The sequence below is a fragment of the Syngnathus acus genome, chromosome 14 (genome assembly GCF_901709675.1).
Source record: "Syngnathus acus chromosome 14, fSynAcu1.2, whole genome shotgun sequence".
Lineage (NCBI taxonomy): Eukaryota > Metazoa > Chordata > Actinopteri > Syngnathiformes > Syngnathidae > Syngnathus > Syngnathus acus.
This window is the reverse complement of record NC_051099.1, coordinates 993,051-1,064,514: the sequence shown is the minus strand read 5'-3', so window position 1 is coordinate 1,064,514 and position 71,464 is coordinate 993,051. Positions and strand designations below refer to the sequence as shown.

The 71,464-nt window shown below is 43.1% G+C and overlaps 2 protein-coding genes and 2 long non-coding RNA genes across 15 annotated transcripts in view; all 4 read left to right on the top strand.

The window, feature by feature from the left end:
- nrip1b (nuclear receptor interacting protein 1b) overlaps window positions 1-22,508 on the top strand; it is a 24,932-nt gene extending 2,424 nt beyond the window's left edge. The window contains exons 2-3 of one of the 2 annotated variants that reach the window (XM_037269331.1): window positions 16,788-16,928; window positions 17,017-22,508. In XM_037269331.1, the coding sequence (XP_037125226.1) occupies window positions 16,840-16,928; window positions 17,017-20,620 (3,693 nt within the window). In that variant the 5' untranslated portion in view covers window positions 16,788-16,839 and the 3' untranslated portion in view covers window positions 20,621-22,508. Of the gene's footprint in view, window positions 1-16,787; window positions 16,929-16,995 lie in introns of both variants that reach the window. The other variant, XM_037269330.1, reaches the window with a different exon arrangement.
- Window positions 22,509-26,982: 4,474 nt separating this feature from the next.
- Window positions 26,983-40,072, top strand: usp25 (ubiquitin specific peptidase 25). Of its 9 annotated transcripts, none has more exons than XM_037269202.1 (27): window positions 26,983-27,214; window positions 28,883-28,960; window positions 29,135-29,279; window positions 29,441-29,564; window positions 29,652-29,814; window positions 30,670-30,756; window positions 30,812-30,949; window positions 31,724-31,800; window positions 31,923-31,996; window positions 32,534-32,685; window positions 32,791-32,918; window positions 33,034-33,129; window positions 33,241-33,405; window positions 33,589-33,815; window positions 33,891-33,961; window positions 34,023-34,251; window positions 34,332-34,604; window positions 34,700-34,839; window positions 35,054-35,200; window positions 35,728-35,841; window positions 36,177-36,355; window positions 36,968-37,046; window positions 37,145-37,224; window positions 37,425-37,548; window positions 38,600-38,792; window positions 39,410-39,622; window positions 39,657-40,072. In XM_037269202.1, the coding sequence occupies exons 1-26, from the start codon at window positions 27,173-27,175 to the stop codon at window positions 39,580-39,582; spliced, it is 3,498 nt and encodes a 1,165-aa protein (XP_037125097.1). In that variant the 5' UTR covers window positions 26,983-27,172; the 3' UTR covers window positions 39,583-39,622; window positions 39,657-40,072. The 9 variants fall into 9 exon arrangements, with proteins under 9 accessions (XP_037125097.1, XP_037125100.1, XP_037125096.1 ...); XM_037269205.1 differs by having other exon boundaries at window positions 26,984-27,214; window positions 33,592-33,815; window positions 34,329-34,604; window positions 35,746-35,841; XM_037269201.1 differs by having other exon boundaries at window positions 26,984-27,214; window positions 33,592-33,815; window positions 34,329-34,604.
- Window positions 40,073-51,073: 11,001 nt separating this feature from the next.
- Window positions 51,074-69,185, top strand: LOC119133408. Of its 3 annotated transcripts, none has more exons than XR_005100117.1 (3): window positions 51,074-51,287; window positions 58,887-58,950; window positions 68,835-69,185. It is a non-coding gene; the product is annotated as an uncharacterized LOC119133408 (long non-coding RNA). The 3 variants fall into 3 exon arrangements; XR_005100119.1 differs by lacking the exon at window positions 51,074-51,287 and adding an exon at window positions 58,123-58,144; XR_005100118.1 differs by lacking the exon at window positions 51,074-51,287 and adding an exon at window positions 58,660-58,743.
- On the top strand, window positions 62,281-68,286 carry LOC119133409. The gene is made up of 2 exons (XR_005100120.1): window positions 62,281-63,574; window positions 67,288-68,286. It is a non-coding gene; the product is annotated as an uncharacterized LOC119133409 (long non-coding RNA).
- Window positions 69,186-71,464: the final 2,279 nt, after the last annotated feature.

Sequence of the window (71,464 nt, the reverse complement as noted above, 5' to 3'; positions counted from 1 at the left end):
TCATGAACAGAAGGCGACCAAAGTCAACGGGATTCATTTTGATGACACGGCAAGAAGGGCTAAATGCGTTTTTACAGCTTTCGCTCTTGGATGCGGGCTGGGATGATGATGGAATGCTAGCGAGAAGGATGGCTACATCCACTGCAAGCTCCACAAGCCAGGGCTCATCTGTTGAATGGCTTTTCAAGCTAACCCTTCACCTCCAACCCTGAAGCTTGCATGCGTCACCTTGGCACAATGACAAGGCCCCTCAATTATTTCTATCCATCGATTGTGACTGATTGAAAGGGTCTTCCGATTATTCCGACTTTGCAGAACAATGGCTTCCTATGGCTTGGACTGTTTCAAATTTCAAATGCATGTTTATCTGGTACAAACATCACACACGTGAATCTACAACATTGGGTAATTTCTGATCATCTCCATTTATTCCCTCTTCCTTGTTCCTCATTCAGGTTTCTTCTTGATGGGCTGCATTCCATTTCACAATTTACAGTCACGAATTGTGACTTATCCAATTTTCCTCTCACAATGATTTTTACTCTTATCACACATTTCATCATTTGTCACATTACTCTTACCACGCATTGGACCACAGGATAATCTTCCGTATTTCTCATGAAATAGTTGCCGTTTGTCATCCTTGATCAGAAGGAGCTAAAATTGGGTCAATAACAGACCAGTTACTTGTATGTGTATACCAGGCCTTTAACTCATTCACTGCCAACCAACCCAGTTAATATCTTTGACGTCAATGCCGCTGACTGACAAAAGAGAACATGCGAGTCAAGTCAATGTTAAGCGACTGAGGCTTTTCCAAGACAAACAGGCCAAAGCACGTATGAGCTGCTCAGCTCGGAATCTCCGCTGACGTACAATTGAGAAGTGATGTGAGAGGAGTTGACTCCCTTCCTGGCTAGGCTAGTGTGGTCCGGGCAGAGGAGTGGAGTAGAAGTGACTGCCTCCCCTGCATCTCCTGCACCGCTTCTCCTCCTGCCCTCGGGCTGGAGAGGTGCAGTAGCAAGGTTTCTCTACCGGTGCGATGAGTCGGCTGCTGCAGTCAGACAAGGGGAAGGAAGGTCTCTGTTGCCACAAGCAGGCTAATGTCACACAGCTAAAGTGGGGGATGATGGACAGAAAAATCAAGGATTGCATCTGCACAAAGGAAAAAGTTGTTTGCGCCATTTCTCAACTCATTCAGTGCCATTATAGACGTGAAAGATATTAACAATGCTTGAGAGAATGTTGAAATATGTGCCAGAAAAGCCTTGTGATGGGAGTTCTCCATCCAGCACCTTTTATAGCTGATGATATTCATGTTGTCCCCCCCAGTTATATAAATGGCATGGCTTAAGAAGTCTTTGCTTGAATGCTAGAACAATGGGTCACACAAGTCTCCAGAGACAGAGGTCGGCTGTTATTCAACTGTGTCTTATTTTAACCAGTTTATGTGGCGGCAATGAAGGGGAGAAGCTGGGGGCTAAGTGAAAATGCCACTCATTCCCAAAGAGTCCCTGGCCTCTCTCTTCAAGGTTACTGCCTTGTCTTTGGAAGTTGAGGTATTGATGCATGAGGCTGTCTGGCGCTACATTCAAAGTCCAAGGCTGTCACTGGAAGCATACCGTGCTGTCCTTCCCAACTTCTCAGCAGCTTGTCCTTTTGAGAACCTTGAGCAGCCTAGGCAAGGGCAGAATGTCTGGTGCAGTAAGCCGGTGCAGGGAGGGAGGGAGGCAGCCACGCAGGCAGGCAGCCACGCAGGCAGCCACGCAGCCACGCAGGCAGGCAGCCACGCAGGCAGGGAGGCAGGCAGGCAGCCACGCAGGCAGCCACGCAGGCAGCCACGCAGGCAGCCACGCAGGCAGCCACGCAGGCAGCCATGCAGGCAGGCAGCCACGCAGGCAGGCAGCCACGCAGGCAGGCAGGCAGCCACGCAGGCAGGCAGGCAGCCACGCAGGCAGCCACGCAGGCAGGCAGCCACGCAGGCAGGCAGGCAGCCACGCAGGCAGGCAGCCACGCAGGCAGGCAGGCAGGCTGGCTTTACGTAACGTTTTGCATGAAACATGCCTGTATGACTCCCTTGACACCTTGACACGGAGCAGCGCAGTTCACAGCAGCACAGCTAATGTACCTCTTCAACATCACCCCAGGCATGATGGTGGGAGGGGCTAGAGAGATCCCTGCAACTTCATTATATCTTTCTCTTTGAAAAGCTTTCATTTGAAATGAAATTTTCCTGAGCAATTAACGAGAGAGGACTTTTCAGAATTTATGAATGAATGATGGATATGTTGCACAGGCAGCAAGGAAGGGCGAGAGGGGAGCGGCAATGTATATGCATTATAGGTGGCAGGGTGGGGTGGTGCCATTTTCATTCATTAAAAAATGCTAAATCGACTCAAATTTGGCTAACAATGCTTTTGTACCCAAGAGGTACTGTGTCGTTCTAAAAAGTAGCTACATATACATTTCCGGATTAAAGGGGAGGGCAATTTAAAAACATTTTTTACAATAATATATTCTGTCTATGAAGGCTGTATTTTGATGAATATTAATCTCGATTAAATGATTTCCTCAGTTTGGCCTACTTAAGACTTTGACAATACTGCATTTACTCCTATTGATCCAATTTATTGAACAAATGATGAAATAAGTTCCAACAAATATTTCTCAGCACCATCGTAGATCTGTAAATATATTTGGTATCAAGAACAAGTTGAGTGACAAGTGACATTTTGTTGTAACCTAACCAGTATATCCCTGACCCTTGGTTCATTTTGTTAGCCACTAGCCCACTTCTGAATCCATTAGCAAGGTGACGATATTCAGTATTCAGAGCAGAGTAAACAGACCGCAACACGAGTTCAGGGAACTTGTATTTGCAAAGAGGCCATTTGAGGAGGAGATGACGAGCCCAGCGCCCGATGACTCCGGGCAGCCGTATGACCTATTACTTAGGCAAAATGGACCGGTGACCAGAAGATTGCTGGCTCATGCTCTACTCACCCTTCTGCCCTTGGGCAAAGGCAATTAACCTGGATTCCTCCAGTAAATATCCAGCTGGAGAAAGGAAAAGAGATGTGCAAGAGTGATCAGCGTGTAAGTGACTTTGAATGAAAGTGTCCACTAAGCAAGAAGATTAAAACAGATAATCAAATTAGAGCTTATGATTCCAAGCTAGGAAAGGCGGGACGATGAACATACTACATTGGTCATTGCCTTCTGTCACATCTTTTCCTTTGGCCTTACGTCGTGACCTTGACCTGATTCTTCAAGAGGCTTTTGAAGTAACAGTCGTGTAGTAAATCCAATCATGTGGCACCCTTCGCTCCTATGAGCTCTCCTTGACCTTCTATGCATATAAGGATGAGGGGGGTGGAGACCCTTCTGATGGCCAGCTTTACAGCTGTCACTCAATTGGGTAATCGCTCCAGAGGTCAAAAAAGGGGTTGAGGTCAGACCAGACTTAGCAACAACAATTTGGATCTAATTGGCGACTTCCAGGCTACAAAGGTTGACTCTGATTTGGCCAAAATGAGTCGGTTCAGTCATCTTTTCAGGAAATGTTTGTTTCATGCCCTCAATGATGCTAAGGGTGAGCTCAGCTGTCTCTTTTAGCTGACTTGCGTTATTTGTCGTCTGCGCACTCTGCCTACAGCTGCTCGGCGGCACTTTTAACCCGGCCGGCCGGCTCGCTGTCTCAGATTGAAAGTATTTTTAAGCTTGCATGTTAACATGTCTGCCACCTTTATAGTGACCGTATGGCCAACTCAATTGGGATCCCTCTAAATACGATTGCATAAATGCCCTTCACCTTCAGAATACAGTTAACCTCTATAGTTCAATGAGTAGTTATCTCTGCTGTGTATTTCTGGTTGTTTGCATGCCAGACGCCAGCCATTAAAATACTTTTGGAGATTACTTGGAAAATAGCGCAAGTGCTATGTTCCTTTTCCCATAGCTTATATGACCACATAGTAGGTTTAGAAAAGGAACAACTCAGGAGTCTTATTTTTTTTTTATTTCTTTTTTTAAATTGAGTATATTTGCGTTTTTGCACGTGCTTGCGTAACCGGAATATTGCTAATATCGATAGCTAAATAATAGAATCATAATCAATACAGTCATGGTGTTACATTTTATACACAACTTCAACTTGTTAATTGCAAATTCTAAGTGGAAATATAAGACAGCAAAAAGTTGTATCATGGATTTGTGATCCATTGCACACACACACAAACAAACACACGCACAGGCAAAGAGGAAGTGTCACAGGGTTTTATAACGGTGTTTACGCGTCTGGGGGCCAGTAGTGGCAAAGGAGCCAGACGAATGCGCTTTATTCAGGGCTGCTTTCATTCTAATCCACCTTTTCTCCCATTCAGCGTTGACCTTGCTGCTTATGAGGTGGCAGGCCTTGACCTACATCAACCCCTTTAACTGGAACTAGAAACCTGACCAGCCTCTAATGAATAACTAGACAAGGCACCGTTTCTATTTATTTTTTATATAATGTCATTTTGGCTGCCTGGTCTTTTGTTTTGTTTTTGCACAAAGTATAATACAGCAACGCTCTTCAGCATGTCTGGCCAGAATTGAAAAGTAGAACGCCATGCTCCATCACTTGTTTTCGAGGCAACAACATGGTCTGTGTGCAGCGGCCGGGTCACCATTAGCACGCATGAGCTTAATACTGGGCTGGTGAGGTTTTAGCGGCAGGTCAACCCTCCTCTGGGTTTTAAAGCAGCAGCATGTCAATGCAAATCAGTACATGTGCAAAACAAGCATCTGCTGGAATAAAAAGGACCTATGCAGGCAACCTGTTAGCGCAGGCTAATCTTCCTAATGCTGTCCCACTGTAATTGTGTGCTGAAGGATGTAAACAGTGATGAGTACGCTAATTTCAAGTCAGGTCCGAAAAAATATTTACAAATAATATGCGCGAGTCTAAACACAGCATTCTGATTATAATACTGCATTTGTCGAATACGATCCACTTGATTTAGCAAAAACACAATCTACAAGATTCTAAATGTATTTATTGTTATTTATGATTGAGTTATTCGACACGAGTTTACGTAAGTCAACATGATTTGTACTGACAGCAAGATATGGCACGAAGCTATTGGGTGACACGGCATGTTTCAACACGTGAACTGCTTTGACATCTTTTCATTTTTCTTTTTTTCTTCTAAACGTTTGACATTTCGTGTGCTGTTCAATAAATCAAAGGAAAAACAAGAATGCTTATGCAATAAGATTTATTTATATCCATAAATCACATTGTAAAGGAAGGTTTCCTGGAGGTCAAAATGTGTTGGATTCACCAAATCAGCCATCTTTGTTGTTTACATTGGCTTTTGGGGTCTCAATTGGTACAATACAAGTTCCGCCTGGAATAAAGCTCATCTTGAGAACATCACATGAGCAAATGACGGTAGATGATTTGACTCGACTTCCCTTGAACAAGAGCCCTTGCTTGGTTGGTTGTACATTTTGCATAGCAGACCTCGAGTCGCATTGTTCAATGTGTCTCTTTTAAAAAGCAAAGAGGATAATTAAATGTCACCCCGGCACAATTATAGCTCCTTAACAATAGCGAAAGAATGGTTGCTAGGTGACACTAAGGCCCCATTGAATGATGATTTTTGCCTGGCTCGTTAATATTTTAAAAGAGCAGTCAAAGGTGTGTGTTGATTAATAACCACACAAAGGCTTCAAGAGAGAATTTTGCCGGATTATAGTAGTATTCCCATTTGAAAGCTGTCGAACGTGCCAGTCCAAGAGATCCATCCGTGCCAATGTATAGAAGGATTACAAAAGCAATGCAAGCTTAATGTGTGTGGGGTTTGCATGAGAGAGCTGTGCGTGATCACAAATATATCAGGACCTGAACAAACCCACACAGCGGCAGGCAGGCAGGCATTCAGTGTCGTGCTACCCGGCATCAGGCACATAATATCTCCTCTAGCCAAGAAGCTCATCATTTCCCCCCCCCCCCTGAGATGACGTGTGGTATTTTCATGGGTGTTAAATGACAGCCATGTACATTATGGTTTTTTCCTTTAAAAAAAAAAAAAGGCAGATCACTTTGGCTATTCGGAGTAGCTGACGAGATAAGGGCTACCTAGAAGAAGTGGTTAGATGGGTGTTTAACCTCAGCAGCAGTTGTTGTATTAAGGCGTGGGAAGGATTGCTCCAAACATACAGCAGGCCAGCTGATAAAGGGTCGCAGCTATTCATTCCAAAGGCCACCAGATCTGCGAGCTTGCCTTTTAAACTCCCGTTCTTTCTTTGTCTTCCTCTCGCTTATACTGTCTCCCTCGATCATGCTCAGTAGAACTCCTAGCACCATCTTAGGGAGGGGAAGGGGGAGAAGGAGAGAGAGAGAAAAAAAAAGTGGGTCAGGGTGACCTATTTTTTTTTTTCTTTCTCACAGTTCACCGAGGCAGAGGGTGGCGGTGTTATCGTCAGTTAGACGAGGAGCAGGGCCTGATGGGGAGGCAGGGCCTTGTCGCTCGACGCAGCCACTCAGAACTGGGTCAGCGGCAGAGGCTACGTCTTGTAAACGGCTTGTCATAGCGGGGAGAAAAGCTGCAAATGAACCATAGATTATACGCCCCAAGCTGAGCGCCCAGGTCTCGTGGTTGAAATACACAACGCACGGACGTATAGAAGGAAGGAAGGAAGGCTTACAGTAGAGGAGCGTGTGAAGTACTGCCACAGCCTTTGAGCTCCTCTCTGGTCTCCAGTAATAGCGTTTGATTACTGCAGTCAGACCTGACAAGCTCAAAGCCCCCAGCTGCATACGCTTTTAAGTAAAAGATCTTTTCACATTTCAATTTCTCTGACACACACGCTTTGCTAAATTTAGCCCGCTTCATCCCAGATTTGCCCGACTTGATTCAGGTCAGGTTATTTACTGTACCAAGTTCAACTATGGTTTAGATAGAATGATACAGATTCTTATTCGTTGATGCAATTACCTCTTTGCGTATCATCTCTGCCAAACGCATATATGAAGAGAAAAGTGGACTTGACTCTTCCTCTTAATTTGTGCAATATTACTGCTAAATGGGCTGAAAAGTTGGTCAGGGACCAAAAAATGCCCTATTTTTAGGAACACCTTATTATTAGGCACATTTTTGAGAAAATTAAATGTTTTTAAGTGTGCCTTATAATAATAAAAAAATGGTCATCTAGAATAGTCATAAATCTGCAGACGCTAGTAGATGAACATTTTATTTTTAGGAACACCTGATTATTAGGCGCACTTTTGCAAAATTAAACATTTCTAAGTGTGCCTTATAATAAAAAAATAGACATCTAGAATAGTCATTTAAAAAAAACAAATCTGCCAATTTTCTGACTGCACTGGTGCTAGTAGATGAGCATTTTAGTCAAATGGAATGAATTTTTTACAAAATAAACACCGAGTTTGATCTCCTCCCTAGCAATAGTTGCTGTCATTGTTGTACTGTATGGGAGATCCCCTGAACTGAGGCTTGTTCTTGTCTTTGGAGCAATGCAATTTTCAGGCAGTAGCGCTTACTCGTGTTTCACTATGTGGAACAAATCTGCCTGTAACAAATCTCCAAGGACACTGGTGCCTCCACAAACAACTCTGCCTGCTTTTTGGGGCTCTTCAGCACAACTAGACTTTTTCTGAGGTGTACATTTGTGTTTTTTAGCAAAGGTGTAATACTAACAAACAACGCAATGTCCCGGGGAAGGACTAAACATGTCGGGAGGATCGGATTAGCAGCAAGACTCCGGCTAGAACACACACACACTGGAGTCACAAGCCCTTGGAAGCGCTGCTGTAAGCACAACTGTCCAATGTTATTCTTAGCCCCGGACCCTGATGTCTCTGTGTGAAAGCCCCTTAACGTAGCTAATTGAGGAGACTGCTCATGGCTCATGTCACTCATCAACAGCATATGCGCCGTCTTGTGTGTGTGTGCGTGTGTGTCAAGCCGATTGGCGAGAAAGCCATTGCGTTGATCATTTAACAAAGGTCTCTTTTATTGCGCCACCTTTAGCAGATGGTTTCCAGGATGTGTGAGTTTGACATGGATAACGTTACACTTTGGAAAAGGTCAGGCATGGAGAGACACGGTGGGCCAGTCTCTTTGAGCTTCCAACCATCCGATACGTGAACTTTGAACTTTGTTGGATTGATTTTTAAAAGCGCATTCACAAGGCAATCGTAATGGTTACTTGAACTTTGGTGGCCATATTTACAGTCGCAGGAAGGGCGCCACAATATTTTCATGCCGATAAGAAGAAGTATGTTTTTATAATGGTCTGCACTTAGCAGCAGCAGCAGCAGCAGCACCTTGGACTTAAGTGTTTACTTTGGAAAATCAAAGGTCCTTATTGGGACGCAGCAGGTCAGCCATCAGCTTGTCAAAACACTAGTCCTAAGGTTCTTAAATCCCAATTGTGATTGGCTGCTCAGCAAGGCAAGAAAAGCTGGCGGCCCGCTTCTTCAATGACTCACACTTGAAGGTTGGATGGGGTTGGAAGTTTGTATTTTTGCCACTGGTCTGAAAAGTTCAAATTCACTTTCTGTCCGGTGGAAAGGTTAAAGATATAGCATCCTGATAAATCCCTTCCCGGGAAAAAACAGATAAGGACTCTCTTAGATTGACTAAAAGCTGTGGAGAATAGGTTGTGGGAGTAAGAGGAAGACCGAGATGTCTATCAGGCTGCTTTTTTTTTTTTGTTTTTTTTTTTTTCTGTGCAGATTCAGTTCAAGGGCGCCCGTAGGCGAGGCAGCTCTCGCTCTTTCCGTGCCAATGCTGCTGTTCAAGGTCATATGAGCTAGCCCTGTGACATTAAAGAGGAACAGGAAAAGGGGAACAGGGAGGAGGGGAGGGTGTGTAAAACCATCAACCACAGACATGCACACACACACTCGTACACACCACATGGAATTGCGCTTTTAGGTATGTGAAGTAACGACACTATGGATTTGAGAGCAGTCATGCAGGTTTCCTCTGTGCTTCAGACATGTTCAGCTAGACGTGTAGATATATTGAGCGTGCAGAAAGGCTGAGGCGAGGAGAGTCACTAAAATGAAGTTATTTAAAGAGACTGCCTTCCAAATGATCTTCACTTGACAATTTCAGCTCACGTTGCAAAATCTTCTTGCTATTTGAGCAATGTGAACTCGTGGTTGGTTGCATCAGCAGACGGTATCCCCCAAAACCAGCGCAAGTCAATATTTAAACATATTTTAAAAACATATTAGTATTTGAATATTGTACAGTGGATTTTCTTTCAGATCAAGTTTTTTTTCAATTTGCTTTTTTAACATTTTCATTATCTAATAAAATAATTCATTCCTTCTTGCGGCAGATTCATCCTCAAGGAATTTACCGTGTTTTTTTTTTACTCAAATCCTAATTATAAATTGCACAAGTAAAAAATGCATCATGAAGTCGAAAAATACACTTGAGGATTACAAAGAGCTTGATTCGAATATAACCGAAAACCATCAAATTGCCTCAAAAAATCGGTTATGCTCAAATGTGTGATTATTCTACAATGTAATGGATCTCACTTTTCTATGCCTATTCACATATTTGTACAATTAAATATGAAATTGTGCTTTCCCGCTATCATTTCAATCCACTTTGTTACGTCTAATTAAAGTCCCTAGGCACCGTACTCTCTACTCAGACAGGATTTACCGGATAAGTGTCCCTCACACTCGTGACCAAATCCTTTCTACCATCAACCACTCAAAGCTGGATTTGAAGTGCTTCAGAACCCTTCTGAACTCGGAAATATAAGGAGGAAAAATGTCTCCTGTACTCAATGCAGCCCCCCCCCCCCGGCTGCCTGACGGTCTTTAATCAGACCCCTATATCAACCGAGCTGGCATTGAACCATTCTAATGCTTTTCTTTGATTAAAGTAAATAAGAGTGTTTGACTGTACAATCAATAAGTACAGGCAGGCTTGAGCAATGAATTTCTCCAACATAAATCTCAGCGCAGCATCCACGTGCGGACTTGTCTTGGTTTCGTTTTTGCTGATTACTTTGCCCATTACTCAAAACAGATGTGATAGATGATCCAATTATCTGCTATTTGTCCGTCATTTGGTATCTGCTGCAAGTCAAAGATGGTCCAAAAAAATGTAACTGGCTACTTTATACATGTTGACTTGACCTTTGGGTTTGTTTTATTGGCCGACGACTGGATAGAAAGCCTCGCCTGATCCAAGTAGCATCCAGCTGGGATTATGGTCTATTCCATCTTGTTATTCCAGGTCATGCTCAACACTTGTTTCATCCAGTTGATCAAAAATAATCTCCTTGACTGAAAATGTCATCTGTGCCTCTTTTTGTCGACAGGCCTCAGATAATAGACATACATGTCTAAACTTTAGCTGACCTCGCAACTCCTTCCCAGCAAAAGAATACACTGACACTTGCAGCTGAAAGTGTTCAGCCCCTTCTTCCCCCCTCCCGTGGTGGACAGTAGGTTCTTGCAGTCTCCCTCTGTAATGTTCTGTTGTGTGTGTGTGTGTGTGTGTGACAGCTGCCTAATTGGGCATTCTCCCCTCGTCGTAGCGCCTGCTCTCCTCTCCTCTCCTCTCCCCTCTCTCCTCCTGGGCTGGGGCTGCTGACGAATGGCAGCGGATTACAGATGAGGACACTGTGACCTGCCTGACCTTGCTGCACAGCCGCGGGGGAGAAAGAGGCGGACGGACGGGGAGGGAGGGGAGGGGGGGGGGGGCAGCAGAGCACAAGGGGGTGGGTGGGTGATTGGGTGGGGAAGACAGGGTGCGAGCGCCGCCGCCGCAGAGGGGCGGAGCAAGCGGGGGCGAGTGGGCGGGCTCTGTGCTCACAGGTGGGAGGGAGGGAGGGAGGGGGTCAGTAGAGGACGAGGTCGCGCAAAGGTGGGGGCCACATGAGGATGGGAGGGGGTCTGCCAGGTGGCTGGGCTAGGTGGGTGATCAGACAAATGACAAGTGTAACTTGACAGGATCTGCCCAGCCTCCTCTTCCTATCCCTCCCTCTGTCCATGTCAGTATGTCAAGGACATGAGCCCCCAGCACTGCGGCACCCCCACCCCCACCCCTCGCCTTCCCCCATTTTATTTTGTTTTTGCCCCTCCCCTGATCCTCTTCTTAAAAGTAAAAAAAGCAGCTTCTTCGCAACTTCTGGCTACATCACCCTGATGTATTAGACAGTCATAAGGTGATCCTTGAGTGTGGTGAATTTCAATTTCAATGTCGATATTTCCATGCCCCCCACGCCATTCTGAGACTGCCAAGGTGAGGTGTGCGTGTCCTCTTGTTAAGAACGGTTAATGCCACTGGTTATATACATAATAAAAGATCCCTGCCGATTGATAGGGTGCTGTTGGTTTACCCTTTTTACCAAAGTAATCTGACCACCATTTTGTTCCGTATTCATAATTTTGCCACGTGCTACATTGCAGTTCAGTGTGCGACGTGTCTGATAAGAGATGGGTTGCTCACGCTGAGTCCCATTTTGACTGGCGGTGTAAATTTAGATTTAATCTTCCTGCGTGTGTAAGCAGAGAATGCTCATCTAATATTAGCTTCCAAAGTCAAGCTTGTTGCGCGTGGCCTCTTTTGCATTTGCGGACTCTTTCTTGTAGGTTTGACCTGCTGCAGGTTGTGTATGTAGTAGCACCATTCACTGCCTGAGTCAAGCCACGCAAGCTCTTTTAATCCCATGCCCCGTGCACGTAGGCTTGATTAGTGGCAGCAGTTATCTGTGCAGAAGACGGCTCGCCCCGCTTTAGCTTTTGGTCAGGTCTGGGGCACCGGGGGGTTAAGTCATGAGAAAGGTGAATGAGGAGGGAGGGAGGGAGGGAGGGAGGGATGGATGGATGGATGGATGGATGGATGGATGGATGGATGGATGGATGGATGGATGGATGGATGGATGGATGGATAGTGAGAACAAGGGAAAAGGGGAGGGTGCCAGACTGATTAGTATTCTCAAGGAGCACTTTTGCCACTAGAGCAAATTGATTACTGCACTTTACCTGTATCAGCCTCCACAGCGAAGGATGATGTTGGTCTTTGTTCACCTCCCAACCATAGAATTGGAATTTGGCTCAGAAAGGATTCTTATAAGCACCTTTTATTAAGATTATTTTCGTTCTCCATTGCCCAGCAATGAAGCCTCCAATAATGGACACATGAATTTCCAAAAGGCAAATCTCCATGATAAACCTTTATGTAATCAACTTGGATTGTCCAAGATAAATGAATGACAAATGCAATTTTTTTTTTGCTCAAAACGAGTAACTCCATTTACACGATGAACACATTGGATCCAGAAAATAAAAACCATGCCACAGTGAGTGAGTCAATCAATTGAGTGGGCAGGTAAACAAGAGCCCAGGACCTAACTTGTTTACCTGCCACTTGTGGCTAAAGGCAAACTCTAGCAGAGTTTCTACCTTCTGGATCCTCTTCAAGTTGACTTGAAAAGACTAAATACCAAGCTGCTAAGTTGCATTTAAATATGTGGTTAATAATTTAGATTCTGTTCCAGTGTCTGCAAAAGAGGTCATTCTTTTCTTGGTTATAAAAGCTACTGGTGTGTGATTACTGGGTCAGGCATCAGGATCAGACACAGCACTAATCTGATTGAAGTCTCCTGTTGGCTGGCTTGGGTTCAGCTCTTCTTTGCCAGCTGGATCGCTGCTGCTCGAGACTTTATTGTTAAGTTTACCCGTAATTGTTACATACTTGATTGGGTTAAATGTATCCAATTAGAATGATTTAAATACTCGGTCTTTAGCTCGGGCTGTATTCTAGCTAACCTGTGTAGGCAAGTGACACGGAACAAGTCAAGGTTAACTCGGGAGTTTTGTAAAAGCCAAATATGTTGTCGAATTGTTTCTGGCTTGAACTTGCGTCGTGTCATATCCTCCCTCCTTCAGCGCATCCCGAATTAGTCACAGCAAAAGGGGGAGGGAAAAAAAGCAATACTCATAAAGATGGACATCTTGCTGACTCATGGCAAAAAGGCCTCTTAAGGGCTGATGCCAAGGATATTATGAAAATGATTCATTAAAGGCCAAGGATTTGAGCTGGTTTTTACCTTGCTTTCAGGCCAGCCTGGCAGTGAGACATTTGATCTCAATTGCAAAGTGGCCCATTTCCCTCTGCAGTCCACAGCTCTGCCTTTTGGCGTGCTGGCTGGCCGGCCGGCCGGCCACGGGGCAAGCGGCTCTTCTTATTTCCAGCTCTGCTGTTTACAAATGGAAAATGTGTGTTGGAACAGAAGGGAAATGAGCACCATTTTGGAAAGACCATGTAAGCAAAAGATAACCTCGGAGCCCAATTGGAATAAATCGTGGAGCGATTTATGGAAGCCATGGCTCATTAAGAAGGAATGTGTGTGTGACTGTGTGTGTGAGCGTGTGTGTGTGTTTAATTGATGCACTAATTTGCAGCCAATCAGGAAATGGCCCTTGGGTGGGTCTTGCAAATGGAAGACAAATATTTACTATAGACACAAATATTTTTGTAAGCATATTGTTCGAAACCGGTCAAGAAAGGAAAATATTTGGTGCTCTGTGATATCACAACCGGCTTAGTCTCATTTCGATGACTCTTCTATTTGGGACGAAGCCAAATTGTTTATTCTCAAATGGAGTTAACTCATTCACTGCCAACCCAGTTAATATCTTTGACGTTTACAACCATCAATGGCACTGAATGACTTAAAAATTGACCTCACCAATTTTTATACTTAATAATCAAAGTATTAGAGTTTTCATTGCGTGGCCGGCCACGCGTTTGCCTGTGGATTGCATTTCTGTATTGTTTTATCCTGAGTGACCCTTCTCCAAAAACCTTTACTTCTCCGAGCTCTCCCGCTGTTTGCTAGCTAGCTATTCTCTTGTTTACCCCCTTCAAGGTGAATAGGAGCTTTTAATTCAACTTCCCTCAGGTGCACTCAAGAACTGCATTTGGTCAAGCAGCAGCAGCAGCAGCAGCAGCAGTAGCAGCTTCTGTTTTGCCTTATTTAATCATTGGCACGCCATATTGAATTTGCAAACAGCGGTCACACCGCATGTGTAAGCAGGCGACGGTGTTGCGTATGTGCGGCAGGGGATGGGCTGCAGATTACATGATATATTGGTGTATAGGCGTTGCCTCTCCTTTTATAATTCCTTTAACCTTGATTCCCCTAAACAACACATCTGCCAGGCTGGTGTCAGACATTAGTACACACCGCTCGGGCAGCATTGTCACTTTTTATTAACGCCGAGAGCTTTTCTATGGACACCAGCTGTTGTATGAAGTGCAAAAGCCTTAGTTACATAAATGACCTTGACTTTGAAGACTTTGCTTCAGCTGCCCCCACACCCCCACCTCCCTTCCCTTATAATTCTTTTGTTTGGTCTCATACATTTTAAATGGATTTCCATTCATGACAATGAAGGTCATTTTGGAACTTTTTTTATTCCGTGATAAAAGGAGACTGCATAGGCAAGTATGTTCATGCGGAGGTCACGTGGAAGAGAAGTGAAGGTCACATTCTTCGACGTGTAATCTGTGTCGAAATGTCATGCGGGTGTCTCGTGTCTGGAAGCAGCGAAAGGTTCTTTGACCTTTACTGTTCAGTTACATATAAGAGAAGACGGAAAGAAAATGAAAAGATTTGGAGTCAGGGTTGAGGAAGCTTTTCGCCCTCCCCAACACTATTTGTCCTAGCTCACTTGCGTGGCACGACAGTAGCGGGAAAAATCCTTTTCGAATTCGACCTTCTCTGTCATTGGCTGACATTGTCAAGGATAATGGATAATAAGCCCTAAACTGTAGAGCAGTTAGTTGGTGCTATGGCATCCCATCGGGAGGGGGAGGAGGGGGCGAGGGAGGTCAAGCATTTTGGGTAGCACTACGAAAGAGGTGACATGTTAACGGATGTGGGAGGTCATTTTCAATGTATTCACCAGGGGAGATAATGTCATACTAATACGCATATCACACACAGCATGAGAGAGGAAATGAAGAGGCAATATGCTTTAGGCGCATAGACTTTAGAGGACAGCTTTCCCTAATGTATTGAACATCTTTTCGTCATGTCGCGGCTTTAGCGGAGCTCTCCTCCAATGTATCTCAAGAGCCCCTACTTTTGTTTACAGTTATTATAGTTCCTGCGCTCGTCCTGCTTTTCAAGTTCCTTCGGACAAATCGAGACAAGGTCAACCGCATTTGGCAAGATTAGCAGTATCCCCCCCCCTGTTGAAACAAGACAATGAATGATGATATTTAAAGTAGCTGCCATCTAAGTGGGAAATACATGTGCACACCGGATCAAACGGTGGTTGCGGAGGCATTCGATTAAAATTGCGTTAAGCTCACTGGCGGGAAAATAGCCCTAATCCTGTGTATCTAAGCAGCATGACAGCAGACGTCAGATGGCCCAGTATGACCAGGTTGGCTTTTGTTGTCATCAGATTTAGGTCAGCAGCTTAAAGATGGCCTTTATCAGTAATTGATGCCAGTGGCCCAGTCTTATAGATTTGCAATTTTATTACATATTGCACTTTAACCAATTCATTGATAAACGTTTGTGTAGAAGAAGTCTAAAAAGGTCGAATGTTTTGTTTGAGTCCTACTCAGACTTAATTGCAGACAATTTCAATCCAATTTCTAATCCCATCTCATTTTCAAGGTGGAATTAAAAGGACAACGTCGTTAAACCTCAGCATTTCAACCTGATTAAAAGTTCACCACATTGTTGTTTTGACCCATACTCACATTCTCTGTTAGATATTTAGACTGACAACTGCATGGGTTGCCATAACCTTTGGTCACCCTCAAGGACTGCTGTCTGATCGTGTGACCAACTATGTTGGTCCACTCAGCGGACACCTAAGGTGAGCAGGAGAGCTGAAGCGAGGCAGAAACTCTGTATTAATTAACCTTTATGGGAGGTGTCCATGACTGTCGGGAAGTGTTCTGTAGCCATGGAAACCATGCTGACAAGGTTCAGAGATGAGGTCTCCCAGGGCTGCTGCACCACTGACACTGTCACAGTAACTGGCACTGTGGCACGTCACACATCCAGTCTTCTTACAGTTGTGTGGTGTGAGAGACACTTGTGATCCATGAACCCTCAATGCACATCCTCGAATTCCTGACACACACTTGGTCAGCCACCACTATGGTCTCACCGTATTTGTCGGAACAAGATGATGTCAGTTTTTTTCTATTGTTTGCTAATATCAACACATGATAACAGATAACTTGAAGGTTACATTGCTGTCCATGCGTCATTCCAGATAAAAATGTGCCCCAAACATTCTGTGGTGACAAGTACCCACCACGTATATGTATTTGGATACAGTGCAACCTTATACACATTTCGACCTACATCTGAACATAATATCATGTTAGTGGGTGAGTGGGCGGACGGATCACGTTTTGTGTAGAGTGAGGGTTGAATTGTGTGAGATGGAAGAGCATGGGGGGGGGGGGTATAATCTACTGAAACGACAAGCTGCATAAGAATTTATTCACAGCTCTCACAAGGCACTTGTTTTTTGGCTGTGAGGGGCTTATGTCTCAAGACCTGTTTTCAGGGTTGTAGGCTTGAATTTTCAATTTGGATCCAATCAGAGCTAATCTACATTTGGGTAACTGTGGGGTTTGCATTGGGGGTGCTGATGCAGTCAATGTGAAATGTGGCAGACAAGGTGTTGTCATAAGATTGGCGTGCCAATGACTGCATTGAACACTTTCCTCACTTTCTTTGTTTCTGCCCATCTTCTGTAGGTCCCCCATGTGAGATGTGCAAAGATTTGCCGCTGAAACCCGAGACCATGGAATGTTTAAACATCTGTCCAGCAATATTCCGCTGACTCCTTATGTTCTTCATAGTCACAGCGACATTCTGACAACCTATGGTGTTTCAAGGTAATCACCCCAATGTTGACTGTGACTGTTTTTTTGTAATTGAGTGACCGTCAACCTGATGATTTAGTTGCCATTTGTTTCCTTGTAGCGCTGCTGAACCATACAAGGGGATCCTAGTATTGAACATGACTCATGGGGAGGAGCCTGGCCCTGAGACACACAAGGATTCAGCTGTTTTAACTTATCTGGAAGGTTTACTGATGCATCCAGTGGTGGCCGGGCCTGGGGCCACGGCAAGCAGGAGGTCTGAGGCTGCCCACAGCAACCAAGATCAGGGAGATAAGGTGGGGGGTCCATTTCAGCTCCCTACTCACGGACCCACGGCTCCAAAGCCTGGGAACAGTGGGCCGACCATGGGTGCTTCACAGCACTTGAAGAAGGCCCGCCTCTTGCGCTCTGGGGCTTGGAATGATCCAGGGAACCACTGTTTAAGTCCACCACCAGTGGAGCTTAATGGCCAAGTGGGAGGCCTGCAAAATGGGTCACAGGAGGATTCTCCTCATGGAGGTGAGAGTACTCTTTTGGCTTCCCTGCTTCAGTCATTCAGCTCACGGCTGCAGAACGTGGCCATGTCTCAGCACTCAAACAAGCCACCGAGTGAACGCTCCTCTCCTTGCACTGCGCCGCCGCCCGCAGCCAAGGAGCCGCTGCCGGTGTATGGGACAGCCTCGAGCCGTTTGAAGGGCTTAATGAGAAAGAGCAAACTTCAAAATCACAGCAACACCCCTTACAGTCGCCGGGGACACAGTCATGACAAACCACCGGAATCACCCCGGGCAGCACACAACGCCACCCCCCCTTCTGCCACTACAGCTTCGGAGTCGGTATCCTGCGCGGACCGTTTGAAGGCTGTCGCCAACATGGTGAAAATACGTTCCAGTCCAGCCCCTTCGCCCAAGCCCAGTGTTGCCTGCAGTCAGTTGGCCCTACTGTTGTCCAGCGAAGCTCATCTCCAGCAATACTCCAGAGAGCATGCGCTCAAAGCGCAGCTCTCAGGTAGGTCTGCCAGTGAAAGACTCGCTGCCATGGCAAACCAGCAACATGGCCTTGACCAAAGGCCTCAGAGTGTGGGCGGCGGGACTTTGTCAGAGACTCCAGAGACACTCAATTGTTCAACCAGCCAAAACGGAGTGACCGCGACACACACGCTAACGACAACACTCCCTCGGTTGGCCTTGTCCAGTCCACAGAGCCCACCGTTGCTGTGCGGTCACATCCAAAGCTCCTCACCAACTCCCCCGCATACTCTGAGCCACTTTCACAGCCAGCCGCCAAGGGAAAAGCGGGGGTTCGACTCACGACCCACCCGCCCCCCCCAAACGTGCAGCAGTTTGCTGTTGCTGCTGCTCAACAACCATAACAACCAGAAGCAACTGACAAAAAATGGACACCTGGAGGATAGTTGCAGTGTTCTACCACCGAGCGGCTCCTCATCGGTTACATCTGATAGCGAATGTTCCACCCATGAGAAAAGTCTAACCAAGGACAGCAGTGACGCAGAGACTTCCCACTCAAGCTGTTCCCCCATGGATCTCTCGATGAGAAACTGGGCCAAGAGACAAGTTGCAGGGCCAAAAGCTCCCACCCCTTGTTCCGCTTCTCCCTCGCTTTCCACCTTTACACACACTGCATCCACTTCTACCGCTGCTGTTTCTTCCAAGGCAACGCTATTCTCTTGTCATTCTTCCGCTCCACCCACTAATTCTGTTTTTTCACCGCTGCCCACTGTTCTTTCTTCTGCTTCCAATTCTATTTCTTCATATTCCTCTTCATCCGCCTCTACCTCCTCCTTGGACAAACTCACCGAATCTTTATTGAAAAAGTGGAAGCCCGATGTATCAGGAACAGACATGGTGAAGAACAAAGAGCGTGAAATGAACCCAGACTTAAAATCCCAATCTAAGGTGACACTCATGCAGCTTCTGCTCGACCGCAGAAATAACGATATCGTCAATAAGAACACGGATGAGGATTTGCCACTTGATATAACTATGGCCACCATGACTCGAAGTCAACCTAACGTGTCCTGGGAGGAGTCCGGGACGAAAAGCCCGTTAGATAAGCCTGTAGCCCCGGTTCATCCTACGGGCTCCCCAGGCGATACAATGTCCCCGCACCCTCCCACTCCCCAGGTCCAGTCGAGCCCGTTGGATTTGTGCAAGTCGAAATCCTTCCCTGCTGAGAAGTCTCCGGAGCCCGCCTTCAGTGCCAGTAAACTGTTACAAAATCTGGCTCAATCTGGCATTGCTTCATCCTCCCCACCAATCCCATCTGGCAAAGGCTTGAGCCAGGAGCTTGATAACAGCAGGCCTTTAGCCCTACTGGAAAGGCTCAGTACCCCAATCAGTCGAAGCACCACCGCCACCCCGATCTCTGACATACCTGCACGGAGTAGCACCCCTTTAAATAGAAAAGAAACCTTCCCCCCCCCTTCACAGATCGAGAACCTTTTGGAACGGCGCACTGTGTTGCAGCTTCTTCTAGGGGCGGGTTCGACGACAGCTTCGGCTTCAGTCAGCCGCAAAGACGGGCCTGAAGGGAGCGGTCGGAGGAGCGCAGAGTTGCAAGGGAGGACTTATGACAGGAGCCCCAGCGTCTCAAACATCTTTGATAGTGCTAACGTTGATGTCAGAGTCAAAACAGAGGAAGGGCTGGGGCCGTCCCTTTCTGCGGACGTCAACAACAGAAAGAGGCAGACCGTCCCTCTGTCCGTTACAGACTTGAAAGCTGAACATCGGCCAGCTGAGGTTATCGCAAAATACGGTCTACTCAGCCAGTTGCTTAAACATCAGACAGCCACGTACTACACTAGTGCTGTTTTGCAAACGGATTCACAAAGCAGACAGGTCAAAGAGGAAAAGAGAGACTATTGCAGCCCCAGTCCGAAGAAGAGACGTTTGTGTTCAGACCAGACCGACCGTTTGGACGGTACCAAGTCTCCGAGAGCGTTTCAAAGGGGTGACGCAACTCTTTTTGCCAATCTCGGTGCCCAGGTGGCGCCTGACCAGCAGAGGCATCTGAAAGAAGAGGAACTCCCAACCAGGAGTCCAGCAAGAGAAACGTTTAGCAGAGAGAGTCGGGGATTCAATGTGCTGAAACAACTGCTGCTCTCTGACAACTGCCTGAAAGAGTTGTCTCAGCAACATCGCGGAGCATCCAGCCCTTCCGTCCTGCAGGCCAACGGCAAGGCCAACGGCAACGTCCTCACTCAACCTGCCCCTAACCACAGCTTCCTCCACCTGCCCAGCTGGCACCCTCACGGTTCGCTCAACTCAGGGCTTTTAGGTACCGTCAGAACACTGCCCACCCCTCCGCTAAATGACGCTCATCATTCAGCGCCATGGCAAGCTACACACAAAAGAGAGCCGCCCAGTCTTGTCAAACAGGAGCCGGAGAGCCCCCTTCAATGGAATAACAGTCAGGAGAACGACGAGGCTTGCGACTCCAACCCGGACTCCCCTCGGCTGTCGCGTTCCAACCCTATCCTGTATTACATGTTGCAGAAGGGCAGTGTTCAGCTAAGAAAGGAGCTGAAGAACCAGCCGGAAGCACCTCAGTCTGTTGTGAAAATTAAAGAAGAGCCAATCAGTGACATGCATGCCTATGAACAAAGCTCCACCCCGCAATCACCAAGCAAGCGCAATGACAAGCACAGCCATGACAACCAGAGGCTGAGTCAGTCATCTGAGTAGAAGTTGTATAATCAAATATAATGTGATGAATTATTGATTTTTTTCTTTCTTTCTTTCTTTCTTTCTTCCTACTGCTTGCCAAATGGGTTGAGAGAGAGAGAGACAAATGACAAAGAGGGAAAAAAAAATGCTGGTTCAAATTGCACATTTTGTTTTCTTGAAGTGGTTCAGTTTGACAAAGATCTATATTTGGCTCGACTTACTACTGAAACAACCAAAATTCTCAAAATAACTCATCAGGCCCTTTGTATTTGTATTTGATCGAGTTTTTCCATGACCTCCGCTTCTTATTTGAGAGTAAAAAAATGATTGGATTTATTTGATATCACCATCTAATGTCTCCATTGTTGCCTGCCATTAACAAAAATATTATTGATGGTACCAAAAAAAAATGGCAGCACTCAGTTGAGTGTTATATTCTCCATCCCAGCGGTTATAGCGAAATCAATATTCACACTGTAGCCTTGTTAAGTCAAGGTTCAAAGTGTAATGTAATATAATGACAGTGTGATTCTGCCAAGAGAAATTTGATTGCTCACCGACCGACCGCATTTGTTGTTTTATTTGATTTCCACTTTTCCACAGTGCAAATTCAGGGAGGCGTGTTAGCAGCGTACGGTGTCGTTTTTAGTCAATTGTTACGCATGTGTGGTTTTCTGCAAAATGGGAAAAACGTCAAGCTTACCCCCGGTCATTTCTATTTGTGCACAAAGTTTGAATATGAAGCACATTGGCTTTGACTCCTAATTTCTTCTCAAGGAGCGCCCAGAGGTTGCACTATTGAAGCCAAATCCTCCGTGTCCTTTTTGCAGAATAATTAAATGGCATGTGATAATAATGTCAGTATTGTTATCTGTTGACAATTTGACAGCTAGTGGTTTTCCCCTCCATTTCTTAAATGTTGTGCTTTCTATTCTAGCCCATTCTGTGGTCATCTCTTGATTCATAAAAATGTCCCCCAAAAAAAGAATTGCATGATAATGAAGAGAAGACCACGGGGTTGTTTTGGTCAAACCATTGACTGACTAATACTGTATTCTTTTCATTTTTCATTTCACATGCCGCTTTTCTCCACTTAGTCGTGTGATCTTTTGCAATCCATATTCATACTGTTCTGTCTCTTCCAGTAATTGATACAATTTCACAAGGGTTCAGTGTATTTGTGTAAATAGTACTTTCAGTATGAAAGATGACTATTTTGTAATGTTTGAGCAAAGATATTACCCTAGTTTTTATTGCGCTGATATGTAAATATGAATTATATGCGTACAGTTGTACATACAAAAGGAAGAGGATGATATGCCCATCATTTTTGCTTTGTTTTTTGGGGTTGGATGGTTTGTTCTTTGCATGTGTCTATGTGGTAAATGATAATCTATTCTGCGCCGTGTTGTGTAATAATGTCTGACTCTCCTCACTGCTGCCTGTTGCATGCAGACGCATGGGAACCTACCTGTGTATCCATCCCCATTGGTGATGGGGGAAAAATGTTAAGTCTTAAAAATAGGTCTCTTTTTTTAATCACACACACACACACACACACACTTTCTTTGAGAAGATACGACGGTCTTTAAATAACCACAGACTGTTGAACAATTTGATGAAAAACATGTGAAGAATATAAATGTGCATTGAATATTTTTGTGATTTATTTTTTTTTTCTGTTACTGGTTAACAAAGCTCCATGTAAGGGCTTTAGTGAAGAATTGACGTACAATCATAGATTTGCAATGTGCATCTAAGAATTTGTAGCCGCAATTACAACAAAAAAAAGGGTGGTTCATTTTTTTCATGTGAAGACCTGAAACAGTTGTTTTTTTATGTTTTCATTTTTTGGTGTTCATTTGCACTGATATCTCTGAAATAAAGTTCTGAAATGCATGACCTAGTTGAATGTCTTCCACTTTTTCGACTTTGACTTTCAGAAGCTGCTTCATCGCACGTTGGAGGGTGACGGATTGAACATGAAGAATTTGATGGTCGAATGTGTAGAATTGATTGTTGCTTGATGGCATTTTGAAGACCACTTGGCTGCAAACAGGAGTTGACTTAGTATCGTATAGTTCACATGGGCTAACGCTGGCTGAATACATGGCTGATATTGAAACAGTAGCTCAGAACATTCAAATGTATATTTGAAAATGGCCGCCTAGTATTCAATTTGAAAATATAGGTGAATCGTTTTATGTAAAAAAGATGTTAAAAAGTAATTTTGCAATATTCAGTGCGTTCTGATGTAGGCCACGTTGTGTTATTATTACAATGCGTGGCGGGCCACAACCGGCCCCCGACCCGCACCTTGCATGCTGACTCAGTCGTCCACAATAAAGATGATTACCGTAAAGGACATCTAAGTCAAGCAGCAAGCTGTATGTTTTGATCCAAGTAAAGTGAGAGGATGTCCTGTATGGGCTCCCAAAACATGGGCTCCCGAATTGGCTGCTGCCCACTAGTGCTGAATGTTAACAAAGGCAGGAAAGACAATGGCGGGGAGGAGGACACGTGAAGGTCACTACACGTATGATGAAAGCCCAAGAATTTGCCGCACAAAATGACTTCTTATAACCAAAGATAAATGTCATTTTAAAGTCCAAATTGTTTTGGGTAGGGTGGAATGTCATAGGAGCTGTGCTGGGCTACTTTACAAAGCGTCTTTCACACATGACCTTTTCACAGTGGTGTTCAAGCTTACTTGGTTTGAATGTAAAATCCAGCCAGCAAACAAACGGCTTTTTGTCTGTGGTGCACTTGTGAGAAAGCAGCACAGTTCCCTTCAGCCTTGACTTCCTCTTTTTTTTTTCTTCTCAATTTAATCCTCCCCATGACTGACTGCACTCTTTAAACTCCGAGTCACCCTTCTCCTCTGTGAACTTCTCCATTTCGAGATTGTTATCAAGGCTGAACCACGGGTAACCTCTTGATTTCCTCTAATTGCTGAAGCGGCGGCAAACATAAAGGGAGGGAGTCACAAGTTTAACCTGAGGTCAATGTGTAAAACTTGACAATTGACTGTTTGTCTGCGTGCACTCTCGCCTCCATTTCCTGACCTCAGCCCAAAGACCAGCACACAGCATGTGTGTAAGTAGATCCATCCTCCCCCCTCCCCTCCCCTCCCACAAACCTGTTGCAAAACAACACAACACACTTTATTCACATTCATTTGGCACTTGCATAAATGACAAAGGCATTTTTGGACAGTGCCTCCCTTTGTTCAGTCACGTAAGAAGACGCAGGTGTCCTCGTCTCACTCTGTCAATATGAACTTTGAACCTCACGTGTTATATAAACTCTTTTTCTAAGGTTTTGGGTATTATATCTGACAGTGTTTGTGCGTACGCCCAAACATAACAGACACTTGCTTTATTGATCATATTCTGAAAACGAAAACAAGGTGTACACACACTATTCTACGTACATGACTAAAAAGCTACAATTACCAAAATAAGATATCATATTGTCAACACGTATAAAATAAGAAACATGGTTTTATCTTTTCCATATTTTAAATTGACATTCATTTGATTACTTAACAATTGATCGTTGCACTTGTGATCGAAAAGTAATATCATTACATTTTTAATTTCAATTAAATTGTAATGGAGGTTTGACAGCAGGGGGTTTTCTTTCTAACATTATCTGGCAGCATTATGCTGGGTTTTTTTCTGGGGGGGGCAAATCTGCAGTTTTAAATGAACCTCGTCGCTTCACATTAGATAACTATTTATCTACTAAAATAACTTGTTTTTCAGAGCCGTTCTTAGTCTTTGTCACCTGTGGGTATTTGGGAGGTTTCTGTGATTAAGGGTTGGATAAATCAATTTGTCTTGACTTGAAATGGAACCCGAGTTGTGCTATGCCTGGATGAGTGTTTAAACATGAGCTGCACCTAAAAGTCCGACAACAGTGAAAGAGGTTAAACCACACACCTGGGGAAACTGACTCTGAAAAAAAGAGGTCAAACTGGTTTATTTTTCCAACCTTTTTTTTTTTTTTTGCTGGTTCTCCTTATAGGGCTTTTGAAGATGTACCTCTTTGTGAAGTCTGTTCCTTCTTCCCAGGGGTCAGAACCTTTTTTTTTTTTTTTTTGCCACAACTCCTTGACCTGACCGGGGCGATCCTGTTTCCGGGGACAGGATCAACTGTTGGCTTGCAGCTGTGTGACCTCCCCGCCCTCACTTGCCCCCCTCCCTCACTTTAAACATTTGTGTATGGGGGGGGGGAATGAACAGCACAGATGAAATCTTTACTTAAGTCAGTTTTACTTGCAAGTCAAAACAAAAAATTGGACCAAATGACAGCTCGTGCTCGTCTTTAAAAATAAAAATGGAAGGTAGTACTTTAAAATAAAGCTAACGCTATTAACTTTCCAGCTAAAGTCACTAATGGCTTTGCCGAGCGTCCGCCATGGCCGCATCCATCCAATCATGTAAACGGAGCTAATGCAATATTCATGCGAGAGTCCCTGAGGCTCACTGTGCACAGCCTGTCAGTTTGATAGCTCTTGGCTGACACTGAAAGAACACGGATGATATTTGCCATGTCAGATAAGCGTGTTTTACAAAGTGGCTTGGGAGCGCGAGAACCAATGTCAGTATCCCCGACCATCTCATGCCCGCTGTGAAACTTCCTTTCAAGTCCTTTTACAGGCACCCGTTTGACATTCATTTGGGTGTTTATATTTGAGAGGCCAGCAGGAGATATCTCCTCTGTGGTTAACCGAAGAGTCAACATCTTGTTATTTTCACTTTAGTCTGACCGAAAAGAGAGAGAGATATTTCTTATGCGTGCCGTATCATCTTCTGAAAGCGTCACTTATTTCCTGTGAAGCGGTAAATGATGACTAGGTGGATAATCTGCAAAGGTCATGAACTCCCCAAGTAAACATTTTCCAAAAGAAGAATTAGAAAGTTCAGTCCGGCTTGCCCTGTGGACTTTGTACTGTGGAGACTAAAGGACAATTGGAGTTTATGTAAGGTGTTCATAAAATGTTGTCAAGTGGAGTTACACAACTATTCTGGTTTAGGGGATAAATATATCAATTGCTCTTTAAGGGAATAAAAGGGGACTTGTTGCCTCTCATCATAACTTGATGTATGACACTTTTGATTGGATCTGATCAATTTCATGAGTTTAATCTTCTGCAAACATGTTTGAACTCTTGCTATTTTCATTTTGTCAATCAGATGATAGCAACAACTATCTTGATTGTGACAATGAATTCATCAGTTTAAATTTTGATTGGCTTCCTGACAGCATTCCAGATTTTCATGACTGATCGCTCAACCCACCGCCTTCAGGTCAAACTGTGATGTATCTGCTCAGGCAAGATGGCTACACAGGGCTGTATAAATAAAGCACACTGACTTCTTATTGAGGTAATATATATGCACAGTCAATAGTTTTGCACACCGCACACACAAAATATTGATTAAGCCGCAATACTAAAAACATACCTTGTGATTTATAATGCAACTTGATTTACCCAGTGAGATCATTTTCATGAATCATTCATTTCTTATTCCACAGATCAGCTGCTGTATACTGTATGGTGCGCTTGAAAGGAAGATGTTGCCATCTGCTGGTTAAACTCTCAGCAGCAGGTACGCGGAAAAAATCAATCAATCAATCAATCAATCTATCTATCTATCTATCTATCTATCTATCTATCTATCTATCTATCTATCTATCTATCTATCTATCTATCTATCTATCTAACATGTCTCTTTCATCAACATATTTTAGTTATGAGCATTTTGAGAATATGCCCTCATCATTTCCAGTCATCCCATCAATATGTATTTGTGCTAGTCGGATGACACAGTTCATGTTAATGCATGCTGACTGCTTGAGTTGAACAACAATGCTGATTCTGAGGGTGACCCAGTTGTGCGGCCATTCGCTTCTTATGTAAAAGGAATAAATCAAATTAAAGTTGAATGACTTAATGTTGGACTTGATGAGCTGTTATGCATGATTGATCAAGTATAGCTAAATAACAGTTAGATTTCAGAGTGCATTCACAACATATTCAGATGAATTAAGGGTCTGTGGAAATTCAGTTATTGGCATTGCAGTTTGTTACACACAATAAAAATTTGTAAACAGTAAAAAAAAAAGTGGTTCTTGGTTCTAGTCATACTAGAATACTAGATTTCATATGATTTTTTTTAATCACAAGCCATATAGATAACCTGCATTGGGAAAAAAAATCTGATGTTAAAATTAAATTTTGTACTAACGTTTTTTTAAATTTTATTTCTAAAAACGGATGATTTTCTATTTTAAAAAAACTGATATTTCTACGAACGCGCATTACGTTATGATGGCTCGTGACGTAGTCTCGTTAACACAGACATGAGTAATCGATACCAGATCACTGGGAGGGAGGCGGCAATGTTTTCATGCCTTCTGACAATCTGGCCAGCTCACTCTGCTATGGCACCCGTAATGTCGCAGACTAACGATTCCCATCCCGTTTAAATCACTTGAGCAAAACTAGTGCGTTTTGCTTCTCCTGCTTTTATTTGCTCAGCATTTCTACCTGAATCGGCCATGACTGTAGAGCAGAATGTCCTCCAGCAGCATTCTCAAAAGGTAAGCTTCAAGCTAACTGTGGCTAGCTAACTTTTTTCGTAAGTGCAATGCGGTGTTGTTTTGGGTTTCATTCTTATTAATAGGTTATGCGTTTCTGGGTGGATTGCATCACCTTCAAGTGCATTTATATATGAGGGACGCGATTTGCATTTCGATCGAATGCGATTTGTTTACAGGAGGCCTTGCTTATGTTATCGTAGTAACACACTAGCCAATGTTTTGCTAATTGTTAGCGGTCCAGCCCATGTTTTGCAGATCGTGGAAATTGCGTGACTATTATAAGCGATCTGCTCGCTGACCTTTGTGAACAAGCTTTTGCACGGCGCATCCGTTTAGTAATGTTAGCCAACCGTGGCGTCATGAGAAATAAACAACGCCAAGTGTTTGTGTTATGTAAATTCACTGTCATTGCCTTATTAACTAGAATTGAAGAGCGAGCAACATTTTGCGTGTTAAAAAAAGTTACAACAACGCCGTGGCGTCTTTTGTTTGATAATAATGTTCTCTGTTTTGGGCGCGCTAATGTGGTCGAGGTTACTCATGTCCAAAGTATTTGATAGCTTTGTTTACATAGCATAGCTAGCAAGCGTCCTCACACAAAGCGGAAATTGAACAAATTGTACTTGTCAAATGACTTGAATGAGGACGCTCAGCTGTTTTCCAATACAGTCAAAAATTCAGGTAGAAGCTGCAAAATTCACTCCATAATTCCAAGTGTGATCATTTGAGAGTTGATTGTTTTTTCTTCAGCAGATTTTGAGCTTTGTTTATGTTTATTGTTGACTGAAAACATTCAAAAGCAAATTGTGAGACAATGGTTGAGAATTCCCGCTTTTATTTCACGGTATTCACGTCTATATGTGTGAAGCACCTTAGGGCAGAGCACATTTTGTTTTGAAGCCACTCCCTTTTCCAGCGAGCAGAAGTATTGGAACACACCTTATAAAATGAAGTATTAAGTAGCATTTCATATTTGCTGGCATAAAAATTGATTGCAATGACTGGATCAAGCTTGCAACCCGTTGACTTCACCAGAAACTACCCTTTAATTGCTATCTGGTGTACGTGTTGAGCTTCACTTCAATTTGTGCTGGGAAGTTATTGCTAAGAAAATCCACAACATCAAATACGAGATTGGTGAATGCAAAGAGGACCTTTACGAACTAACTGGCACCCTTGAGTGCTGCCTGCTGCACCTGGGAAAATCTCAGGCGGTTCTCTTCCTCTTGCCGGCCTGCTTTGTATACAAAGTGCACTCATTCATTTAAGTGCATTTATTGAATACATGAGTTGCAGAAGGAGTGTGTGCTGAGGCCATTTAATTCTGCTAAGATTGACATAAATAAGCGGATAAACATGGTGGATAAAAAGTCATCTCTATTAAATTATATTTTTTTTAGCAACCCATCCATCTAGGAAAGACATTTTAATAGTGTCTATCTCGCTAAGCTTGTCCATCTAGCCAATATACTTCCTTGGCACCAATGTACTGTACTATTGTCCAATTAGACATGGCTTTGGCGCCTCCTTGTGGCATATTTTGTCATTGGAGAAAGTAATTTTCAATTTTTTACTCTAATTATGGTCCATTTTTTAGAAAGCTCATAGCAAATGACATGTTATGTTTCTGTACCCTTTTAACGACTGTTGCTCTTTTCCCCTCAACAGCATCAGCAGACACTGCTAAACCAATTACGAGAAGTCACAGGCACCACGGATGTTCAACTCCTTCAACAGGCCTTGCAGGTAATTCATAGCACAAATGAATTGCATCTCTTGCTCAGGCTTCTTCACTTAGATGAGGAGTAACATCATTTGGTCCATGTCTTCAATTTCATTCATGAAATGGAATTAGGATATTATTGCAATGAATCACTCGTGCTGAGTGTTTACAGGCCTTAACTTGTTTGGTCAATGCAGGTGAGCAATGGAGACCTGGCTGAGGCTGTGGCCTACCTGACAGAGAAGAATGCCAAGGTTCCACAGCAAGACGAGACCACCTACTATCAGACTTCTCAGGTGTCCAATGACCGATACATAAGCGTGGGCAGCCAAGCAGACTCAAGTAAGCATCTTCGCCTTGCCGAAAAGTATTAAATACATGTTTCGACATTCAAAAGAAGACAGAAAATGAGAATCAATAAAATCACCTCTGTCCTAAATCCAGTAGTTGGAACTGTTGATGCACAGTACATTTTCACTCATGATGCTTTTGCTGCGGTTCAGATGTCATTGACCTGACCGGAGATGATAAAGATGACCTTCAGAGAGCAATTGCCCTCAGCCTGGCAGAGTCCAACCGGGCATTCCGGGAGACCGGCATAACCGATGAGGAGCAGGCCATCAGCAGGTAACAGGCTTGTCCCGGGAAAAAAAATGTGTATGACCAAAGGGCTATTATGCTTGATCATGTTTCCACCATGCCCATGTTCCTTAGAGTTCTGGAGGCAAGCATAGCAGAGAACAAGGCAAGTCTGAAGCGCACCCATACCGAAGTATGGAGCGATTCGCCCAACCCACATGACAGGAAGAGGATAGACAACTGCCCCGTAGGCTTGAAAAATGTTGGCAATACCTGCTGGTTCAGTGCCGTCATTCAGGTGGGCGCACCCAAACACACACAAGCACGTGCATGCAAACGGATTAAACACACACTTGTTTTTGCCATTTTCCAGAAAGAGAAAAACATTTGCTGTAAAATCCTGTGAACAAAAGTCTGTTTTGTTTTGGGATCCGGAATCAAGCGAAGGGGTAAATTAAAAGCAAAGTGAAGAAGAATACTGTAAACAAAATTTGTTTCATGCAACCTCCCAACTAACTTTTGAATCATGAAAAAATGATTATTTAAAAAAATCTATAATTTGTCCAGAGCTGAAATATGCCAGCCGAACGAACACCAGACACTATCACATGTTGCTGAGCTCCTCTGTAATGTGACTCTCGACCCTTTTAGAAATGCAGTCAACAACATTCTTCTTTCATAACATGAACTGAAATGAAAGAAAAACCTGCCACATGATTACTTGAAGCAATCATATTTCACGTCTTATTTTGTTATGTACTTACATAACAGATTACTCATTCCTCTGCAGTTTTATTTTCACTTTTGTCCACGCGCCTCACACATCTCTAACACGAGACCGATATTCTGTGAAAATGTATTACTGCCTAGATTGGTAGCAGGAGAGGAAGATGCATTCCCACTCACATTCACACCTACAGAGAAATTTCTCTTTATGCAGGCAAACTCCACACAGGAAGGCGAAGAGTAAAGATTTTAGCCAAGAACCCTAAAAAAGCCCATACCGCCCAAATCTTGCGAACCGAGATACATCTCTTTGAATGCAATTCAGGCAGGCTGGACTACTGGCTGGGCCACGAATTCAATAGCAATGCTCGAATGGATTGTTTGAAGTTTGTGACTAAGATATTTTCATTCAATTTCCCTCCCACAGTCTCTGTTTAACCTTCTGGAGTTCCAGCGACTGGTGCTTAACTACTCACCACCAGCCAGGGTTCATGAACTGCCCCGAAACCAGAAGGTAAGACTTTTCTACCGCTTTAGTTCCTGCTCTAAATTCTTCATTCTCTGACTAGGAACACAGAAACCTTCCCTTCATGCAAGAGCTGAGGACACTCTTCTCCCTCATGGTTGGGTCCAAGAGGAAATATGTGGATCCGTCACGGGCAGTGGAAATCCTCAAAGATGCCTTTAAGTCCAGTGAGTCACAACAGGTATGCCAGAACTTGCTTATGTCAACACGAACCGGCCACAATAACTAATCAATCGATCTCGATGAGGTTTAAACACACACATAGGAGTGCCCTGGTTAATTAACTGAACTTATTACAGATATGATTGAAAATTGCCAACTAGTTCAAATGAGTCATTTTGCAGCTTCTGTAGAATGCTGATGTTTCATATTTAATATTATATTAATTATACTTTTAATTATTATAATAACATTATATTAATAATATGAATATTTTTAAGTTGTGCCTTCTCTTAGCTGCACATTTTCTTTTTTTTGCTAACTCAGCTCCAGTGACTCCGGGACACTTAACCTTTCTTATCTGTCGCAATTAATCCTCCAAACCACATCATCCCTTGCTGAACTATGCAAAAACACATCCGACAATGTCCGAGTTGAAAACTCTTTGATCCTTCTCCTTCTATAAGCCTGTGTCTTTGTAGCGGTTAACTGGGGTCAAGCACTTTGCCTCCCCACTCATCAGTCTTGTCACTTGCTTTCAGATTAGTCAGGTTAGCTGTGCATTGACCCAAATCAGCAGGCAGTCCTGAGGTGCACGGTGACCGTGGGCTGGCTTGTTAACGTTTCTTTGAAATTCAGCAATTTGTGAAGATGAGTCATCTCAAATGTAGAGCTCAGGGCCCTATCAGCACCAGTTGAATTTCTTGACCTACTTTGCCTCTTATCATCTCCGCTGAAATTGGCAAAAAGTAGTCATGTAAGTGTGCACTGCATGTTACTTCCTTTTGCTTTACAGCAGGATGTGAGCGAGTTCACACACAAGCTTCTGGACTGGCTGGAGGATGCCTTTCAAATGAAGGCTGAAGAAGACGGGTAACTACATCATTTTACAATGACTTTTAAAGGGCTCATAAAGCAACACGCGAATTAGAACGAAGGCAAGTCTGCACGCACCTTTGGCCCGGTCAGCGTTATCTCGATTTCCTTGCTCGCAGAGACGAGGACAAGCCAAAGAACCCGATGGTGGAGCTTTTCTACGGGCGATTCCTTGCCGTGGGTGTCCTGGAAGGTGAGATGAGGTGTCAAATTAAAAATCAATAAAAGGCAAAAAAAAAGTGAAGTTGTCAGAGAAAGACTCGGAGTGGTTTGATTGCAGTCACCATAAAAGCTGTCCGTCTTTGCCCCCCCCCCCCCCGCGGTAATGAAAGGTGACCTTGTCTTAATGAGATACTCTGAATGTAGAGTAGGAGTGCTGATGCATTGATCGTGGAAGACCTTGACAGCTGATTGACATTGTGGTTATTATGCATGACAATAGTGGCCCACAGCCATCAAAACATGGGCCACTGGGCTTTGCTGCTCATAAACTCAATTTAATGCTGCCACATCTGCATGTCTGCTAGCAACTCCTGCTTGTTATTTTGGAGTTGCTCAATGTTGGAGCGTAAACCAACAGCTGTGTAATGAATTAGCGTCTTGCTGAACACGAGAAAGTCGGCCGAGGAGAGCCTGAGCTTGACGTAACATCTGTTTCAATCTCACGGCGCAGACTGCGCTCGGATTGGCTGCCAATTACTAAGCGCTTGTCTGATTGTTATGTCTCCAGGTAAAAAATTTGAGAACACGGAGATGTTTGGCCAGTACCCGCTGCAGGTGAACGGCTTCAAGGATCTCCACGAGTGTCTTGAGGCAGCAATGATCGAAGGGGAGATTGAATCCCTGCACTCTGCAGAGAATTCCGCCAGGTCTGGACAAGAGGTGAGCAATGTACCATTTGATTGCTTGCTGCCCAAAATCCAAATTGAACATCAAGACACGTGGTGTGAACTTAGAAACATTTCCCCAAACTTTGTTTCCTTTCAGCACTGGTTCACAGAACTCCCTCCCGTGTTGACCTTTGAGCTTTCAAGATTTGAGTTTAATCAAGCGCTTGGACGGCCTGAAAAGATCCACAACAAGCTGGAGTTCCCCTCCATGCTCTTCATGGACAGGTGATCAACTTTATTCTGTATTCCTCGCTTTAATGGATTAGTATTCTCCCAGCCGGCACCAGTAGACAATTAAACGGAACCTTCTGATCTTATCTGATTTTTTTTCTTTCGTTAGATACATGGACAGAAACCGAGAAATAACCAGAATCAAGAGAGAGGAAATCAGGCGGTTAAAAGAGCATTTGACTCTGCTCCAGCAGAGATTGGAAAGGTATATATTTTTTCTGTATCAGTGCAAATTCAACAGAACATGCTAAGGACATTAATGTCTCACGCTGTCATTTTAGTTTGTGTTTATATCAGTATCTCTGTTTCCACCAAGGTATCTGAGCTATGGGTCCGGCCCCAAGAGGTTTCCTCTGGCAGATGTCCTCCAGTATGCAATGGAGTTTGCCTCCAGTAAGCCTGTATGCACCTCGCCTGTAGAAGATATCGACTCATCAGCCCCTCCTGGTGGCACAACTGGATTACAGCTGCCCCCTCCCAGGTACATTTAATTACAAAAATAATAATAACATGGGAATGGATGTATTATTCACTCCCAAAATAAATGGAATATTAAAAATACCAATCATGCAGTGTTTTCATATTGAACTCATCTCATAGTATAAACATATTTCACTGTGAATAAATATTCTTAACTCATTTGGTACCCATGTCGTACACTCAGCAGCTCGGCCGAGCAGGACTCTTCGGCTTCGGCGGAGAGCTCAGGCTCTGCCTCGGGCACGGCAGCCCAGCAGCAGAGAGCGCCCGTCCACAAGCCTTTCACCCAGTCCAGACTACCTCCTGATCTCCCCATGCACCCCGCACCACGCCACATAACCGAAGAGGAATTGAGGGTGCTTGAGGGATGCCTGCATCGATGGAGGAGCGAAGTTGAAAAGGACACCCGCGGTACTGCCCGTCATTTGCTCTTGTTCAATTCTGCATGGAGTACTTACTTTGTTTGTGTGATATTCATTTGGCTAGATCTACAGGAGAGCATAAAGAGAATCCTCAGAACCATTGAGCTGATGTACTCGGACAAATCAATGATGCAGGTGATCATTATACTGAAATACATCAGTTGCGATATGTCCTGAAAATGTCCTTTGTGTCAAGGTTCCTTACCGGCTTCATGCAGTCTTGGTCCATGAAGGCCAGGCAAACGCAGGTCACTACTGGGCCTACATCTACGACCCGCACCAGCGTTGCTGGATGAAGTACAACGATATCGCCGTTACAAAATCCTCCTGGGAGGAGCTTGTGCGCGACTCATTCGGAGGCTACCGCAACGCCAGTGCCTACTGTCTCATGTATATCAATGACAAGAAGCCCTTTCTCATAGAAGGTATGCGGAGACTTTACTCACGGAATTTCAAATCATTAGTCATACTTTAACACCGTCAACCATTTTTGTGAACACAGAAGACTTTGATAAAGAAACTGGCCAGATACTGAGTGGCATGGACAAACTTCCGCCGGACCTGAAGCAGTATGTCAAGGGGGACAATGAGCTCTTTGACAAGGAGATTGTGGAGTGGAATGCACTGCAGGCTCGGAAGGCCCAACAGGAAAAGTTGGCTCTCGTCGCCGCCGCGGCGGCGGCTGCGGCAGCGGCCGCCTCGACAGCATCCAGCACCTCCATTTCCTCCTCCTCACCTCAGCCCATGAGTATTGATTGCAGCCCTCCAGACAATGCAGGTCAGAGTTCAACCGCCAGGCATTCACAATATCTACAAAATGTGTTTTTATGGAATTTTAAAAAATAATCGCTGGTTCTCAATTCTCTTCTGCAGCACTCCAGCAGGATCCCGAGTACATGGAGCAGCCATCGCCCACCAGTGACTCCAAACATCTCCAGGAGGACACGGAGAGGGCCATTTCCAGGGCGAGTGCTGAACAGGAGGAGAGAAGCCCCGAAGCACTGTTAAATGCCGTATGTAAAACACAAAAAGTCGTAACACACCACACTTGACTTGAATCAGAGAGAGAGTTTTAAAAACATGCACAACCTGATGATTTCAACTGCGTGTTATTCTCAGGATATGATGTATACTTTAGAATATTCTTTTGTTGACTGTACATCCCATCAGTCACGATCTGTCTTTTCTGTCCACTTGCATTCTTTTCACCCTTCCACTTCCCCTCAGCCTGAAGTCCACTTGAGCACCCCCCCAATCCCAACTCCTGATTTTGTCATGGAGGACGATTCCCCTGTCCACCACACCGTAGAGGTGGCCATTCCCGATGTGGGGACCTTTGTCATTGAGTCAAAAGAAGGGGGGTATGATGATGAGGTAGACCGAGATCCAGTTGTGATGGATTTGATTCTCGTGAATGGCTTTAGACTGGAAATGCAATCATATGACGCTCTTCTTGCATGGCCGTTCTAAATAGTCTGCATTTGGGTGGAATTGTATTTTGAAAAAAAGGCAAGCTGCGTGAAGCCCCTTTCGTCATTGCGTTCATCTTGATTGATGATAGCGGGAAGTGAAGTTTACATTGAGCACTACTCAAGCATAAATATTTGATCACATATTTCGAATTCTGCTCTGATCTGTCATTTCTTGGCTCAGTCTTGTCCTTTGTATAGCGTTGGATTTTATGGCTTGAATTGTGACCAACAGTCAGTCACCCTGTCAAACCCAGCTGTCAATGAGGAATACTGTATGCTTGGAACTACAAACGCGATGGCTCTATCCCTCACTATAATAAACGCATGGACTGCAGAGTGATGCATGTCTGGCATTTCAAAGTGTCTAACTGTGAGATTGCCCGCACTTGTTCCATCATGAGAGAAAGCCTATGATTTTGTTTAATGCAGTTCCTGCTTCCCGGGCAGGCAATGATGACCCCAAACATGCAGGGTGTAATTATGGCTATTGGCAAATCCAGCAGAGTATATGAAAAGAATGGGCCCGAGGCAGCCTTTTTTAAGGTACCGTCGCTCCCTCACCTTTTGCATTCCCCCTCCACCCACTTCCGCCTTTTCGTGCAAATCAATGTGTTTGTGTTTTTCTCTCTTTCCACCACCATAATTGCGATTGCCGGTCGGTGTTGGGCAGAGTGTTTGCATCTCCGAAACCAGGAAACCCCAAAAATGTTGAACCATTATCATTTCATCATGGAAAATCCAAACAAAGCCATATTCAGCTATTTATAATAGTTTGATTAGTTCTTCTTATTATTTATTACAACAGACACATCCATTTTGAGAAACCTGTGGAGACATCTGTATTTTTAATGATCATGTGACATTGTTTTTGCGGCCAGGCACTCAAGTTAGAATACGCTCGACTTGTGAGGTTCGCCCAAGAAGACACTCCCCCAGAGAAGGACTACAGACTTCATCACGTCATTGTCTACTTCCTCCAGAACCAGGCACCCAAGAAGATCCTTGAGAGGACTTTACTCACTCAGTTTGCTGACCGGAACTTGGCATTTGATGAGAGGTACACCATGCGAGACATCCTCAAGACATTTTGAAAATATGTTGAACCATCTATTTGTGCTATTTCTAAGCATATTTTTTGAAATGATTCAACCCAACTTGTTTCCATGCTTTCCTAAAATGGCCAGCAGAGGGTAGCAGAGACTTGACGTATCATAGTCAGCCTGTTTGTATCATGTCAAAGACTGTGCTTAACCATTTTCCTTCAACCTTAAGTTGATGCGTAAATCTAAAAAGACACGGCGATATGACTTTCCACATTACTGACAGATATCAGAATTCCCTTACGCCCTCCCGATCATACCTCTGTGTGTTATTTCTCCCGATGACACATTCTTAAATCTTTCTCCCGACGCTTGTTGGCCTCTATCCAAATTCCTGAGTGAAAAATTGATTTCTCACTTCTCTATTTTGAGCAAGATAATTAGATTTATGTGTGCATGTGGCCTCGATAGGAGCCTCCAGAGGAGTGTTTCACTTTTCCTCTCAACACTAAAGAGTGATTCATTAGGCCAAGTTATGGCCCAGGGGCAGGCTAGACTGTTTCATCTCCTGACAATGACTCACCATCAGACCTGATGCCAGCCACTTCGTCTTCCTTCCTCCCCTGCAGATGCAAAAGTATTATGAATGTGGCACGTGCAAAACTGGACCTAATTAAGCCCGAGGAGGTCAACATGGATGAGTATGAGGTCAGTTGGGATTTCCCCTTATCTATCATGCATTCCTTTGAGATGACTTATCTCAATGCGCTGCCCTTCTGTAATTAATATATTTTTTTACAACACAGATATGGCATCAAGACTACAGGAACTTCCGAGAAACAACCATTTTTATGATAACTGGCTTGGAGCTCTGCCACAAGACAAAGTACGGATTGTCGTCTTTAATATTGTTACACTTTATTTGGATTGTTCATTTTGTTTCTGACGCCAACATTTACTAGAATGCCACCTGCAGAGGGCAGCAAAGTAGACACTGCACAAGCATTCGCTGTTCATTTCCAAGATGGCCTATCTTTTGTTCTCATAGCGAACCTACACACAATCTGATTGTTGCTTCCTTTGCAGTTATGTGGAGGCGCTGATATATCTGATATACTCGTACCAGTACAACAAAGAGCTTTTGTCCAAAGGACTGTACAGAGGACACGATGAGGAGTTCCTTGGTCATTACCGTCGCGATTGTTTGCTGGTGAGTCCAAATATTCCATTCTAATGGAATGAATTAAACAGTATTCCATTTTTAGGGTTTTCAAGCTGACAATGAAAGTCCCCTCTACCTAACCCACCCCCCCCCCCCTTTTTTTCTTTTTCTTTTTTAATTTCATCCCCACTGAGCTTTAGAGCAGTGTGCTCGGTTAGAGCCGGTGGTATTTGAGTGCGATCAGCCTGGAGCTGATCTTTAGCAGTGTGCACTCAGTAACCTTACGCCAGCATTGTGCTTGTAATGTAATCATTGGAGTGGGAATAGGAAGCAGGAGGGCCAGCGAGTGTAAACACATTAGCATGTCCTCAGCTAACCTCACATTTTGGCTCGGTGCATTCACATCGGTCATTTGAAATCTCCGTTCGGAACCCCTGCTTCGGCTGTTTACCTCCTGCTCTTGTTTTAATTGAAAACATTGCCAACATTGACATAGTTAATTCACTTGGTTGTTTTGTGTAGCCAACCTTGAATCCCCGGACGCCAAGCTGATTTAAGGGGAAACTTTTTTTTTTTTTTTCTTCCCCCCTCTCAGAGTAGGAGGTCACTGAGTTTGTTAGAGCAAGATGTTTTTTGTCCAATCACAGTATGAGAAGTTTGTATCCCCCTTAGGTCCCACCTAAAAAATTCATGATGATGGTGGGCGTACTTTTTTTGCACAGAGAGAAGACCAGTTGTGTTGCACAGCTATGAAACACATTTTGAATTATCCCAGTAAAAAAGTGAGGTTGTTAAAAACACTGGAAAGTGCCAATTCCTAAATGCTGGTTTATTTGTAAAGCACATTTCACAAAAGCATTGCACAAACAAAATATGACCACATTGCAAAAATTGAATAAAATCATCTAAAATAATTCGATTCAACAATTGTATATATATATATATTTTTTTTAAACAAAAACAGAATGTATTGAATTTAGTTAAAAGTCAAGTTTACACAGTAATGTCTGGTAATATAAATTTGCAGGCTCAATGGTTTTACTTATAGGTAGGAGCACATTTCTAGTATAACATCTTCAATGTCTTTCATGCTCCATAGAAATTAAACGAGCAAGCGGCAGCCATGTTTGAGTCCGGAGAGGAACCAGAGGTGACCACTGGTTTGGGAATCATGAACGAGTTGGTGGTGCCCTGCATCCCCTTGCTGCTGCTCCATGACACCGAGAGGGACCTGCTGGCAGTGGAAGACATGAGGAACCGCTGGTGCTCTTACCTGGGTCAAGAAATGGACTGTGAGTTTTTTTGACACAAAAAATCTATTAATTAGACTCGTGCTGGGAATATTAACTGTGGCGTGCAACCCCTGCCCTTTATTACTATTGGCAAAAAGAGTTGTTATCCAAACATATTGCAACACAAAAATTGGACAAAGTTTTATTTTTCCAATAAAAAAAAAAAAACCCAAAAATCCCCAAATGATCAGTGAAATTACGCAACAGTGTGTAATTTGCCAAAAATCACATTTGCCAGGCCAAAAAGAGGAACTTTTGCCAAGTCATGTCAGCTCTGCAAGATGTTTACAGAGACAAAAATGAAAGGGCACTGTGTACGATAGACCTGATAGTATTTCAGATTCTTTTAAGCAGTCCGATTAATCAGCAGTTGGATTGCACTTAAAAGAGTGCCTTTAAACATTTGTGTTCCAAGCTCCTATCAGTTTGGTCCAGCAAAAGCTTGTTCTGGCTCATGTTCAGGAAAGGCTGACTTTTATCACCCAGGCCAACGCTCTCCAGACTTGTGCAGTCGCTTGTGATATCAAAGTCTAAATATTTGCTCATTTGATGTCTGAGCTCTGAATGAGGATGCATTTTTCTTATCTTTCTCTGTCTGGCCATTTTTACGTCAATAGCCAACCTCCAAGAAAAGCTGACTGACTTCCTCCCCAAGTTACTGGACTGCTCGACGGAGATCAAAAGCTTCCACGACCCCCCGAAGGTGCCCGCCCACTCCACCTTGGAGCTGTGTGAAAGATTCGGCCGCATCATGACCACACTCTGCAAGGTGGCCAACCATGGGAGATGAGCTCTGCAGATGGAACCTCTCTCTCTCTCTCTCTCTCTCTCTCTCTCTCTCTCTCTCTCTCTCTCTCTCTTCCCCCCCCCCCTTAGGCTCAAAAATCCCGTGGACCTCTCTTAACCCATGCCTTCCTTTAGAAATCCAGGGCTCACTTGCTTTCTAGCGCTTATTCCTCTGTTACTCTTTTGCTGCCATTACAGATATTTCATTTATTCTACGCAACAAAAAAACAACAGAGGAGGTTTAGTGGGGAGAGGACAAAGTGGACTGTTTTTGGAGGGAAGATGAAAAGCGAAATATGGGTGGAGCACAAAAAAGCTACTATTCTGCAGCTAAAAGCCAAGCACATTCAGTATCAGCTTTGCGAGACAACACAAATTTGGGGGTGCTCCTAGTTTACAAGTGTTGTCAGCGTCCCCCCCCCCCCCCCCCCCCGACCGACCGACCGACCGTGTTACAAAGCTCTTTTTTCAAAGCATCCGCCGTCTCTGCGTGCGTGAAAAGGTTTGTCTGCCTGCTCTGCCTCCAGCTTGGTGCAGTATTACTACCATTTGATTCATTTTTCTAAGAATGAAAACGATGACATTTAAAGAAAAGCTCAGTAACTCAAACGGCTCTTATGTATTTGTGGGCTGCTCCACGATTAGATGGTTTAAGTGCTGTGGTGGCCAGCCATGGACTCTCTCTGTGGCTTGTTAATAAATCCATAGAATAAAGTTTTATTTATGGCCCTTTTAGGCCAAATACATACTTGTCTTGTGATTTTCTTTGAGTAGTATGTGGCAAACATTTGTGCACCTATATGTATGTTTTTGGGATGTGGGAGGAAAGCAGAGTACCCGACGTAAACCCACGGAGCCGGAATTGAACCTCTGAACTGTGAGGCGGACGCCACAAGATATGTCATCATAGCAGGCGCACTTGGGCGAGAAAGGTTTGTCGAACAGCCACACCAAAGTTTTGAAGCTTCTTACATTTTTTCCTAACAGAGCCACTTTTGTAAAAAAATGCATTCAAACTTTCAAAGTGATGCTTTCTTCATTTATCAGCAATATCATTTGTGAACTCATTTCCCCACCCACAACAGCTCACCACGATGACTCGCTCAGGATGAAAGCAGCTATTGTTGCGCGGCTAAAAACACTGAACGTTGTGTCCATTGTGACTCTGCTTCCCGCCCGGCGTCAAAGCACGATAGTGTATCTCTGTCAAGTGCTTGTGTAGTGCAGCTATGCTTATGTGATCGCCTCCAGAAATTGAAGTACACAGACACACAACTCCCCTCCCTCCCACACACACATGCTGTCTGTCTGACCCCGGAGGTCAAGGTGCATTGACTTTGAGGGTCGTCTAACTGGGCCTCTCGAAACTCTTGCCTCGCATTCCACGAAGAGGGAGGGGAGGGGAGGGGGAGTTGTTGCAAGCCGGGCTTATTACCAAAGCGAGAGAGATAGGAAAAAAAAAGGAGGGATTTTGGGTGGGAGAAAGCCAGAGGGAGTGGTGGGGGGTTGAAAGAAGCTGGAAGGTATTATCCACCGTTTCCTTGCCTTCATAGAAGTTGTGGCGGCCGGCACGGCGCGGCGCGGCGCGTTCCCTCCCACGAAAAACTTGAACCTGCTGTTCCGCTTGGGCCTTCTAAGTGGCTCACGTGGTTTCCTTCCCCGCTGCTTGTTGCTTCCCTGCTCTCTCTCTCACTCTCTCTCTCTCTCTCATACTCCCTCTCTCTTGTTTGTCTCGCTCAGTTTCCCTGGGCTGTGTAAGAGGATCACTTTGTTTCCGTTGCCTTTTTTTTTTTTCTCCCCCCTTTTCTTTCCACGGTGCCACAGTCCCTCATGGTGGAGAGGATTGCATTTGAGCAGATAGTGATGGGGGTGCACAGCTGCGAGAGTCCCCTCCATCTCTCACTGCAGCAGAACTAATGTCTACACCCCCCGCCCCCATCTGGTTCTACCTCTCTCGCTCTCTTTCGCTCTCACTCTCTTCTTTCTGCCTCTCCAAGGGGGTGGGGGTGCCGTATGGAAAGAAAAATGGACGGTGTATCGGACAAAAGGGAAATGTTACGTTCTCTCTTTGGGATATTGGCATCTCTGTGTGGTAAGTGTTTCTTTTTTCCTCAGTTCTTTTATAGCACTTTTCAAAGTTTGTTCATCACTTTCAAAAATGTTGATTTAATGTCTGATTTTTGGGGAAATGCATTTTGACCATATGCTCTCATGTGGTTTGCTTCTAAATTGAAGGGAAGGTTTGGTTTTGTTTTGAAGGGTTTTGGGGTCAAGGTAGAACGAGAGAAGAGATGGACTTGAGGCTGACTGGGGGAAGGGAAGGGAATGGGGGGGGGGGGGGGGGGGGGGCTGAAACTTTTACTTTTAACTTGACATGATCAAAAAAATTCAATTGACTTGTGATTATTCATATGGAAGAAATCAGTCAGCTAACCAACGCAAACTTTTTGCTTGGATTTTGTGTGTTCCACAAGTCTTAGGTCATCAAAGCAGTGAGTTGATTGAGTGCATTTGTTGTGGTAGCTCTTGATTTATGTTCGGATTTATTATAAAGCTATTGTGAAACAAACACTTTCTTTCTCAATTTTTCATAGATGATAGTCAATCAAGTTATGACTTAATATATTAGGTGTTATTTTGACGGCTTTGAACCTGATACCTAAACGGAACTATACTTTCCAAAGGGGCCAAGAGGGAAAAGGTCACACTTTTTGAGCTATTCTGATTTGTCAACTGTAGAAAATTCATGGATTTATTTCATCTACTGTACATACGTGTTGTTATAAGTAGCAAATAAAGACATTAAAACTTTAACCAGTCATTAAAATGATATCAACACATATGAACATGAAGCGCACGATTCCTATTTTTTAACATCAACTCCCATTTTGTCACCAGCTGCTAACACACACCGTACAGAATTCCTTGTTTGACTCGCAGGGCAAATCGTCATGGCGCCATTTTCCCTCAACATGCCAGGGGAAAAAATGAGAACCATTGCTGGCATTCTCACAGTTGTTTTTATTTTTAACAATAGCTGCTTGACAGACTGTAAAAGTTGCAAAATGTATAGCTGGTGCTGCTAAAAATACCCAAATGTTTTTGCTCTCACCGCCCTAAAAATACTTTCAACATAACAGCACCACACATTTTATTTGGACTGTGCTGGTCACAAACTGGGAACAGGCCAGATGTGGCCCAACTGCCTTACCTTGCCTAAATCTGATATGGAGAATATTTCGGTGTCCTTCCAAACTACCATTTTTGAGTGAATCAAACATCATTTTGTCTTGGCACTTGTGTGGTGCAATTAGAGCAACATATTGTTGGCATTTTTAAGACTTGTGGGAACCAGGGAAGGCTTTTTATTTTTGCCCACAACCTCTGCTGATTTAAAAATATACACAAATTAAGCGCAGTGGAATGTAGCTCTCTATTTTCAGCAAGTGGGTCACAATCTAATGACGCTTGTGAGCTGATAATGAGGTCTCACCATACTGTCAAAATGTTGCACTATTAGCTTGAGCACCTGGGATTGAGTTTATTTTGATCGAGGCCTTTGATAATATGGCAAACTTATGATTAAGATGGTGTCCGTGCAAGGTGAAGACTTGTTAGTATTGTTGTATGGCTGGTTGTTGTCAGATAACCTGCTTGACCTCTGCAGCCAATTATAGCTTGTGTGGTTATAAATTAGCCCAGTTGTTGTTTGCAAGCAGTGAAAGGAAAAGCTCACTTAGGAGCTGTGATTTATTAGTTGTGATCCTGCTGCTGCTGCTGCTGCCGCTGAATGACTAAGCTGACATTCAGGATGAAAGCAGCAAACGGGCAAGCACACAGAGTGAACAAGTACGAACAAATTTTCACGCATCTTTTAATTGCAACATCAGCAAATATTCAGACAAATTTGAGCCACTGTAGAGGACTTGATACAATTGGCTGGGGACCAGTCTTTGGTTATTATTATTTTTCCAATAGTTCATTTTTATTGTGTTATGTAAAATTCAGTTTCAGATTTGTTCGTTTGGAAGGTTGCTTTTATCATTGTGATCATGATTTTCAACCAAACTGATCGGATTGAAGACATTTTGCCCATGTCAATAAAATGTCTAGGAATGCACTTGATGAGAGGAAGAATATTTTTGCAGATTTGAACCCTGTGAAATGATTATTTACATCACGTGGCTGCACAAGAAATTTCAGCAATCTTCACAAAATATTTACTGACTGGATTTGATGAGTCTTAAATGACATGCTTTTGTTTCGAAGCAGTTTCCTATGCTGGGTCAAGAGATCAAAAGCAATTTGTTGAAGCTGACAAAAGCTCATTGGTTAGTCAAGTGGGCGTGGCCTGTTTAGCATCAGTAAATTAGGTTTGATGTGAGACGTATGTATGTATTTCTTCCGTGTGGGCAGCAGCAGCAGCAGCAGCAGCAGCAGCAGCAGCAGCAGCAGCGGGTCGCAACCCTGGTTGAGGAGGGCTTGACGTGTAATGCGGACACAATGGGCAACGGCAAACATTTGCACTGGGACAAAGGACGTTCCTCTCGGGTCACTGAGGGGCTAACTCTTCCCATTGTCTGAGGGAAGTGATCTTAACCCTTTACGGGGTTCTCATTCAAAGACTTACAAATCTCAACTCCAGACATTTGGTGATTTTTTTTTTTCTTCAAAACATTATTCACTTGATTGTAAATGTAATGAGCTGCTATTGTAGTTGCAATTTGCTTCTCAATATTACAATTATTATTCATTTTCAGTCATTGGTGGGGACACGGCACGTTTGTCCTGGCTTATAGTTAGTTACATATTTTTTTTCTTCAGGTGATAAAGCGATATTATGTCAACACCATTTTCTAATCATCTCATTTTCAAATCAGCAATATCAGCACATAAATAAATAAATAAATGTTTTACCATAGTGTTGTGCTGTGATAAAGGTCAGCTGTATTCTGTTAGCTAAACAGCCATCAACTTTGGGCTCTAATTTATTACCCTGTCGACAAGGCATCAATTACTTCGTAATTGCAGCGTCTTAATGATACTCGACTTAATTCTAGGCATTAGCCATTTAAAATTGCAAACATACACTTTGTTTGTGTCACCGTTACTCCACATTGGCCTATTTTTGGCCTGAAACCAAAATCACCCAAGATGTCCATGCGATGGAGAGAGACAAAGAAATCTCTTCTTACATGGTCAATATATTCCCATGCAGTTGTTGGACGTGGTGCGTTACTTCTTGCGAGAAACCCAATGCGTGTTTGTGTGACTGAAGGGCCATTATGGGACAGGCCTTTAAAGGCAGACCTGGGAAGTGGAAACCTAATACTGCCTGAAAGCTGCTCTTGTGTATATGAAGCCCACAGCTGCGAGAAGAAGAGCGAGCGAGCGAGCGAGCGAGCGAAGAAGGGAGGGGGGGGGCGGTGTGCTCAGTAATTAGGTGTCTGGTTTTGTATTGACCAGTCTGGTGCTGAGACCTTAGGGACTGTTAAATTTGCTGCTGTTGAAAGTGAAAGGATTATGCACCCAAAATAAATTAAACGGGAGCAATGAATATTGAGGGTGGGGTGCACTACTGTTTTTTCCTCTCCTCTTCAACCAGAATTTGTCTTTTTTTTTCTTTGATACTACAAACCTTTATGTTGCGGGTAGATGACATTATTGTGATAACTAACCTTGTGCAATTGTTTGCTCTTTGCTTCTATTTCCATTGCAACTGTGAGCTGCCTAATGGTCTAATACAGTGGTGCAAACTCACAGTTGCATAAATCTTTGTTTAGCTCACAGAACCAATTTGCACAGCTTTAAAATACTGTAGAAAAGCTTTTTTTTTAAATTCATTGTTTATCTTTTATTAAATAAATTGTACAAAATTGTATTCAACAGTTTTCAAAATGAATATTTGCATTAGGCACTACCACAGTCTTATCAGGCAAAAATCAATTAACACATCACCCATGTAAATAATACAGGGGTCACACACACATCCAGTCTCACTCCGTAATGTGACATCACCAATGTGGGTGGGCATTTTCCTCCAAGCCCGAGTTACACAGAACCTATTTGAGCTACCTGTTGTGTGTTCTTTAGCTGGTTCAGGTTTTCCATTACATAATGCATTTGGCTGGTGATTGGCTGGCAAGCAGTCCAGGCTCAGGGTGGACCCTGACTTTTGTCCAAAATCAGCGAGGATAGGCTGCAGCTCACCCGTCCATCACTGGTAGGGTGATGTAGGAGGAGCTGCATGCCTGCACCAGTGCTGGAGCTAGAGGGGGGGCTGCGGGGTAGTACCCACCCCCCCATTACTGGTGGAAATACATATCCATTCTGGTTTCTTTGGTGATCAAAACAGGAGTCACATTTTTTTATAATCATATTAAATTATTAGTTGTGGCCTCAATAAACAAACAACAAACGAGGGTTTGCTTTTATTTAGTTATTGACCTCTTGGTGCATACTTTGATTTGGACACAAGAGGGTGGCATCAACCGGGTTCTGTAATGAGGCCAACCTGGTGCACCTGTGGGCAACTTCCACCAAGTAAACATGGTGCAACTAACTAGGTGCACTGGTTGAGACTGTCGGTGCATGGGGAAGGCAGACACGCACTGGTGAGTAGCTGTGCAAATCCCTTATCCCTTATCAGACACATCTATATATATATATATATATCAGCATTTCTTCCACTGCTGCTTAGTGAAGAAGCAGGCCGACTTATTTTATTTCAGGCATCACTGCAGTAGAGGAAAAAACCAAAACAAGCAGTGAATAAGAATTGAGGTTTTAGTATGTCTGGCAGCTGTTGTGAAGGCACTGGTCCTCCTAATGTGACTGCAGCAAGCTTTGGTCTCCTGGTGCTCAGTGGCTGAAATTAGCTGTCTCTTTTACTCCGCCCCCTTTTTGCCTGGTTGCTCTTGGTTTTAAGTCGTCATTCAAACCGATCCAGCGAACAAAGGTTTGTCTCCGGCTAAGCAGTGGAATGGAACAATAGAAGCTTGTGACATTGTTACTGTGTGTAGCAGGAGGCCATGAGGAGGATCTAAGTAACTTCAGGCCAAAGTGGCCTGACGGCGGCTACAAGGCTGAACAAATTGCTGTATATTTTTCTCATCCAAATTTTATTGCACTCTTGATTTTATTATTTTATTTTCTTGATCTCTTTTCTAAGCCCACTGCCTTTCAATAGGCTTTGGATATGAAGGCAGGGATGCTTTTTAATTCATTCATTCATTTTTGTTTTCACGTAGATTTTTTGGGGGATGTAATTTACAAGCAAAAAAAAAGAAATCCACTCAATCATACAGAGAAACGAATGCAAAGTTGTAATTTAGCTTCATTTTACAGTTGCTGTTGTAGAGCTCTAATGCCTCAAAATTTTTAAAATTGTCTCTTAAAAATGCATTTTTTTGGGGGTATATTTGTACAAAATAAGCAATACTTTGGAATACCTCATTCATGGCTCTAATTCAATTCTATCAGCCAGTCAGCAGTTTTGAGTTAAAAATCTGAATTGTATTGCTTTTCTCTCATTTAGAATAAAAATGTTGCCTTTTTTTTTTTTTTGTGGGCCTTGCAGGAGGTCACATGGATGAATGAAACGCACCGTTTTAGAATTGATCACCGAAACAACCAAACTCGTCATTTCTCCTCAGTGAATAGAAAAGCATTTGAAATATGACGATGCAATTTGTACGCTGTCATGAGATGCAAGGGCGACGGCAGCCAGCGGTGACCTTGACTGTCGCTGAACGTGAGCCCATCCAAAAAGACATTGCGTGACCGAGTCACTTTTCTATTGTTTTGGTGTCAGTCGGAGCCATTCCTGGCAAATGTGTGTTTTCTCCCCCTGTGGCAGCTGCCACGGGCAACCATCTCCGTTGCTGTTTTTTTCTTTAGCATATCCCGTATTCATATGGAAATAGAGGGCAAAGGAGAGACAGAATCTCCCATCAACTTGATCCCGTCATGAATGCTGCTAGTGTTTGGAGCCAGCCTGAGCTGGCTATAAAAGGCACTGTGCGGAACTCCAAGAAACTGAAGATGCTCATATTTTCACTTAGGATATTAGCCACTTGGTTTTTTTTGTGCAACAAAAAAAATATACAATGGCAAAATAATATTATGGGTTGAAAATGTTTGTATTACACCTCATGCATTGAAAAATAGTACGACAGGTCATTATACCTAGAATAAATCTATTTCCTCAAATTTCGAAAATAAAAGTCAAAATGATACATTTTAATTTGGTCATCATCGGGACATTACCGATATATCCGATGCTTTTCTTTTTTGGATTGTGATTGAGTGCACAGTCCACGGTTGGGTGACGATAATTTGCTTTTATGTTGTGTGGAAATTGTTATTGTATAGCCGGTTCCCATTCCTAGTAAAACGAGAGCGTGTTTCCTACTTTGACTGTCTCTGCCACAAAGGGCCTCCCAGACCGGTCTGCTGTGTTCGGATAGCAGCGGGGATCCATCAAACAAGATTTGCTTCGGTGGATATGCTGGTTTTGTCCGGCGGTCGGTCGGCATTATTAGAGTCCAAAACTCACTTATGAGTGTGTGGTCACCAGCATGTGGCTAAGCTTATTTAATAGACTAAAAGAAAAATATTAGTTACAATAAATATAATAAATTTACATTTTGCCAAACACAATTAATATATATATATATATATTTTCTTTAGTAATATATGACCCCAATACAAATGTCAGCGTCCAATGTGAGTCCATAAAAAGCAAAATGTGTTTCGGGAGGGCCCGATTGTGTGTGTGTGTGCGCGCACATGCCGCTTTGTCTCGCCATTAGCAGCTATTGAAAAGACAATCACTTGTTAACACAGCCAGGCCTTAGCTGAATTTGTGAGCGAGGGAGGGGACACTCCTCTAGTGTTATGACGGGCGGGGGGCTTTCACACCGCAAAAACCACCACTCTGACATTGCACTGAATAGGGAGGATTTGTTGCTCTCCACCTAATTAAACAGCACTTTGACTAATGGTTATGGTGTAGGGCCTTTGTTGCAATTCACCTTCTGAAGCACCTTCCAAAGCACAATGTGGTGACATGATGGTGGAATCCCTGCCGTGATGGCTCACACACACGCTGCTGCCGTTCAGAGATTTCCAGGCTGTTTATCTTCTATTGTTTTTGGAAACACCAAAAACGAGGTAATAGACATGATCCATTTGGCATTTTGACTACATGGCAATTTTTTTTTTACTATTTCAGCAAGAGATTTTTTTTTTTTTTGAAGTAAAAGTCTGTTGGAAATGCAATTGAACCTCTAATGCTAATTACATTTCACATCACTTTTCTTAACCAGCAATTTGGAAAAGCTGAAGATTGTGTTTAATTTTTTATTTGGATAATGTATTTATTATTTATAAGCCTAATCTCTCAGTTTCATTCCGAATCTGTGACCTTGACCCATGAAGGATTTCATTAATATCCGGTCAACACAATGCTTATTCAGAGACAATTTTTTTTTACGTGTTGGTACACTTTGAATTCCAAAAGAAGTAGTCAGTAATTTGTAGTGTATTCCTAGAAATGTCATTGAGTCTCTGCGTGTCTTCCACCTTGTCGTCACAGTTTGCTTGCTGGGAGTGTGACTGGAACATGTCATTGCTTGCAATTTGTCTTGTATTTTGTTTGCTTGGCTGGATTGTAATGATGTGTGAGAGAGCAGACATAGCCCAGCTCCACTTTGCATTTGGCTTCCTGCGTTTCCAGGTAGGATGAGTGAGGTAGAGGCATGTCGGATGTCACCCACCGTATGTCACATTTGGCAGATCTGTTCTTTCTCTCTTTATCCACAAATGTGAAGACGGGAGTCTTTTTTTTTTTTTTTTTTTTTTTAATCAATTCGCTTACCACAAGCCCTGCAAAGAGCACAATTTAATTCATGAAGTTTCACAGACAGCATTTTTTGGGGTCATTCAACTGTCTCTGGCATTAGCGTTGTCATGGCAACCCAGGATTACCGACTTTAGTGTTCCACTCTTGCGAATCTTTATAGGTATGGATTCTTCAACTTTACCCCATTGGCTGATAAAAAGCTTGCATTTCCAAATGATGGTGTTTTTTTCTTTTAATACAAAACTTGAGGATTTTGGATTTCTTAGTAAAAACTCACAAAACAAATTTAAGAGACTCGCATCATTAAAATCAAGTACACAATTTGGTTCTTAAGGCATTGTAATTATTTGCAAACAGTTTAAATGTATTTGTGATTGCAAAATTCCAGTTTTGACTTTTACTGTTGTCAACATGATTATTTGAAAAGGCATTGTTGTTGTACAAAATGTTCTGTCGCTGTTGTTTTTGTACTTGAGTTGGATTTGGTTAGTTGTCTGCTACTCGGTGTAGAGGCAGCCAAACACAATAGCATTAGCTTCTTACTTGACTGCTTCTTTTGCTTTCCTTTGAATTTGCTCTTTTTCTGCTGGCATTGTGCCCCCTTAATTGGCCCCTGTCACATGCAAGACAGTGGAAAGCGTCCGCCGCTTCTCAGACTTTTATTTTCATTGTAAATAGCATTGCATAAAGCCGCTTCATTTTCCATAGAATGCTATTCTATTATTGATAGAATTGAAATTTGGGGGGGATCATTTTTATATCAATAGGAATAAATACAATAACTAAAAAAAATATGAAACTGATGTTATTAGAACTGCTAGTAAAAGGTGTGATGGAATTAATTCCCCAGGTTTTGGAAGTCAAATTAGATCCATACTATCTTATGTCAATTTAACTAGAAAATGAGTTTTAATTTATAAATGGTATTGATCAAATTGTCACGTTATTCACGGCTTTATGCTTGATTGAACAATATTGATATGTTGACATTGATCATCTCACCTTTTACAAAAGCTTCATCCCACTTGTGTGTTTAATTTCCCCAGTTGCTTCATCGCAACATTTCAAGTAGTTTGCCTAAATAGTATGGATTGTATTTTTTTTCCAATTGTTTCGAATTGCAATAAAGGTTATGGCAGTAAAATGTAAACATTTATTGTTTCCCAAAATGAAAGGTCTATGTCGTCTTTATAATGTCATTTCCACACCATCCTAATTATATGATACACATTCACGAAATAGTTTAATTGATATGAATCAATTCACATTTTTGATATCTTAAGAAGAAAATACCTTAAGTCAATTCGTTTATAGAAATGAAAAGCAGCAAATGCACTTTTGGTACCCAATCTGAACAAATTACAAATTTAGATACTACAAAAATGAATGAATAAATAAATCCAGTTTTTCCATTTTTGGAGAAAACATCCCAACCAACTCGAGGCCCCTGCGAGGAGGGAGGGCAAACTGCTCGCTAAGCTATCCGTTTCACACACACGCGGGGACAGAAGGTTCGATATTCATTCGATCGATGAATGAAAAGGCACAATGGCCAAATCGTGCGGGGTTCCTTTTCAAACGCACCTCGTCTCCGATGTCCCCCCCGCCGCCCCTCGCCTGAGAGCAGTCGCTGGGCGGCTGCTGCTGTGGCAGGCAGGCAGGCAGAGAGAGAAAGAGAGAGAGGAGAGCAAGGGTTACATCAAGGCTGCTCCCTGGACCGTGCAAACAAGTCTAGACCGGTGACCTGTTCAATGGCTCCTTTTGAGGAGTGGGGCAAGTTCGGGCAGAGCCGGGAGAAAGACACGCATAGCCTCTTTTCACTGGCAGCCTGCGATCGACAGGAGGTAAGGAGGGCCGGCCGGGAGGGCAAGCATCTGCTTCCATGGTTACGGGCCGGCTATGGGGACCCGACAATTGAGAAAGCTCCGTTCTCATGCTCCCACAGAGGCAATGTCACGCATTTGAAAAAAATGCCCGACCGGAGGGAGCACCTTATCAGGGAGGAGAAATTAAATGGGAGCTTTTCACTTTGCATGGACTTGAGAAAGAACGAATATATTTCAGATGGTTTTTTTGTGCAACGCGCAGAAATGTGTGTTTTTCATTTTCTTGAGTTCAATTTGAAATAGAAGAAATTGCTCGGAGGAAATTTGATTTATCATCGGAGGGATCAAAGGTCAAGGTTTATACGGGGAAGTCCTTTGTTGAGGTGCAGGGACATCCTCGTCATGAAATTTCTCTTTTTTTCATTTTGAATAATATTGTGTTAAACAACAAGCTGCGTAATTATTGCAAGAACCCGCCTGGGTGTTTGTTGATGTTTGGCTACGAGCGATGTGTGGCGACTTGAATGGGTGTGTTGGGCTTTCCTTTCAGCAGAGAGGCAGGCGTGTGTTGGAACGTTGAATTTGCTGGTGGAACAGAAGGGACAGATGGCCGGCCGACCGGCCGGCCCTCAGGAAGGGCTCAGGGTGCTGGATTTGCTCTTAGACCGTGGGAAAGTCTCTGGCTGACTTCACCTGCTTGGGGGGGCCGAGGGGACTGGATTAAACAGCATGAGAAGAATTTATACTAACTAAAGCCGACGACGGCGTCTTTGATCGTTCTTGTTTTTTTCACATCTTGTTAAATAGAAAAAAATGGGACAAAAGATCTTTTTTTTTTTTATATTTCTTTTTTTTTGCCCTGAAGGAAACAATTTGCAATGTGATTGAAAAGATATTGACTCCCAGTTCAAAACATATTATCTGATGTGTTTGATCATCCCTTTCTCTGCATTTGGTTACCTCAGCACTTTGATATATTATCATTTCAAACAATAATGTGGATATTTTGCTAATCTTTCATCTGAGTAATTCGAAGTCACCCTGTAAATACATCATCACAAGAGTCATGCGGCAAATGTGTCATCACTGTGTGTGTGTTTGCATTTGCCATGAGATCAGTTGGGCTGGAACATGCGCACGCACACGTGGAATTGATGAGGATGTCGCTTTAAAAGTCTGCTGACACGTGCAAGATTCCCTCTCAAAGCATCCAAATCAACTGTCAAATCTTCAGCATCAAAAAAAGCGCTGGAAACTGGGAGACGGATCAGTGTAGACAAGCAGCCCTTTTTATTCATCGTCCAGAAATTCCCATGTCTGATCCGAGTGCAGATTTCAACACGGGAAAATCCACTGTGCTCGATTTCAAATGCTGTCGATTAGTCTTTTGATGTTGGATTCCAAAAAAATTTAGATCTGCTTCAGATGACTCCTATTTATTTGGATCATTTTGTAATTATTAGAATTGATTGTATCAATTTAGGAGAAAACACATTTGTTTCATTTCTTCAAAAACGTCATTGCATAGCTAATAAAAATGTTCTCTTGAATTATAATTTACAAAAGAACCAACAACCTGGTGACATGTGAATTGAATTTGAGCAGGAGTCGAGTGCTCTCAAATTGAAAAAGGATGTTTTGCTTGAAGGAGGGAGCAGGAGTGTGTTTGTGGGGGGGAAAAAAAAAAAAATCCAACTTGACCTTGTGGCACTTAAAAGCAACGTTATTGTGCTCTTTGCATTCACTCAGGTGTCGCATTGGCGGTGTTTACGGCGGATGACATCACGTTATCCTCAATTGGCTCCGTTTCCTACGAAAGCGGCGACGGCAAGGAAAAAAGAAGCCTCGTCTGTTTTGCTTTCAACTCCGAGTAGCTTTGAGGGCCCCGATGTTTTCCTTTCACCTGTTATCTCGGCTTACTTGGCATTCAAACACTGCACTCATCTCCAGATAGAATCTGCATGCTTTTATTGTACAAAGATCATGAGGCTTATCAGAGATGCTCGTGTTAACTCGACACTCGTTTTGTAGAACTTCATCAAGACTGTGCACACAGCTGCACTTTGACAGTGGATGGACATTAATTGGCTTTCTGGACTTCATTCCCCTTTTGGTTCGTGCACCGTTTATAAATACACACCCAGAAAGGTTTTTCTTTTTTTTTTTGTGCGCTATGGACTCGCTGACCCAATCACATCATGGTTTATTTTATAGTGGTAATTTGCCATTGGCTTGATGCTTTGGTTTCAGAAGACCACATCATAAATCATTTGCGCTGTTACGGCAGAATAATTGCACTTTCTTTCAGAGGCTTGCTTTTACTTGGCGTGTGCAGAAATGCCTGCTCGGTACTGGTGTGTTACGGCTTTTAAATGGTAGCGACGACGTGATTCAAGGTTATGAATGGCAATGTGCTAAGCTAAGTTGAGATGTATTGACTTTTTCAGCTGATTGATTCAGAATTGCAGTTTTGGACCGATACTGCTCAATAAATCAAACTATTGTAAGAGCAAAGAATGGTAAACTCCAAAACTATAACTGATTTCACAATACAGCAAAAGTCCATTTATTAGAAGAAATAACAGTCACAGTAACGGAAGAAAGGAAAACTTTATATACTTCTCCCCATAACATTTTCATAATTGCTATCTTTTTTTAATTCTTGTGCCGCGTGTCTTGATTCGCTTCCACCAGCTCTCATCACTATTCAATTGAAGCGTAATGGCAAATTACCGCCCGGTTTTAACCTGCATAGCCCACATTAGTGTTGTAATGCTTTATTGTTTTATTATCTCCTGTTGAAACCATGGCCATTATCCAGGCCATGGTAAATGAAAACAAAATGAACTCTATTTTTTTGGGTTGGGATTTGACTTGAAGCATTTTTTTTTTTTATTAAACAAAACGTGACGTGATAACACGGCGGCAATCCACCGTAACACCTTTGAGGTCATTACTGGCCACAAAAAGCACCCCTGCGGTGTGTGACACATTCCTCAATGGCTTCTTCCGCCACATTTAAAGGGTTAACAGCAGACAAAGGGAGCTGGAAGCATGTAGCCCAGCAGGGGGGACCCCCGCTGGAAACACCAGGCAGCCATATAATCCCTACTCTGTCTCATCCTGTTTTCACTGTCTGCCATCATTGCTAGCAGAAAGAAGATCCAGCACCTCATAACTCTTCATTGATTATTAAAAAGTTGTTTATTGATTTGATCATTTATTGGTCAATTGTAACGCTTTGAATAGATATATATATAAGCAGATCTGTTTATTTCTAAGGCTACAAATCACTACCGACGAGGGGCTTGATTGTATCCTGTGAATAATGAAAGCAATTACATGATATTAGGTTCCACACAAACCTGTGAAATTGCCATTTCCCAACACCACATTAGATGTGAATGTAAACACAAGCACAATTATGAGCTGATGGTTCTGATGGCTTAACGGCACCAGCGCAAGGATCTAATTCATACTTTGGCTCAAGGCTTCGCAAAATGATTTCCATGTTGGGAGATCATTCGTTTTTGTTCTATTTTGTAGCGCTTACCCTCTTCAGGGTCACTCACGGGTGAGTGAGGCGAGATTCAAACTCAACTGCTCTAACTTGAACATGCTACCACTTCACGTTCAAATGTGAATGCTGCAGGGTGAATTCATGATTTATTTCTTGATGCACGTTGGCTGTTCTATTCACAAAGTGCTTCGAAAGCCATTTGGACGCTAATGGGCCGGCCCATGCTGATTTACCTGCAAGTCACCTGCTTTATTAGCTACATCTGCCCACACTTTTTACCCTCCAAAGGTGTTAGCGTACAAATGAGCATTCATGCAATCATCAAGTACTCCTCCTTCTCTCACGCCTGCTTATGACTTTTAGTGCAATGGCTGCCTGATTCTTTTGCAAGACCCTAATTAAAGACTTGGCTATTCTTATTTTTCCATAGTCCTATGCTGATTCACATTCATTTCCCGTGTTCCTTTCCTACTAAGAAGTTTTGTCATCTCTTGTTTAGTTGAATCCAGCTTTATAAATAATAAATAAAAAAAAAAGTACAAATAAAAAAAAAAACCAGGTCTCCAGGTTTGCCTTGGGCCGGCTGCGCATCGCTTCAAGAAAACTACAAACTATCCCAAAGTCTTCAAAATAAAGTTGCAATTTACTGCAGTTGAATCCATTTTAATTTCTGCTTGAATTTGAAATCTTTCAGTCAATTAAGAAGATCCATTCCTCTTGCTTTGTAATGGCCCAATTCATTGATGGCTTGAGGTTAGTTTACGCACTCAAGTGTGGGATACATTTATGTTTCTTTAATTCCACTGTTTGAAATTCATTAGCTATCGATCACTTTTTCGCTCATCAGAGGTACAGTCTCGAGTCAGCCAATTAATTCAGTGCCTTTCGGACACATGACCTTTTGATTTGTTCGATTGCATATGACTGATTATTAGGCAATATTATTCTCAAGAAGCAGGAGAAAATAATAACATTTGTCCCTTTTCTCTTTTTGGATTGAGTGGAGTAAGGTTCGGCTGTTTCAGCTCAGCATCTTCTTCTCCGCTTACCTCTGGTCGTCTGACTCACACGCGCTTTCTGATTGGCTGCTGATTTGTGGGCTGCAGCCAATCATTCTTTGTGAAAATTGAAGACTTTAGTCTGGTGCTAGGCTGCAAGATAGGCAGACAGGTGGCTTAGATCAATTCATTGCCCCTCCTGGCTTTCCTCACAAGAAATGTTCTATTGTCTGGGCTTTAAAGCGGCATTACACCCCAAATTGACTGTCACGGGATATTAGTTATCAAACAGCAATCTTGGAAAGTGGCATCACTCGAATGATGTGCAACACAGAGGAATACGTGATGTATAAATTACGTACGCTGATTTCATGTGAAGAACAATGTGAGAAATCATTTTTTAAGTAAGAAATACAAAACAGTTTTTGTTGCTGAGCACGGTTTATACAAACGCTGAACAAAGATCAAATATTTGAGCTAATTTTCATATTTCAGCATGGCATTATCTTCAGTGATTTAATGTGTGTTCAGAGTCAGAGTCAGCTTTATTGTCAATTCCTTCATGCTAGGACACACAAAGAAACCGAAATACCGTTCCCCCTATCCCACGGTGACGAGACACAGCACACGATTAACACACAAGTAAAACAACGGGGAGAGAGTCCAGGACCCCAACAGCCTGGAGATCACAAACTTCGCCAGTGGCGAGCAGTCAAACTATAAAAAGTTGTGCGGGGATGAACATGTTGACTGTTTTTCTTTCCTGTGATGGCTTGAGGCAACATTTAATTAAGGGAGATAAGAGCTAGGTCAAAAAGAACTCGTTTGCCTTTTGAGAATAACAACGCAAATTAACTTTGGGTTCGCCAGCATCATAGAGTAACGACGATGTGTGTCACAGAGATTGTCTAGTGTTGATGATCCTTGCTTTCTTTCGATGTAGATTTTAAATCGCTGATTTTGTGAATAACTGGATGTGTGGATACAACCAAATGAGTTTTTGTCTCTCTCCCTCCCCCACTGATACATCTATCACATGATGTCTGACCAGGTTGGAAAATCTGTCTAATTTTTCCACCCCTGTCTGGTTTGCAATGGTTTATCCCATCCCAAGGGGGATCTCCTAACCCCTGCTCCCACCATTCTAATTTGAACTTTAACCCTGGTCTGCTGCCTTTCAGGATATGAAATGAGCCCCAAACCTCACACCCCCAAGGAGAATGTTTTGGATCCCTCTGTTTTGTTTTTTTAGCCTTGATATATGCATCAGTGAGGACTAGTGATGTATATTGTGACAACAAATAAGTTTTATACTATCCAAAAACATTGGCATTTTCTGTCTATATAATAATCATCATGATAAATTTGCGTCAACTGTTTATTCTTGCTGGAGGACCATGCGCTACTCAGTTCTGCCGGATCATTTAGTCTGACAAAAAAGTGTGACCAAAAAATGACAGATGCTCAAAAAATTGCTGTTAAATTGAGAGGGACAAGCAACATATGTGAGGCTCCAGGAACAGACTGTGACTCCTTCCCCGTTGGTTATGTTGCTCTTTAGTGAGACACGGGTCCTTGAGTTGAATTGGAGCAAAACCTCTAATTAGTTTTGGCCTGGGCTCTCACTGAACTGCAGCCATGATCATGGTTCGCCTCATAGCATAGATATGATTTCAACAGTTTTAGAAAACAAGAAGAAAAAAACATTTTGAAAGTTTCGTTTTTTAGTGTCCAATTTGTGCGTATGGACATCAAACGTTTTGTCGCTGCTTCGGTGAAAAAAATACAACGCGCCCGACACAACTTTAAGACCAGCTTGACCAGCACCATATATTGTGTATATTCAGTTTCTTTTATGCCACTTGCCACTCAAATTGACCACGAAATTCTGTCCATTCTTCACATTTATGTCATCTCTGGTTTTCAGTAGGTAACTAGTACTATTTTGATCTAATGAGAGTTGTGCAGTTGAAGTGTCACTGAGGTTGCCTTTGCGATAAAATGTACAATCTTCACGTTATAAAATACATTTAAACAGGAATGCATATGTTTACCAAATATTTCTAATGAGGTGCAATTCGATTTCTTTTTTGTGTTGTGAAACAAACATGGCATTTGACCTGAAATCTTAAGTAAGCAGGCTTATAGAATAGCTCCACACCGCATTAGCCTTTCCCGCCACCCTCCTCGGGGTAGTGGGCAGCGTGCCATGTAGGGGTTGTCATGACTCCTGAAAAAGACAGTGGCAGTTTTTGGGAGGGGTGAGTGGGGGGGGGGCAGACTGGGGCTAATATTTTGATTCAGACAAAGGATGCCTTCACAGTGTACGCTGAATACGGCGGGCGCATGGCTCTCTGGTAGGAAATGATGAGATCTCTCTCTAGCCAAGATTTGTGCCAGCACGAAAGGCAGGCGTGCATGGGGGGGGTGGATACTGATGCGAGCAAAAAAAGTTGATATGCAGCTTTTCTCTTCTCTTCTCTGTTCTGGGTTGTTACTCAGAAAATGGCGGACGCGACCCCGCTGAGCTGAGCATGTATTTTCCCGCATGGAAGCTCGCTTTAAGGCTCGGAGCAATTGAAATGAATTCTTGCCGCTCGTTTGTATTGGGAAAAATTCCGATAACAAATCAGACGACACGACTGTGGCAATTTCATTGTCTGCTCTCTTCTTGTGTTGTCGCACTGCGACCGTAGGAATATTCCATTGCGGCTGGGTGGCTCTCTGGCACTGGCACAGTTAATGGTAGCTGACCGTGGCATGCTTGATTACACTGGCATTTCTCTCTGTCTCAGCTCTCTGCGGTTTTGGCTAAGTTGAATAAACCTCTCACCCACCACGCTCACATTCAGAAAGGAGACCATTCTAGCAGTTCTGTGGCCTGCTTGTAAGACCACTATATTGATGTTAGAACAAAGGATTTGTGGGAAACGCATTGGCACGATATTCGAGCAAAGTCGGTTAGCCCCAGAAATTGGGTTTCATCATTTTTACTTGTACCCACGTTTGATTTGATTTTTCTGACGATGATACTAATGACTAAACAAAACTGTTGTGACAAGCGGTAACAATGTGGTTTTTTGATCCCCTCCTTTTTAGGGACTTGAACTCCAAAACAACCCTGGCCAGAAAGAAAAGCGATTGAGGAACACATCCATGAAGGGTAGGTTGGTTTACGCTATTGTCTCGCTCATGATTCCAACAGGGATCATGTTTAAGATCAACCCTTAAAGAAATGTTGACCTCACTTTGAATGGGTCCATGAAGAGGTTGTTAGTCCATTCTCTGTTTTGCAAAAGTCTTTTGATACTTTGGCTATATAACCATGTGGCGCAAACCCGTAGATCCGATCTTGTGGCAAATCTGACAGCACAAGCTCGCCTCTGTGGGTCTCTGTCATTGTGGTGTGAACGTCGTCTTTTTTTTTGGTTTCTTGCTTATTGTTCTGTAATTCTGCACTACATACATTCAATTCATGTTCACATCGTATTTCTAGCATGATGGCGCTGTGTAAAGTTTAAAGTGGGGTCATTGAAGAAAATGTGTGCATCCGGGTTGAGGTAGTAGGTTGTATGGTTTCGAATTATACCCTGGGAGTTAACTGTACAACCTTCTAGCTTTCCTTGGAGTACACGTATGACTTCAGAATGTACAGAATACTGCAGTAGTCCGTATCCGATGCTGCACTTTACAAATCTCAGTGCTTTCCTTTAATGATAGAGTTGACCTTTAGCTGTGGTCGATGGCCAGTATTTTTAGACGACTAAGTGCATTGTGGTTAGTCCGAGTATTCACACTATATCGACCCCACGCATGCATACAGCTTTAGTTTATTATTGTTGATGGTAAATAAGTATTCATTTCGCTATAGCGAGGGTACCTGGTTATATCTTTTTTTGTACTTGTCACTCACAATATTGTCAATATTGGACAATACGTTATTGTATCATATAAAATCAAGTAATGGCGCCAATACCAAGATATGGCAAAACATGATTTACTGCAGTTACAAGGATAGCAAGAGGCAAGTGTGACCCGGGTCGCTTACCTTGGAAGCAGCAATTTTACCTCAGCAGTGATTAGTATATATGAAGTTACACTAACGTGCCTGCTGGTGATCCAGTTGCAGCACTGAAAAGCCAAAAGGGATTATATGAATATGAGGGAATATGATCCTGGTAGCTCCCTGGCAACCTGAGCTCGCCCTTTATCTGCTTGATTCCAACCTTTTCCCTATATGAGCACACATTGCCTTGGAAAAAAAACAAAACAACAAGAACTAAGAAAGTGACCAGAGACGTTTATTTGCTCAACTTCATGTGGGTGGAGCGTTTAGTGGAGGCCTATTGAAATATCATTCAACAAACTCCACAGTATATTACCATTTATATAAGCTTAAAATAAAAAATATATAAAACTATATTATAAATATATATGATAAAAAATAGAACGTAAAATATATATATATTATAAAATAAAATACAAAATATAATTAAAATATAAAAACTATACATATAATAAAAGTTCAGTGAAATCACCACATAACTTAAGATCATATTTATTAGCGCACGGAGAACTCATTTTGTCTGCTATGAAGCTATTTTGAGATGACTATCAGAAGAATAGAATGAACCTGTCTCAGGATGCTCTAAAATCCAGCTCACTCTCCTAATTAGTGTGTGACCAAACGCTTGGTGAATTTTGCTTTACGATAGGAAGAGCCAACATTGAAGGATCAGAAAGAGACGTTGCTACAAACGCTTGGCTGCTGCAAGATAATTATCCCCGCTCTAACTTTTCTGACACCTGCTGCTTGAAACACAAAGAAGAACCCGAGGCCCCCTTTAGTGGTCCGTACAGCCTCTGTAGTTGCTCCTGTTTTTGTTAGCAAGGAACGCTAATTGGAGTGCACGTACACTATTATATAGGATGACTTTCTGACATGTGAAGCACATTTTTCCCTCCAGATGTGAGGAGCAAATGATCTGTGCTTGGAATCATGCTGTCTCAGCATTCTCTTGTCCAAATGCCCTCGCAGCACATCTATAAGTCTGCTTCCAGCTGGGCCTTCATTTCTGGCATGGTTGAACAAATAAATGATGGGATTAGATAGAGATGTTTCAAAATGAGCATTTTTCTTCCTATTGGCTGCCATAATAGCTCCTTTGAGAGGTCCGTCTACGCAGAGCCTCAAGGTTCTTCCGTTATTTAAAATATCCATTTAATAAAGAGTGAAATGACTACGCCGGGATGCATTTAGAAGGTATCATACAAAAAAAAGGCCACTCTTTCCAGAAAACTTTAGTGTTAAACTCATGGGTGATGCTAGTTGTGGTTGCCCTCAAGTGGCCAGATGTAATGTTGAAAGTTTTAAATAGTTTTGACTTTTCTTTAAATTCAATGAAGTTTTTTTTTTTTATGTTAAATGCTTCATTTTAGTCGATTTTTGTTGTTGTTTTGGCCTTGTTTGTCAAATCAAAGAGGCCACTAATATTTTTTTCATTTTTTTAAAAGCACTTTTACTTTTATTGTGTTCATATGACTTTTTCAATTTTAGTGACTTCATTCGTTTTCCTTAACTATAAAAAAAAACATGCAAACCATGCATGCAAAGAAATGGTCTGCCTGTTGTTCAGATGGCGAACAACGTACTTTCACAATCTGAAAATGCTCCATTCCGCAAACCCATGTGTCCCCTGTGTAAAGTTACTTTCCCACATGATCAACAAAATAATTGCAATTTCAAGGGAGAACAACTTGTGTACTTTCAAAGAGAACCCAATCAAATATTACAAGGCTTTGAGTCGAACAGCTGTTTTTTCCTGGATCGTGTCTTGAAACACACTTTTCACAGCCATCGGTTCAAAGTTGTTGACGTCACAGACGAGCAGACCTTAGTAACAAATTGCATGACTCGAGGAAAGCGGGATCACCGGCGAGACACTTCTATAAACTCCCTGATTAAAATCACTATACAATAATAAATGAAAGATGTCAGCTGTAGCATTGTCCGAGCTCCTCTTCCCATATTCTCTGGACGCCGTCACGTAAATGGCAAATGAATAAACATAACACGCCAACGGCAGACGATGGAGGGGGGGGGGGTCATCGATCTGTCTGGAGTCGGCCCCTCTGTGAATGCTGCATCAGCCACTCTTCTCCTATTGATACGCTTTTGCCCCTTGACCCCTGGGACAAATCAATGGCATTGATTGAAGAAGGGCAGGGACAAGGGCAAGATTTGCTGACTGGCCCGACAGCTAGTGTGACAAGACATGATGGTCATTAATGTCCCGCTGGTGGACCGAGCCGGCCGGCTGGCTGGCTGGCTGGGAAGGCGTTGCGCAACACTTTGTCTCCTAGTCCCTTCCCCCCCTTATACGCCATCATCCTCTAAATTTGCTGACATGATTTATAAAAAAGAATCATCTGGATACTTGGAGCGATCGCGAAGCATTAATTGTTAAGCAAAAAAAAAAACAACAACAGTGCAAGTGCGCTTGTGTAATGTGGGTTCATAGTAGGTGCAAGAATTACAAAACAAGCTGTCCTATTTTTGGAAGGCTTTGAAACGCTCCCTCTCAGTGCAGTTCAAACGGATCTAAAAATGTCTGCTGTGTGAAACGGCAACTGGATGGCTTATCTGTCACTGCGCGCTATTGTCTCTTGCAAGGCATTTTCACCAGTCAAATGCTTGCTATTTCCAGTCTAGACTAGAAAAAGAAGCGGCTAATGTTTGCGTGTGTACTTGGAGAGGTGATGGGCGGGTCGTAGCCAAGCTCCAGACTCTGCAGTGTCACTGCTGTAATGGAGCTGATTGATCACCTATACGGTCGCCTGCTGGCCCCCGCCGGCTTTAGTGCAGAGCAAGTCGCATCGCAACCCCCCTCCCTCCCTCCCTCCCTTTCTGCGCCACCGCCGCTATCGGCGAGCCAATCTGGGAAGCATCCCCCCTCCTATAGACTTCAACCTGGCCACGGTTTTGACATTGGCTGCAGGATTTACTTGTCCGCCTCTTCTGCACTTGGCCCGCCGTCCGTTTTTCTGCAGTTTCCGCACACAAGCGCGGCTCCATTTTGTCGGCCATTTTCTCATTTGAGTATCATCAAGGCGCTGTTGTTTTCCGTTCTTATTTAAGGGCATAATCAATCAACGATAACATTTGCAGCAGATCGCATTCCCTGCCCCCTCGATGTCACGGGGGGTCATAGCCCAAATCTATCAAGGGTATTGAAAGCAATTCAAGTCAGAGACTCGGACAAGCTGTCGAGGGCAGATGTCATTTGAAATGTGAGCGTTTTTAACATAATATACATTCATTTATATGAGTATATCAATGATATTTGTTCATACAGGAGATTGCAGCGCTCCATTTTGCTTTGTCCACAATGCAATATGTGTGTGACTATCTCAAAGTGCTCTGCCACTTCTGTCACATGTGTTTTCTCAGATGACAGTTTGCTCTCAATTATATACGCAATATCTGCTTAATAGTGTTTGTGCGTGATAGATAAGGCTTGGTGGTACCAGACCATGCAATTCCCTAAGTGTGCCCCCCCCGGGCAGACAGTTTTGCTGCAGTATGTGTTTGTCTGAACACGGCTGGAAAAGAGAAGAAATTGATCAGCGTAGGGTGGAACGTGTTCACCAGCAAAGGCTGGGTGTGTGTGTGTTTGTGTGTAAGAGAGAGAGGGAGCGAGAGAAAGAGCAAGGGCTGTCGCTGCAGACTCCTGCTGCAGTAGCTCACTTTGGGCAAGCAGCTGCAGACAGCAGAGACAAGCAGACAGGTACAGACCTGGAGTCATCATGGGAGGGGGGGCAAGAAGTGGTAGGAAGGCAGTGGATGATGGAGAGTTAGGCTTTGGGGAGCGGAGGTCAAATGGGGGAAGAGGAGGAGGGGGGATTGATTGCGGCGGCAGGCAGGAGCAGCTGGAGAAAAATGTTTTTGCCTTTTTTATTTTGAATTCTGTGACGGGAGCTGGTCTTGTCGGATGCTAGTCGGAAGAGATGGAAATGTGAAAGTGGGCTGCTTCTGAGTGTCATGACATGTCTGCTGCCCGCCCCAGTGTCTGGAGCAGAGAGGCGGAGGGAGCGCTGCTCGCTTGGTAGAGGTGGTGTTGGTGAAGGCACTGAGATGGAGCTGATAATGCAACAACTGCGACGGAGTCATGCTGCAGAGGGAGGGGAGGGGAGTTCCCACCTCACTGACCTGCATCTGGTGGCCACTTGCCCCAGACACCTCAGCCCCCCCCTGCCCTCGTCTAACTCCTTGTGCCGCCGCATCCCTTCCTCATCTCCAGCACAAAGGAGGATGGAAAAAAGGCAAAGTCGGTGGCAGGCGGGCAGAAGAGTGAGCGTGCCAGGCTACGTGTTGTTGAGCGCAGAGCGTTCATTTCCGGAAGCTTGCACTTTGCTTGGCCTTCCCCAGAGAGGAGACAGTCAGACATCTATTTGATTTTTTTTTTTTTTTTCTCTCTGAGGGGGAGGAGCCGGGGGTCTGGATGGGATGGGGTAGGAACGGGGAGGGTCAGATGTACATGATACTATGTCTCTATTATTTATCTGTTAATATTGACTGTAATTTGCCATTTTCTCACATCTATTTATAGGTTGGTAGTGTATGTTTATTTTGGTGGTTGCTGTTTAGATGCTGACTGGAGCCAATTGATTGTGCGCCATGCTTTCTCACGATGGCGACACAGTGGGAAGCTGTGAAACTCCACTTATTTTTTTTTTTTTACCCGTTTTATTATTATTTTGGTTGCCGTAATGTAGAGCAGCTTCCGAACAGAACCGAGCATATATGATTATTATTTGGAAATGCGATTAGTCAAGGTGAGCAGGTCCAGGTCATGCCGTCCTAGCGGAGAGAAATGCAGACTGATGATCAGTGGATCCGGCCGGGGAGGACAAAAAGGCTGCTTGGCTGGCTGCAGGGCTTTTCCTTTTTCAAACACAAAGGCTAGCTGCACAGAGCCAGGCTTGTGTGTTTGTCTGAACGTCTGCTTGGTGAAGTTAGAACCATCATTTTTGTCACCGTGTACGTCGTCGGCAACAAATGTAACCCCTTTGTCTTTCTTTGTTGTTGATGCTGATTTGTCTTTTGGTATATTTTGCATGTGGAAGCAATTGCATGTCTGTCATGATGAAGAATCACGCTCAACCCCCTGGACAAGTTATGCTGAGTTTTTTTTTTTTTTCTTAGTCTCCGGAAGGAAAATAAATTTGCCTTGGGCAGGATCAGGCTAATTTTCAGTCTCAGTATTTGGAAAGCGGATGATTATAAGCTGAGCAAAAAAAAAAAGGTGACTGCAGCTCCTCGGTAGACTCTGTCGTACTTCACCTGCTCCCTGAGACCCTAACTTGTGAGCTCTCCTGATACAAAATCACGGGTTAGGCTCTTGGGACGCGGGCGGAGGGCACAATCGACTTTCAGGCGCTGGCCAAAATACACAATGAAATATGATCTTGTACGAGAAAAGGACAGCGTGAGCTCTGGAATGTGCATGTCTGCTAGATTGTTGTACACTTGGGGGGGAAAAAAAACGTCATTTTCTGTAGCACTTTATCCTCACCAGGGCATGCTGAAGTCTTTTAGTTTTGAGCCAGAGGCGGGGCACACCCTGTAGTGGTCGTCAGCCAATGACTATACACCTTATTAATCCTATTTTTTCAACCTTGCGGTGCAAGTAAAATATATTGAAGATTAGGAACGGAAGAACAGCACCACACCCCAGACTCGCGCTGACAGCACAGCATAGAAATGCCGAGACTTAGCCAATAGCTGTGCTTCTCTCGTGTCTTCGTTCTGGCACATCTGCTGCTCTTTTTTGTCATCATAATAAATCAGCGTGTTTTCCTCAAGCATTAGAAGAAGTTCCTTTCGGTTGCACTGCATTTTTTATTTATTTTTTTTAGAGGAAGCCTTTTTATATTTCTCATAAAAACAGTTGCTGCTATAGATTTTGCACCTCTACGTAAGTTGTAAGGTTATTTTTGTACTATTAAAAAAAACACTCATGTAAAATGTTCACAGTGAGTGGCAATTTAATATGTAGCAAAGCTTAAAGTCTGAATTTTGTCAAAAGCAACTTTCTATAAATCCACATTTAAACTGGAGCTGTAATGTGGAAGGCCTGTCTAGAAAATGAGCATGAATACATTGAATTGGCCTCTTATGGACATCCCGTCATTATTATAAATGAGGTGTAATGGGGGAAAAAAACATCACAGATGTTCAAAGGTGTGAAGTAATTCATCATTCATAGCTTGACCCGATTTGACGACTCCTCAGGCTGACCTTTTTTTTTTTTTAATGCACATTAAAAATGCAGCCCCAAACACTTTTTCAATTCTGTCAATCCAACACCCTTCTCTCCATCTCTTTGTCTCCAATCTTGCGCTCCCTAATTATGTTTTTTTTCTTTTTCTCCTCGTTCCCATTTGGTTTCATCGGCGATGCCAAATGATCAGACAGACAGAGCCCCCAGCAACAGCTGAAGGGACACCATGCCCCATGAATACCAAACAGCCAGGCAGCCAGGCACAGTGCGACAAGTGCTGAGCAGTCGGAGCTGCTGCCTGGCCACAAAAGAGCCAGACACTTTTATTAGGGTATTATTATTATTATGGCAGCACCCAAGCCAGCCTCTGATGAAATCATCAGCGGCAACTTGCCCAATGGTAACAAAGCTTGGTGAAATCTGCCAAGTATCCCGTAAATAAAAAATCACCTTGTAAAAATCTGCCCCCAGCTAGTTTGTAAATGCAATACGCTGGGGATTACAACTTCGTTGAAGGTCAAACTCTTTCTTCTCTGCCAAGAAAGCAACGTACCGCGGGTGGAAAGAAGAAGCAGAAGAAATAAAAGCTCAAAAGGTCAGCTCATTTGCAAGTGCGGCTTTTGCTTTCTTTGTACTTCCTTTAATCACCATTGGGTGTTTTGTGTGCACTTTCACTAATACATTTGTCAAATAGAGAATATTTTTTAATTTCGAAAAACAGGTCACTGACTCATTATATCAATAGTCACAGAAGATGGCCTTGTGTATTAAAAATGGAACTCAGATCATGTTACAATTCATTAAAGATTACTGTATTAAGATCTGCTGTATTATTCATTCGTTTTAATTTGCTATTTGATAATAATAATAATAATAATAATACATTTTCATTAAAAACATAAAATTGCCAAAAGTTGAACAGAAATCTGACAAAGGAAGAGGACTCATTCCAGCCCTTGAATAGGTGTTGATAAACGGAACAGTAGAGCTGACGGCTGGAGATTAGGCTGCATTGTTCCGAGGTGGTCGTGTCGCACAATACCTTGCCACATTGCTCCCTGATAAAATTAAGAAGGACAGATTCAGGTTTTATCCACTTTGTTACAATTGAGGGCTGACAGATGGAATGAGATAAGTGTCTGAGAATGAGAAGGATGATTTTCCCTTTGCTATTTTTTTTCATCGATTGTTTTTTTTTTGTGTAATTTTTTTTCCAGGTTTTGTTGTTTGGTGAAACCGCATGTGTTTAGTGGATCTCTTATCGCAGCAGGGTGGAATGAGGAGGAAGAGGAAGAAGTATGCTTCATAGCAGTGCCGCGTCGAGAAAGAAGAGGGGGCGCTTTTGGGGGGGAGTGTCTGAATTTCCAGACACTGCGGCAGGAGGCCAGACAGTCACCTGAACACACACACACACGCTGATGCACCTGTGCGACAACATTCAGACATTTTACGAGCAGCTCCGCCTCTTAAGCCAATTTTGTTTGCAATTCAATAAAGATTATAAATGGTAGCCCCCTGTAATTGTATTGGCTAAATGCATCCAAGACAAAGTTCCTCCCTTTTGCTCTGGGTGATTAATTTCATTCGATTCTTCTTAGATTACAGTAAGCAGTGTTTAAAGTGAAAGGACAGTTGAGAGATGAAGTCGAGGACTCTCACTAGTAAGATAAATAGAGAAGACCCTGTGCCTTCTGAGCCACTTGTCTCAGCATGGATGCTCTCAAGGTGGATTTCTTGGGTGTGCAATTCCCCCCTTGGTCCTGCGGGCCCTGCTGCCTCCCTCCCTCCCTCCCTCCCCTTCTTCTCTCATCAAGCCCATCTGTGATTTACCTGAGAGGCGTTGCCAGGGAAACTTGGTATCGGGCTTGCGGCTTGATGGACTTATTGAACCGTAACGGGCTGGGATAATTGTCCTCTGTCTTCTAGGTTGGCTATCCTGTGACTGAGACTCGAATGTGACCTACAACTGCCGTGGCATTGTTGCTATGGGAGAAAAAATGTAACCCATTTGCCAGCAGATAGACATTATTTATTTCATACAGATTCTCATGTGCATGATACAATTGAATCCCTCCAACGAGTGTGGATGAAAGATGGTCATGACCGTAAAATTATTTCTGTGTTGTCAACTGTGTCCAGTAAAGAGGTGGACTCCAAGAATTGAAAAAACTTAACAAAATATTTTAAAAAAGGAAAAAAAAATCTGTCACTGCAAATCTGTGGGTGTCAAACTGCGAATATGTAGGGGTCGTCTGTAATGATAAGGTGTAATACCACCATTCACCACTAGATGGCAAACATGTATATAGTGACCACAATGCACAGTACCCAGTAGTTTTTTTGCAGAGTTTCCAAAAATGCAACTTCTATATGTGATCATTTGCTAAATTTGTTTTCGTTATGTTTTTCGTCTATAGAACACAAGGCTTGTCCTTCTTTGTGGGTCACAGGTAAGATGCAACTCTTGGTGGCTCTCTGTTAGGTGTAGGACCCTCTTGATTGTCCATGTGCTCGGATTTCGATAAGTGAATAAAAGTCAGACTGCTGTAAGTCTGCATGAGATAATTAGGCCCGAGTCATTTGGAAGCGGCTCAGGTGCCCGCTGTGTACATGAAGAGACCAAACGACCTTCTGGCCCCGCTCTGTCCCACAGCAGTCACTTAAAACAGTGATAGATGACACTGCCCTTCCTCCTCCAGCGCCATCCTCTCAACATTTCTCCCATCTTCTAAGTAACATCTTTGACTTCTTTTCATTCTTTCAGAATGAGGAGGAGGAGGCGGAAAATGCAAGTGAAAGTGGGCAGGTTTGAAGTGAAGTGGAGGAGACAGTCCAGCCAGCGCCACCCGCGCCTCAAACCCCCCAAGCTCCGCATCAGTATGCAGCGACTGTTGCTAAGGTGATAAAACCGCTGGATGGATGGATGGGGGGTAACTGCAGAAACATCAATAGTGCAATGGGAAGCAGGTGAGGACAAAGACACAGAGAGTGGGCGTGAGACTGGAGGGCAGAAAAGGAAGAGCATGGTTACACTTTCCTGGCCTGTGTACATTAACGGGCCACCATTTTGTGAGCGCTGGATCCGTTTGATGTTAGCAGTAAAAAGCATCTCGCCCTACAAATTTAATGACAGTAAGTTCGTTTTTTTTTAACATTCATTAACAAATGCACACTAAAAGTCCCTGAAAAGGAGCGACAGAAAAAGCAAATCTTGCTAAATTGCTACTGTCATTGTCAGATTTTATTCTGAGAAAGTGCCATAGAAATAAAAATGGATTTGATTGGATTGTACTGGTTAACTGTGACCTGTGCATATATTTTGAAATTCTGCTGCTGTAACAAATTTCCTTACAAATAAATCAATATTAGTATCATTCAAAATGTGTATACTGAGTGACAGTAGCTACTTAGTATAAAGGAAAACCATTTTTGATACAACTCTTACATTTCATCTGCGTAAGAATATCTGTATTTTCTCACTATGTGCTGCGGCAGGTAGGTTTTCCAAAATGTGTATTTTGTCTTGCAGAGCTTTCCAGTATGTGATTTGTACTCTAAATAAACAGATGGCAAAAGATAAGGTTTTCTCTCTTTCTGTGTGGACATGTGTAATGTGGCATTTTAAAACAAACAAACAAACAAACAAAGGAGGAATCCGCCAATTTCCTCTCAAAACAATCTTATTGCGAGGCTTTCATTCCCCCATGATATGTAAGATATTGGCTTTGTTGCCACAGGCAGCATGAGCTGTATAAGACAAGAACTCATATTTTCTGTGTGTGTGCAATGAGGGAGGCAATGCGGCCAGGCTGCAGATATCATCCATCTCCCTGTCAGCGGCCCAAGGGCTGCTGGGAAAAGTGGCAGGCACCTCCCCATTTCCAACAACAGACGCTGCGCTGCATTCAAATGTTCCAGCGCAGAAAAGCTTTAGAAAAACCTCCTCCCTCTTTCCCTCCCTGGCTGGCTGGCTGGCCTCACCAGTACGCAGAGCCATTAAGCCCATGATGCGGGATCACAGCCAGTCTGGCCACCAATGCTGTGAGTCATCTCAGCATAGAGCAATTGTTGTGATTGGCAGAAGCAATATAGTTACACCTTAAGCACAACAAATTGCACAAATGTGGTGACATCACCAAAATAATTCCTTCAATCAGATTAAATATCTACATGGGGGAGTTTGGGAGGGCTGCGTTGTGACAGCCGCTATAATTGGATTACATACTTTCTGCCTAGCTGTGACTAATTATTGTTAAAGCTATTGTTCAACATTCTATGGCTTTTGTGATAAGTCCGGAACATTCCAAGTGTACTTTTTGTGGCCGAGCGTTACGCTTCAGATAAATTGCATCATGCATCAAATCATCACTACCACACACACACACACATTAGGCTGCAAAACATGTAAAAGGAATGTTTTTCTTAGCCATGCTAAATTGAGAGTTGATGTGAATTTTGTATTTCACAACGGCAAATTCAATTGTGTGAATCATTTTGGGCTGTGTAAATAAAAAGATGAAATTCATGTTCAGAAAATGTGAGTGCAAAATGATTTGTGTAAAATGTTTGTTTGGTATAGACTTGCACTTACTGAATGGACTCTGTTTGGTACACTACCATAATTGCTCTAATTCATAATATATATTTTAGAAATGCCATAAAAAACTAATACTAATTGTTCGCACTGTCTGAAAGATAGTTATTTGCACCTTCGTCATATATATTTTTTAGCTTTTAAATACATTTTATTGTGCACTTGGAGTCTAGGATTGTAGAAAATTTTAATCTATCCCTCCAGGTGTTTGCTAGATACTTTTATCATCTATTTGGGGGATTATTTTCTACTCCGTTCGGTTTCATCTATTATCTATTATGCATTTTTATCGTTTATGTCCCCGTCTTTGGGGCGGCACGACTAAACAAGGTAATTATGGGTGCAGCCAATCGGTTTCTCTAATCCGCCATCTTTATTACCCGGAAGGACTTTTGTAGTCCAAACAATTCAACGATGCCGAAGTGGAGAGAAGGATTTGCCAAAAGACTTGGTTTCATTGAGAGTTGACTTCCTTCCATCAATGGAAACGACGGGCACAGTAAAGCGGTAGGCTTGAGATGACACAAAAAATATCAACTGTATTTTACTTTTATATTATTGCCTGTCTATGATGCCCTCGTTTTCATAGCATTAGCATCAGTCTGCAGATTTTAGATGTTTTCACTTGTGGATGTATTTTGAGTAGTTGTATCGGATGCATTGCATTGAAGGTGCTATTTTATTCTCGGGGAACACAATCATGTGTTAAATGCATTGCTAGCATTAGCTTACTGTTCAACTTGACTGCAGGGCTTGTTTACAAGACGTGTTCCTAAATATTGCAAGGGCATATATTCTTC

What these genes read in the sequence shown, in the direction of transcription:
- usp25 (XM_037269200.1), top strand. Translation starts at nt 27,173, where the DNA reads ATGACTGTAGAGCAGAATGTCCTCCAGCAGCATTCTCAAAAG. An exon ending in CCGCCAGGTCTGGACAAGAG is followed by an intron (nt 32,686 to 32,790) that starts GTGAGCAATGTA and finishes GTTTCCTTTCAG; the next exon opens with CACTGGTTCACAGAACTCCC. An exon ending in TCCATGCTCTTCATGGACAG is followed by an intron (nt 32,919 to 33,033) that starts GTGATCAACTTT and finishes TTCTTTCGTTAG; the next exon opens with ATACATGGACAGAAACCGAG.